The sequence below is a fragment of the Mustela lutreola genome, chromosome 7, assembly GCF_030435805.1.
Source record: "Mustela lutreola isolate mMusLut2 chromosome 7, mMusLut2.pri, whole genome shotgun sequence".
Lineage (NCBI taxonomy): Eukaryota > Metazoa > Chordata > Mammalia > Carnivora > Mustelidae > Mustela > Mustela lutreola.
Genome location: NC_081296.1, coordinates 15,847,811 through 15,919,899, shown reverse-complemented (window position 1 = coordinate 15,919,899; position 72,089 = coordinate 15,847,811). Strand labels below are relative to the sequence as shown.

Genomic DNA, 72,089 nt, shown 5'->3' with positions numbered 1-72,089 from the left:
ATTCCCTTTCGTTCTCCCACAACTTGGGGTCTCTTCTGATTTGGTTAAAGCACATTTTCCTGGGGTCGTTACCACCCTTTTAGCATTTAATTGCTCCTTTGTATATTCTTATCTGCTCAAAATGACAAGGTGGAAAAACTCACCACAAGAAAAAGAACAAGAGGCAGTACCAAATCTAGGGACCTAATCAAAACAGACATTGGTAATATGACAGAACTAGAGTTCAGAATGACAACTCTCAGGGTTCTAGCTGGGCTCGAAAAAGGCATGGAAGATATTAGAGAAACCCTCTCCGGAGAGATAAAAGCCCTTTCTGGAGAAATAAAATAACTAAAATCTAACAAAGTTAAAATCAAAAGAGCTATTAATGAGGTGCAATAAAAAATGGAAGTTCTTACTGCTAGGATAAATGAGGTAAAAGAATTAGTGATATAGAAGACCACATGATGGAGAATAAAGAAGCTGAGCAAAAGAGAGACAAATACTGGACAACGAGGAGAGAATTTAAGAGATAAGTGAAACTATAAGACGACACAACATTAGAATAATTGGGATCCCAGAAGCAGAAGAAAGAGAGAGGGGAGCAGAAGGTATATTGGAGAGAATTTTTGTAGAGAATTTCCCTAATATGGCAAAGGGAACATACATCAAAATCCAGGAGATGCAAAGAATGACCCTCAAAATCAATCAAAATAGGTCCACACCCCGCAGCCTGATAGTAAAATTTACAACTGTTAACGACAAAGGGGAAATCCTGAAATCAGCCTGGGAGAAGAAGTCTGTATTGTACAACAGTAAAAACATTTGACTGGCAGCAGACTTATCCACAGAGACCTGGCAGGCCAGAAAGAACTGGCATGATATATTCAGAGTGTTAAGTGAGAAAAACATGCAGCCAAGAATACTATATCCAGCTAGGTTATTGAAAATAGAAGGAGAGATTGAAAAGCTACCAGGACAAACAAAAGCTGAAAGAATTTGCAAATACCAAACCAACTCTCCAGGAAATATTGAAAGGGGTCCTCTAAGCAAAGAGAGAGCCTAAAAGTAGTAGATCAGAAAGGAACAGAAACAATATACAGTAACAGTCACATTATAGGCAATACAATGCCACTAAATTCATATCTCTCAATAGTTATCCTGAATGTAAATGGCCTAAATGCACCAATCAAAAGACACAGGGTATCAGAATGGATAAAAAGCAAAGCCCGTCAATATGCTGCCCATGAAACTCATCATAGACCCGAAGACACCCCCAGATTGAAAGAGAGGGGGTGGAAAACAATTTACCATGCTTATGGACATCAGAAGAAAGCTGGGGTGGCAATTTTTATATCAAATCAATTAGATTTTAAGCCAAAGACTATAATAAGATATGAGGAAGGACACTATATCATACTCAAAGGGTCTATCCAACAAGAAGACCTAACAATTTTATCTATGTCCTTAACATGGGAGCAGCCAACTATATAAACCAATTAATAACAAAATCAAAGAAACACATCGACAATAATAAAATAAAAGTAGGGGAATTTAACACTCCCCTCATTGAAATGGACATATCATCCAAGCAACAGATCAACAAAGAAAAAGGCCTTAAATGACACACTGGACAAGATGGACATCAAAGGTATATTTAACACATTCCAACCCAAAATAACAGAATACACATTCTTCTCTAGTGCACATGGAACATTCTCCAGAATAGACCACATCCTGGGTCATAAATCAGATCTCAACCATTACCAAAAGATTTGGATCATCCCCTGCATATTCTCAGACCACAATGCTCTGAAACTAGAACTCAATCACAAGAGGAAATTTGGAAAGAACACAAATACATGGAGACTGAACAGCATCCTTCTAAAAAATGAATTGGTCAACCAGGAAATTAAAGAAGAATTGAAAAAATTCATGGAAACAAATGATAATGAAAACAAAAATGTTCAAGATCTGTGGATACAGCAAAGGCAGTCCTGAGAGGAAAATATAAAGCTGTACAGGCCTTTCTCAAGAAACAAGAAAGATCTCAAATACACAACATAACCCTACACTTAAGGAGTTGGAAAAAGAACAGCAAAGAAAGCCTAAACCCAGCAAGAGAAGAGGAATAATAAAGATCAGAGCAGAAATCAATGACATAGAAACAAACAAACAAAAAATCCACACCAAAAAAAAAAAAAAAAACACACACACATTGAAAAAATCCAGGAAACTAGGAGGTGGTTCTTTAAAAGAATTAATAAGATTGGTAAACCGCTTTCCAGACTTATCAAAAAGAAAAGAGAAAGGATCCAAATAAATAAAATCATGAATGAAAGAGGAGAGATTACCACCAACACCAAAGAAATACAAACAATTATAAGAACATACTATGAGCAACTCTACGCTAACCAATTCAACAATCTGGAAGAAATGGATACATTCCTAGAGACATATAAACTACCACAACTGAACCAGGAAGAAATAAAAAACCTGAACAGACCCATAACCAGTATGGAGATAGAAACAGTCATCAAAAATCTCCAAACAAACAAAAGCCCCGGGCCAGATGTCTTCCCAGGGGAATTCTACCAAACATTTAAAGAAGAATTAATTCCTATTCTCCTGAAATTGTTCCCAAAAAATAGAAATGGAAGGAAAACTTCCAAACTCTTTTTTTCTGAGGCGAGCATCACCTTCATCCCAAAACCAGACAAGGATCCCATCAAAAAAGAGAACTTCAGACCAATATCCTTGATGAATACAGATGCGAAAATTCTCACCAAAATACTAGCCAATAGGATTTAACAGTACTTTAAAAGGATTATTCACCACGACCAAGTGGGATTTATTCCAGGGCTACAAGGTTGGTTCAACATCTGCAAATCAATCAATGTGATACAACACATTAATAAAAGAAAGAACATGAACCACATGATACTCTCCATAGATGCTGAAAAAGCATCTGACAAAGTGCAGTATCCCTTCCTGATTAAAACTCTTCAAAGTGTAGGGATAGAGGGCACATATTATCAATATTATCAAAACCATCTATGAAAAACTCACTGCAAATACCATTCTCAATGGAGAAAAATGGAATACTTTTCCGCTGAGGTCAGGAACACGGCAGGGGTGTCCGTTATCACGACACTGCTATTCAACATCGTACTAGAAGTTCTAGCCTCAGCAATCAGACAACAAAAAGAAATTAAAGGCATCGAAATATTGCCAAATTGGCAAAAGAGAAGTCAAACTATCACTGTTTGCAGATGATATAATACTGTATGTGGAAAACTTAAAGGACTCCACTCCAAATCTGTTCTAACTTGTATAGGAAATCTGTAAAGTGTCAGAATATAAAATCAATGCACAGAAATTGATTGCATTCTTTTATACCAACAAGACAGAAGAAATAGAAATTAAGGTGTGAATCCCATTTACAATTGCTCCCAAACCCCTCAGATACCTAGGTATAAACCTAACCAAAGTGACAAAGAAGCTATACTCAGAAAACTCTAAGGCACTCATGAAAGAAATTGAGGAAGACACAAAGAAATGGAAAAATGTCCCATGCTCCTGTACTGGAAGAACAAATATTGTGAAAATGTCTATGCTACCTAAAGCAATCTACACATTTAATGCAATCCCTATCAAAATCCCATCCGTTTTTTTTCAAAGAAATGGGAAAATAATCCTAACATTTATATGGAACCAGAAAATACCTCAAATAGCCAGAGGAATATTGAAAAAGAAAGCCAAAGATTTTGGCATCACAATTCCAGACTTCAAGCTCTATTACAAAGTTGTCATCATCAAGATAGTAGGGAACAGTCACAAAAACAGACATAGATCAATGGAAAAGAATAGAGAGCCCCCAAAACACCCTCAACTCTATGGTCAACTAATCTTCAACAAAACAGGAAGGAATATCCAATGGAAAAAAGACAGCCTCTTCAACAAAAGGTGTTGGGAAAATTGAACAGCCACATGCAGAAAAATGAAATTGGACCATTTTCTTACACCATACATGAAAATAGACTGGAAATGGATGAAGAGGCATAATGTGAGAAAGGAATCCATCAAAATCCTTGAGGAGAGAACAGGTAGCAAGCTCTTTGACATCAGCAGCAGCAACTTCTTCCTAGGAACATCGCCAAAGGCAAGGGAAGCAAGGGCAAAAATGAACTATTGGGATTTCATCAGATCAAAAAGTTTTTGCACAGCAAAGGAAACAGTTAACAACCCAAAAGATAACTGTCAGAATGGGAGAATATATTTGCAAATGACATACCAGATAAAGGGCCAGTATCCAAAATCTATAAAGAGCTTATCAAACTCAACACCCTAAGAACAAATAATCCAATGAAGAAATGGGCAGAGGACATGAACAGACATTTCTGCAAAGAATACATCCAAATGGCCAACAGACACATGAAAAAATGCTCCACATCACTCAGCATCAGGGAAATACAAATCAAAACCAGAATGAGATACCACCTCACACCTTTCAAAATGGCTAAAATGAACGAGTCAGTCAATGACAGATGCTGGTGAAGATGTGGAGAAAGGGGAACCCTCCTACACTGTACGTGGGAATGCAAGCTGGTGCAACCACTCTGGAAAACAGTGTGGAGGTGCCTCAAAAAGCTGAAAATAGAACTACCCTATGACCCAGTGATTGTAGTACTGGGTATATACCCTAAAGATACAAACGTGGCATTCTGAAGGGGCACAAGCACCCACATGTTTATAGCAGCAATGTCCACAATAGTTAAACTATGGAAATAACCTAAATGTCCTTCAACAGATGAATCAATAAATATGATGTGGTATATATGTACAATGGAATACTATGCAGCCATCAAAAGAAATGAAATCCTGCTATTTGTGATGACGTGGATGGAACTAGAGGGTACTATGCTTGGCGAAATAAATCAATCTGAGAAAGAAAACTATCACATGATCTTCCTGATATGATGAAATGGAGATGCAACATAGGTGGTTTGGGGTGTACGAAAAGAAAAATAAAAGAAGATGGGATTGGGAGGGACAGAAACCATAAAAGACTGAATCTCACAAAACAGACTGAGGGTTGTTGGGGGGAGGTGTGCTGGGAGAGGATGGTGGGGTATGGACATTGGGGAGGGCATGTGCTATGGTGAGTGCTGTGAAATGTGTAAACCTGGTGATTCACAGACCTGTACCCCTAGGGATAAAAACACATTATATGTTTATTAAAAAATTTAAAAAATCCATTAAAAAAACACATATTACAAGCCCAGAGCTAATCTCATATTCAATCAAAAAAGTTTAAAAGTTTTCCCCTTAAAGATCAGAAACAAGACAAGTGTGTCCACTTTCACTACTCTCATTTGACATACTATTGGATGTTCTAGCCAGAAAAACCAGGAGCACAAAGAAATAAAAGACTCCAAAAAAAAAAGGAAGAAGTGAAATTTTCTTTTTTTGTAAAAAAATTCTAAAACTTCACAAAAAAAATTTGAATAAACAAATTTAGTAAAGCTTCCAAATACAAGATCAATATATAAAAGACAAGAATTTTGTTTTGTTTTGTTTTGTTTTTAATATGGAATGCTTCCCAGTTTTTCATGTCATCCTTGTTCAGTGATCACGCTAATCTTCTCTGCATCATTCCAATTTTAGTATATGTGCTGCCAAAGTAAGCACAAGACAGGAGCATTTTAATACTCTAATGATGAACTATCTGAAAAAATAAAGAAAACAATCTAATTCAAGGTAGCATCAAAAATAATAAAATACTTAGGAAAAGATTTAACTAAGAAGCTGAAAGATCTGTACCCCATAAACTATGACATTGATAAAGAAATTGAAGGAGATACAAATGGAAAGATAGCCCATATTTATGAAAGGTAAGAACTAACATTGTTAAAATGTCCATTCTACCGAAAACCATCTGTAAATTCAATTCCCATCAAAAATCCAATGTTAGGGGCGCCTGGGTGGCTCAGTGGGTTAAGCCGCTTCCTTTGGCTCAGGTCATGATCCCAGGGTTCTGGGATCGAGCCCTGCATCAGGCTCTCTGCTCAGCAGGGAGCCTGCTTCCTCTTCTCTCTCTGCCTGCCCTCTGCCTGCTTGTCATCTCTCTCTGTCAAATAAATAAATAAAAAATCTTAAAAAAAACCCAATATTATTTTTTTACAGAAGTAAGTAAAGAATCCTAAAATTTATATGAGACCATAAAAGACAACAGATAATCAAAGCAGTTCTGAGAAATAATGAAGAAGAGAAATTACACTTCTTGATTTGAAATTAAACTACAAAGCCCTCATGCTCAAAACAATAAAGTATACTGGCATAAAAACAGACCAATAAACAAGTAGAGCAGAATTGAGAATCCAGAAATAAATCCTTTCATTCAGTCACCTAATATTTGACAGGGGCCAACATATGTAATGGGTAAAGATAGTCTGTTCAATAAATGATATTTAAAACTGAATAGTCCCATAAAACAGTATGAAACTGGAACCTTATATCACTCATAAATCTTAACTTGAAATAGATTAAAGACTTAAATGTGATGCATGAAACTAAATTTCCAAAAGGAAAATATAGGAAAATTTCTCCTTGACATTGCTCTTGCCAATAGTTTTTGGGATATCAGACCAAAAACACAAGCAAAAAAAGCAAAAATAAATAAATGGTATTACATCAAACTAAAGTTTCTGCATTGCCAAAAAAAAAAAAAGAGAGAGAGAGAGAGAGAGAGAGAGAATGAAAACACAATCCACAGAATGGAAGAAAATACTTACAAATCTTATATCTGAAAACAGGTTAATAACCCACAGATACAAATAGAAAAAATATATAATTTAAAAAATAGCAAAAGGATCTCAATAGACTTTTTTTTTCAAAAAAGTTATATAAATGACCAACAGGAGCATTAAAAAGTGCTCAACGTAAAAACTCAGGGCAAAGTCATTATGTTGTTGTTGTTATTTACCTCTGAAAAACACAGCAAGCTATTACTACCTATTAGAATATATACTACCAAAAAATTAAAACTAACAAATTTTGGTAAATATTGGGGAAAATGGGGAACTTACCATATGATTCAGTAATCCCACTTCTAGGTATATATCTAAAGGAAATAAAGTCACTATTCGAAGACATATCTGCACTCTTATGTTCATTATAAAATTATTAACTCTAAGAAAGAGATGGAAATAACTTCAGTATCCATTAATTGATGAATGAATAAAATAAGTATGGTAAATATATACTATGGAATACTAATTAACCATGAAAAATTAAGAAATACTGCCATTTACAACAGCATGGATGGATCTTGAAGGTATTATACTAAGTGAAATATTTCAAAGATTTTATATATATTTTCTATTTATGTATTATGATATCCCTTACATACAGAATCTGAAGAAAAGGAAAACTAATGGAAACTTAGAGTTGAGTTGACAAGGGGTGAACCTGGGGTGGAGTAAGGTGGTCAAAGGGTACAAACTTGCAACTATAATATGAAAATTCTGGGGATCTAATGTACAGCATGAAGATCATAGTTAATAATATATACATACTTTTTTTATTGTGCTTCCCTTTATTAAACTTTGCATATATCACATTCTTACAAGCTGAAAGTTTATAGCAATCTTGTATAAAATAGGCCTGCTGCCACCATTTTTCTAACAACATTTGTTCATTTTGTGTCTCTCTGTCACATGTTGGTAATTCTTTCAATATTTCAAATTTTTTCATTATTATTGTATTTGTTATGGTGATCTGTGATCAGTAATTATGACCCACTGAAAACTCAGAACTAGTTTACTTAAGGTATATACATTGTTTTTCTTTAAAGACATAATGCTTTTGAACAGTACAGTATAGTGTTTATTTTTTATATGCACTGGGAAACATAATTTTTTATATGCACTGGGAAACCAAAAAAAAAAAAAAAACAATTTGACTTAGTTTATTGAGATAATCACTTTATTGAGGTGGTCTGGAACAAAACCCACAAGACCTCTGAAGTTTATCTCTACTGTACCATACACATAAAAGTTGCTAAGAGAGTAGATCTTAAAATTCCTTACGATACATGCATAAAAAAGGTGGCAAGTATATGAGATAGTAGATGTATTAACATTTTTATGTAGATTATATTGCAATACAGATGTATACCAATTTATCAAATTGTGCAAAATTTACACAATGTTAAAAGTTTGCAGAGTTATAAGAAATCATTTCTTAAATTTACAAATTATAATATGTCGATTATTTTTCAATAAAGCTGGAAAAAACTTTTTGTAGAATTAATCTATTTTTCAAAAAAGGAAGTAAGGAAGTAGAAACTGCAACTAACTCTGAAATAATAGAATGTAAAATCCATTTTAGTTATATACACTGTGACAAAAACTATTACTTAGTTTACAATGAAGGAATACTTATGAAGCATGAAGGATGGTCTATAAAGAAGGCTGAAAGAGCTCAGTTTTAAGGTTTAAATTTAAAATCTTCTTTTGAAATACTGAACTGACCACCCAGTTTTCCAAACATAAATGTCTTAACTGCATGAATTTATTTCCTACAACTCTATCATCTAGTTTCATAAGAAAGCAGCATGCAAATTTTGAATAAGACAGACTTGCTTAAGTTTCTTTACGTTCAACAGTAAAGGATACTTCCCTAAAAATAAATAGAAGAAAAATCAGCATATTTATCATGATAATTATTATTCATAATGAGATTCATATTGAATTAGGGAATATATATCCTCAGACAGGGTAAAGTAAGATGAAATTTATTTTGGTAAATGTGTCTATGAATAGTCAATACAATGCCTCAATATAAATGAATATTATCATTTTGAACAATTTAATTACTATTATTGGAATTATTATAAGTATAGAAATAGCTATCATTTTAGCATGGAATATGAGACTCTCATGCTCCATGCTTCATTACATCCACACAACAACTCTGCATAATAAGTATTATCATCACCATTTCATGGGTGAAAAAACTGAGGCTAACACATTTAGATAACTGGTTTGTGATTACATGGCTAGTAAAGATGCATCACACTAATTTAGGCTTTATGATTTCAGAATTGTACTCTTTCCACTGCACATTCTATTACTCTGTAAATACTTGGCTTGTTTTCATTTAGTTCTTCAATTTTATTCATGTGGTGATGGCTTAAAGCTTCATTTAAAGGAAGCTTAAAAAATTCATTTTACCAAAAGCTCCCAAGAATTAAAAATGTCATGGATCTAATGTAGACATGGATATCATTAGTTAATGGGTAACTATATATTTTCCACTCTAGTGAGATAACAGAGTATTTTTCTAAGTTTTAGTCTCTGAGTGTTAAAAAGGACTTTGTTAAAATAGAAATATTTAGACAAAGGTGATCAAAAGTCTAGATCAGGTCACCTTAAGATAAATATTAGGAAACTGAGGAAACAAATGGAGATTTGAACACTGAGCTATGATATAATGAATGGTTTAAAGTATTTAGTAGAGTATAGAAAAGCCCTTTAAAGCCTGGTCTTAGCCTAGCATTGCAGCTTCTGGTATATCTATCTATCTATCTATCTATCTATCAATCATCTATCTATCTATCTATCTATCTAGATATAAATTGGAAAACTTTTTTAACTTAAAGATTTTGAGAAATAGAACATAATCAGCACCATAGAAGAACTCTTTATGATAACAACCTAACCCCTCCTCCCAGTTTGTTAATATTCTCTCTTATTTAATGTAACATTGGGCAAATATACCATTACTGATCTGCCGTTATGAGTGAAATAACTATAATCATCTGTTTGCATATCCTGGTGAAAATATTCATTTAGTTCCATGTTGTATTTCTAGGAATGGACCAAATTTTTTTTTATTTTTAAGTTTTCTAAATATTGTCCAACTTACCTCAAATGTTTTTATTATGGCCACTGTCATTTTTTCACATTCTTGCAAGACATTTTTACTGTTACCCAATATGGTATGTGTGTAATAGTATGGCATTCTAGGTTTTAATTTAATTTTAATTTAATTTAATTCCAGATTCATAATAAAGATAAACAGTTTTTATGTATGAGTGGCCATTTGGATTACCCTTTCTGTAAAGTACATGCTCAAATCTTTTGATATCTTAACATTGTGTCAAACTGACTTCTTTAATAGTAGATTTTCTGAATGAACTTTTAGCTGTGTAGGTCTTCTCTATTTTATTTTGAACCTGTTTTCATTTCAAAATCTTTATATATATTTTCATAATCTGCTTTTATTTTGCTTTGTCTATTATCTATATATTTATATATTTATTTATTTATTAGCAAGCAAGAGAGAGCGAGTGAGCAAGAGCACAGGGAGGGATAGAAAAAGAAGAGAAAAGAATCTTAAGCAGGCTCCAGGCTCAGCACAGAGCTCTATTTCACAACCCTGACATCATGACCTGAGCCAAAATGAAAGAAATAAAATAAAATTAAGGTGTTAAAAGAAAGGAAAAAGAATTGGAGGTTTAATTAAGTGAGCCACCCAGGCACCAATGTGGTATCTTAAATTAGCTGTCATATCTTTAAAGTTCTAGAGTATCCATTTAGTTCATTTATAAAATCTTTCTTAATATCATTTTTAGTTTCAGTTTTTTGTTCAATTTGCTTCCCCTCTCATTTCTTTGAGCAGAGTAATCAAGCCATTTTACAATCTTTATTGATAATTTTAATATCATACTTAATCCCATTTTGTCTATCAAATCTTGTTAATGGTTTTTCTTTGTGTGCTTTGTTACATTTTGCTATGTTCAAGACATTATATTTGAAACTCTTATTGAGTAGGGATAATTAAGAGCTATAATAATGGTATGGTCCTCCTTGGCAGGATTTTCTCTTATATCTGCGACTCTACAAGACAAACATACTCCAAATTCAGTGATTGTCTTTCTCAATTTACACAGAAGGCAAAGTAGGCTCTAGTCTTATTTCTGCTTCTCCTTGTGCTTTGGGGATCTCAACTTAAATTTGGGTTGTACCAAAGTCCTCAAACTTGATTGCTGCTGGATTTTGAATTTTGTTTCTCTAGTATCAAGAGTCTATTAAAAACACAGCTCAGTGTGTTTTAGCAGTTTCAAATGCTCTCATAGCTAAAATGGCTTCAGGGCATATATCTCTAGGCTCTCATTGTATTTCGTATTTTGGCCCAGTAATCCCTCACTTATTTTTATAATCATTCTGATATTTTTAACTTTAAAAGCTATTTTGTCTGGATTTTTAGTTGTCTTAAGTAGGAGTTTTTAGACTACCATTACTAGAAGCAACAACAAATATACATGAAAATATCTGCAGTAGTTTATCACATCTTTATGGCTTTGAACTTCCATAAGCTGAGGCATCCTTCTCTAATCACTTAGGCAAACTCCAATTTACCCTTTAAAACAACACAAGAATTGCTTCATTTAAGAACATGTTCAGGGGCGCCTGGGTGGCTCAGTGGGTTAAGCCGCTGCCTTCGGCTCAGGTCATGATCTCGGGGTCCTGGGATCGAGTACCGCATCGGGCTCTCTGCTCGGCAGGGAGCCTGCTTCCTCCTCTCTCTCTCTCTGCCTACTTGTGACCTCTCTCTGTCAAATAAATAAATAAAATCTTTAAAAAAAAAAAAAAAAAAAGAACATGTTCAGGGATTACTCTTCCCCACTGTTCTTACCAACATTCCCACACACTCTTTGCTAACCACACCTTGTTTATGATCTTTCATTAGGTATATCAGCGTCACCAGGATTTTGCTCTAGTGTACTTTTGTCCTTTAAAGCTTTAATTAAATATTAATTCCATAGAAAGTCTGTCCCTTTTCTGTCAAACCTGGGTTAGTTATTTCTTCTCATCCTTTGTCAGAAGTTACTTTACTAGAGAAACTTACAGCTGTATTGTGACTTTGGAGCCTTTACAGTTTTTGACTGGAAAAATCACCCACCCCTGAGATCTTTACACAATTCATAGCTGATATTATTCAGAAATCTGTTCAAAACAGACTTTTTAAGGGAGTCCTTTTCGGAGCACTCAGTTCAAAAACCTCTTCTCAATCACTGCTCTTTTTAAAATGTGCTTATTTAGTTCAAATATGCATCACTATTGAAGAAAAACCAGTACAATTGTTTTTTTAAGTTGGCTTACCTATTATCTATCTCTCCCATTAAAATGATTCCTCTGGGCTGGGGTTTTGTTGTGCTCATCTTAGGCCAGGCACTCAATAAATTGTCTCTGAATGATTGAATTGTTTGACTCCCTTGCTAGATTCTCAACTTCATGAGGCCAAGGATTGTTCTATTCAGTCTTTCATTATCCTCAATGTCTGTTATATTGCAGTCACTTACGTGACTAATGGGGAAAATCACAGAAAGAAAGAGTTAAAACTACAGAAAATCCCTGTAGGTTCAATAACAAAATGCTTTCTAAAATTATTTAGCCCAGGGATTGAATACTGGCTGCACTTTTGATTAATTTTTAAATGATATTGAATTTAATTTAAATGGAAATACTTGAATGGTAGAATAACAAAAAAATTATAAAAGCAACTTGCTCCTTAAAGTAAGAATTATATAGGGCTTGCTTTAGGTAGCATAGACATTTTCACAATATTTATTCTTCCGATCCAGGAGCATGGAACATTTTTCCATTTCTTTGTGTCTTCCTCAATTTCATGAGTACTTTATAGTTTTCTGAGTATAGATTCTGTGCCTCTTTGGTTAGGTTTATTCCTAGGTATCTTATGATTTGGGGTGCAACTGTAAATGGGATGGACTCCTTAATTTCTCTTTCTTCTGTCTTGTTGTTGGTGTAGAGAAATGCAACTGATTTCTGTGCATTGATTTTATATCCTGACACTTTACTGAATTCCAGTACAAGTTCTAGCAGTTTTGGAGTGGAGTCTTTTGGGTTTTCCACATAGAGTATCATATCATCTGTGAAGAATGATAATTTGACTTATTCTTCGCTGATTTAGATGCCTTTAATTTCCTTTTGTTGTCTGATGGCTGAGACTAGGGCTTCTTGTCCTATGTTGAATAGCAGTGGTGATGATGGACATCCCTGGTGTGTTCCTGACCTCAGCGGAAAAGCTTTCAGTTTTGCTCCATTGAGAATGATATTTGCGGTGGGTTTTTCATAGATGGCTTTGATGATATTGAGGTATGTGCCCTCTATCCCTACAGTTTGAAGAGTTTTGATCAGGAAGGGATGCTGTACTTTGTCAAATGCTTTTTCAGCATCTATTGAGAGTATCATATGGTTCTTGTTCTTTCTTTTATTGATGTGTTGTATCACATTGACTGATTTGCGGATGTTGAACCAACCTTGCAGCCCTGGAATAAATCCCACTTGGTCATGGTGAATAATTCTTTTAATGTACTGTTGAATCCTATTGGCTAGTATTTTGGTGAGAATTTTTGCATCTGTGTTCATCAAGGATATTGGTCTATAGCTCTCTTTTGTGATGGGATCCTTGTCTTTTGGGGGGATCAAGGTGATGCTTGCCTCATAAAATGTGTTTGGAAGTTTTCCTTCCATTTCTATTTTTTGGGAACAGTTTCAGGAGAATAGGAATTAGTTATTCTTCAAATGTTTGGTAGAATTCCCCCGGGAAGCCATCTGGACCTGGGCTTTTGTTCGTTTGGAGATTTTTTTTTTTTTAAGATTTTATTTATTTGACGGAGAGAGAGGAATCACAAGTAGGCAGAGAGGCAGGCAGAGAGAGAGAGAGGGGAGGAAGCAGGCTTCCCACAGAGCAGAGAGAGCCCGACGCGGGGCTCGATCCCAGGACCCTGGGATCATGACCTGAGCCGAAGGCAAAGGCTTTAACCCACTGAGCCACCCAGGCGCCCCTGTTTGGAGATTTTTATGACGGTTTCAATCTCCTTACTGGTTATCGGTCTGTTCAGGATTTTTAGTTCTTCCTGGTTCATTTGTGGTAGTTTATATGTTTCTAGGAATGCATCCATTTCTTCCACATTGTCAAATTTGTTGGCATAGAGTTGCTCATAGTATGTTCTTATAATAGTTTGTATTTCTTTGGAGTTAGTTGTGATCTCTCCTCTTTCATTCATGATTTCATTTAGTTGAGTCCTTTCTCTTTTCTTTTTGATAAGTCTTGCCAGGGGCTTATCAATTTATTAATTCTTTCAAAGAACCAGCTCCTAGTTTCTTTGATTTGCTCTATTGTTTTTTTGGTTTCTGTTTCATTGTTTTCTGCTCTGATCTTTATGATTTTTCTTCTCCTGCTGGGCTTGGGGTTTCTTTGAAGTGTGAAAACCTGGCGATTCATAGACCTGTATCCCTGGGGATAAAAATATATGTTTATAAAAGATAAAAAATTTTAAAAAAAGGTTTATATAGGGCATCTCTTCTAGAAGCAAAATTTTTAAATGTCAAACATCTGAAAGCATAGAAGGAGAAGTAAGAGTGTGAATTGTACTTCAATGCTCTTTTCTTTATATTCAGCAAACAGCTTCATTCACACCTTTCCAATTTTTTCAACTCCTTTGACAAAGCCTTCAGAGAAGTTACTGCTGATGACAACCATCACAGCCTAACAGGAGAAATTTTATAAAGAAACATAATAGCATGTTTTTCCCAAATTGTTAAGGATATGGTGAAACTGTCAGATTCAAAGGAGGAATGTGCAATTCCATGCTCTATATAATAATAACTTATTTTAATAGTGGATTTGAAATTTTTCAGATATATCCATTTACTGAAACCACTAACAAATAAACAAAAACAAACAAATTAACAGGGGTTCGAGACAGGAATTATCTAATCTAAAAATAGCACATGTTCACAGAATACACAACACATATCCCAAGTACTACTATATGTTTCAAGTAATAGTCAAAACAATAATAAAAATGATTCAGACCCTACCAGTCAAATCATAAATGGGAACTTAACTGTAAATCCTTATCTTTAGATCAAAGCGGGTAATTGGGTGCTGAAGATACATTATAGAACTAATATGTTATAGAACTCCTCTGAAATGAGTCATTTATTCCATCACTTTTCCTGCACAGCTGCTGCTGCTTAACCAACTGAGCCAACCAGGCATCCGTTTTGATGAAAAGTTAATCTGTATAAACAATATATTTGCTCTAATGCGTGGTTCATGGAAAACATCTTATTTAATTATAAGCAACAATAGTATTAGAAATTAAGTAAATGTGTCTATAATATTTAAAGTTTTAACACATAATTCCAGTGCTTTGCCTTATTTTCTCAAATCCCTTTATCATTTTCACTGACAGAGTCAAATGTACTTTTTCTACTAGTAGCCAGCTCTTTGTCTTTTGTCAGATAGATGCCCTTGTGAATTATTTATAATAGAGTTATTAGCAATAATAATAATAATAATAAATAGCAATGAAAATGTTAAAAAAAAGTATTCTTAACTAATTAGGGTTATTAGACATCAATTAGAGGAACCACCTCTGGCAAGCAAGTTAATCTGCAAAACACTCCCAGAATTAACAGGTCAATCAGATACAGGGTTGTCCGCAGACTGAAAGGTGAAGCAAAAGGACTAGATTTGGAAAATAGGTAAGGATAGTGAAAAAAATGATCAAATTTTTGGGCAAAATAAATTCTTAGGTGTTCTTTCAATGGAGTCCTGGGCATTATGTAGCAGAAACTCTGGAGATTATCAAAATCCTTTGGAGTTACACCATTTATTAGCTTGCTATTGACAAAGTTATTTACAAACTGTAGAGCAAGAGGTTATAATGTAGAAAACTGCTGGTAATGCACAAGATTCTTGTTAACAATAATACAAGTTAATGATTTTTCATTAGAAAACTTAAATTATATAACCCAAATTATGGGCCCAGAGCACTTCTGCTGCTCAACTCTGCTTATATCCCAAATTACCATGTGAACTAGTTTTAATATCTGCTTCTCTCATTAATTTTTGAATAAAAATTCTTGACACAAGTATTTTATAATTGTGTGCTAATCATGCATTTAATTTCTTGGAGAACAAAACACACTTTAGCATAACTATGTTCGTTCACAGAACCAACCTTGATAACACACTTCTATATGTTAGAAATGATATAATAAATGTAGAATATTGGGCACTTGTTTGGTATTCTTTGCCATGTTTTGCACTATCTAAAAAGAGATCAGTGAACTTGGACTGGAGTTAGTTGACATGGAAGAAAATAAAATATTACAGAGAAGAATACTCTGTGGTCCACAACCTAAACAGGCTGGGATTCCCATCATTAGGATTCCTGTAGCTTTACAAAAGTCAATTAAATTTTTGTATCTCTGATTAAAGTTGATTCCCCAGTACTTTTTCAAACATTTCTTGTAAAGTATTGTTTCCCAGAAAAAAGGGATTTTGCACATGTACCTGCCTTTGTCTCTGGTCATGATCTCAGTCAGGATCCTGGGATGGAGCCCCATATCGGGCTTCCTGCTCATTAGGGAGTATACTTCTCAGTCTCTCTCTGCAGCTACCTCCCCCTGCCCCACTCATGCTCTCTCTCTGTCAATTACATAAATACAATTTTTAATTTTTTAATTAAAAATAAGATAAATAAAATAAAATAAGAAGTCTGGTCTTATTGCCCCAAATAGCTCCTTTTTTTTTTTTTTTGAGTTGTATTTAAAGCAGCATGAGAGAACATGAGGCTCTCAAACTTAAAAAAAAAAAGGAAAAAATTGAGTTTTGTTAGGATTTAAGATCTTGTCTGCTAGACAAAAACGTTGGCTTTGTTAACATGTGAAAATTAACAAAAGAAAATAAGATAGAAATCTAATAATTTTTGTAGGAATTAGAATTACCTCCGACACAATTACATACAGACCCATTAAGTAAATTCATTCCAATGTCCCAAACCAAACTTTTCTAATAGTAATGTATCTGTGTAAACAGGGTCAACCCAAGGAATGTATAAATATTATTTTTTTTTACTGTCTCTTCCACAGTCACATCTGGGTATATTGGTAGCAAGCCAATTATCTATCTTATAAGACATGATATCATAAGGAAGGGTATTCTGTCCATTTGGAATGACTGAAAATCATTGTAATTTTATCTTGGTGCAGTAACTTGAGATGGCACAGTGTGGGTTATGAATATATGTTTTTTTACTGGGAAGAAGAGATTATAGAGATATTGGTTATCCAAGAGAGACTGACAGGTGTTGATAGTTGCCAGGTCAATATCCATCTACTTTTTCCTTTAATATCAGAAAGCACTGAGGGATTGACAACAAGGAAACTTAAAACAACATCAAATATTTTATTGTCTCTTTTCTAGTTACATTGTAACCATATGACAAAGTATCAGTCTTACAAGATATCATTCTCTTTTACCTCTATCTTTCTGCCAGAAATGTGGGCTTATTGGTGAGAACTCCAACAGCAATTTTTGCAACCATGAATAAAAAGCCATGAAAACCTCTAAAGATAGTTCACTTGACTTTCTTAAGACTCTGAACCAACACCAGAAAACACTCTCTGTAGTCTTCTTAAATGAAAAAATATGGTTAAACCACTTTCGACAGTCTACTACATACAGCAAAATGTAAATCTTAATTGAAATATGTCCTCTCAGTTGTGCTTAAGCAACTGAGTCCTGAGCTTTTCAGGTTTTCAGTCTGAAAGAGTACACCTCTGGTGCTCTGAAAGGGAAGAGAAAGGACACCCTGTTCTCCATATAAATTAAAGAAGAGAAATCTGTGCATTTAAGTGGGCCATATAAAATTTATCAAGCAATTATCTCCTAACTCCTTCCTATCCAAATTACCTGATATGCTCTCCCTACTCCTTTATTCCATGTTACTGCCTTTTACAGGATTCTGTATCACATCACAACATTTCTTCTGTTATTTCCTTCTTGCAAGCTAGTTTTGTTTTCTCCATCTAAAAAAATCAACAATCGGGGCGCCTGGGTGGCTCAGTGGATTAAGCTGCTGCCTTCGGCTCAGGTCATGATCTCAGGGTCCTGGGATCGAGCCCCCCGTCGGGCTCTCTGCTCAGCAGGGAGCCTGCTTCCCCCTCTGTCTCTGCCTGCCTCTCTGCCTACTTGTGATCTCTCTCTCTGTCAAATAAAATAAATAAAATCTTTAAAAAAAATAAAAAAATAAAAAAAATCAACAATCATAGTGTATTTCAATTCCCATTTTCCTCAAATGCATTGATTCTTCTTATCTATTACTCTTGTCTCATACTCTGTGTCTTTGTCTTTATGCGGTTTGTACTTTGCTTTTCCCCATCCTTTACTGCCATTATATAATCAAATCTAATAAATTCTTAGAGAAAGTTAAAAATTCCTGCATAGCCACACGGGAACACAAAGTCACTGATTTTTAGCCAACCTATAAAATAGTCAGACATCCATTCAATATCTTTTTTTTAAAGATTTTTTTAATTTATTTGACAGAGAGAGATGACAAGCAGGCAGAGAGGCAGGCAGAGAGAGAGGAGGAAGCAGGCTCCCTGCTGAGAAGAGAGCCCAATTTGGGGCTTGATCCCAAGACCCTGGGATCATGAACTGAGGGGAAGACAGCGGCTTAACCCACTGAGCCACCCAGGCGTCCCTCCATTCAATTTCTTAACTGAGTCTCAAATGCATCCTGAGTTCTAACCTAAACCTAAGTTCTACTTCTTACACGTTGTTATATGACCAAATTCTTTCAGTTCAGTATTTTGTAACATTTAAATATTAATCAAGTGATGCTTTGTCTGTGAATTTCTATGAAAATAATTTGAATACAGTAGATTTATTGTTATATTTATGGATTTATAATCAAAGTTTCATCAGTTGAAGTTTTTGGAAATTTCAGATATAGTGATTAACCTAAAATGATACTGCCTCAAATACCTCTGATATCAAGGCCCAACACCTGATTATAGCCACACCTGTGGTGGATAGTTCCGTGGGAAATCACAGTTACTTAACATTCATTGCATCTCATGTTCTATCTCTCATTTTAGAATGTCTCCAACATAACCCAAAAGTGTAGGAGAGTTAATGTCCTCTGAGGACAGCTCTCAGTGAAGTGGAAATAAGAACCATAGATAACATTGCCAGTTTTCAGGTCTTAAGAGGACGACTTAAAGAAGTTTCTCAGGAACTTTCAGTAAAAGCAAGCCTTCATTTTCTATCCACAACAATTATATCAACAATATACATTTTTGACAAAGTTGCTTCTTCACTGTCTCACTTTCCCATTCTTTTCTACCTTGGATAATCTCCCAGATAAACTAACAGTACTCAAATCCTTTGTCCTACTCTTTGCTCTCAGGATAAATGGAGCCAAAAGACTTAGATTAATATCAAGTTCTGAATGGGATCTTAGAGCTATTTCTGTCCAGATTTTCATAAACTTAGGGACCTTTGAATTATCAGGCTATAAATAAGTTCCAAATGGAGGGGGCAAAAGCAAAAAGTATAAATTTTTATGTTTGATTTTTAATCATGATTAATTGACTTTTTTGATTATCAAAAATATTAACATTATAAAAGTGTGGATCTTTATAAAACAATGTCATAATATAAGAAATAAGTTGCATAGTCCTTTTGAGAATATTAAACCAAGTGTTCAGGTGCCATATAATTTCTTGTTTAATCCAGAACTTTGGTGTGCATTATCTTGAGGAATAGGATTTTGAAGTCAAGACAGACTAACAGAAAACTGATCCAAATGTGTGTGTTTATATTCCTGCTTTTGTTGTAAAAATCAAGGTGTGATTGCTGGTTTAAAATGGTAAAACTAATAATGTTCATGGACTCTATTATAAATTTTCTAATTGTATGGGAAGAATCCAAGAAACATATAATTAGTTGATTTGCAAATCCTCAAAGAGCTACAGGATCAGGTAGTGGTATGTTCTGATTCAACAGCATCATAATGCAGCATTTTATATGTGTGGCTAATGGATATTTTCATGAATGTTTGCTAGCTAGTCAGCCAATACAGAGAAATATTAGGTAGGGTAATTACTCACAGTTGTGTTTAATAAAATGAGAGAAAATTATGAAATGACACTAATAATAATAATCCTATGGCAGGCTAAATAATTCAATGATAATTACAAGTATTAATCTAGCTTTCTTCCCTGATTATGACTCTTCTCTCCTTTATCATAATGGGAGTAGCAGATTGTCTGCAATGAATTGTGAAAACCCAGCAGTGACTTTGGCAGTGAAGGCCTCCCATCAATTTTGATAGGTTAAAATGATTCTGGTTGGTCTTGAGTAAATGTGTCAATTTTTCTTTCTGTGTGTGTCATAAAAGAAATAAGCAATAGTAAATTCTAGCTGTTATTCCATGGAGCCAATAAAATCATACTGCCAAAAAGAGGCTGTTGACACCGTAAGTGTAGTTAACTGTCTTGAAATACTAGGCCTGGAAATAAAATTCCAATATTTCACATAACCTCTTTTTTTTCTAAAGAAAAAAACAAAACAAAACAAAACAACTATACTGCTTACATTTAAGGCCCTGCTGTTGTGTAACTATTTTTGAACATGTCTACTGTAAATGTGTATATATATATAATTTTTTCTGTGCAATAAATTCATTTAGAGATAAATTTGGATTGCAAATTATTTGGGGGGAGGCATGGTATTTGTGGCTAGTTTTACAAGTTAAAAGGACTAAAAGAAATAAGAAAAACATTTTTTATTACAGCATATTTACATCTGTCCAAAGTACTTATTTACTATAACACTGACTAATGTATAATACTGTACACAAAGAAAGAAGTTAAATGAGTTATAATTCAGTCAAAGTATAGCTGGCCATTTTAAATCTTACCACTGAATCTTTCTGGTATGAAATGTGATATCCGGCAATCTGGTCCAGTTCATTACATCAGGTCATTTGTATGTTCTTACTACCCTTTTGATAGCATAGCACATTTTATAACCCAGACATTTTACAATGGAACTATGATGCATATATTTTCAAAAGTATAGACATACATGAAGCTATGAGGTCAAAAAAGATGAATGTCCGTAGTACCATATAGACTCAACAAATAAAAGTATCCAAGGCTCTGAGTGAGATTTATGAATATTGTATAAGATTAGGCCAACATGTGGTTTTGATATAAATAATCTGTTCTTAAATTAGAATTACAATCGTTGAGTACAGTGTTGAAAATGGCAGATAGATTTTAGCTCTCTTTCCTCACTAAGGAAAATGGAAAAATGTTTAGTTTGGTCAGATTTTCACTTAACTTCTGAAAAGAGAGAACCCTTCTGAAATAAGAATCCTTAAAGGTATAACCCCTTTGGCACAAGTTTTCAAGAAACTTGTTTGATGTTGTAGACAATCATATGTCACATGTACTGTTCTAGATGTTTCATGCCAATAATATGTAAGCCATACCAAGGCTACATATTCATATAGAGATGTTCCTCAGCTTACAAGGGGGCTATGTACAGAGAAACACATAAAAATTGAAAATGCATTTAATACCCCTAAACTATCAAATATCATAGCTTACCTTAAGCTTATTTAAACATACTCAGAACACTTACATTTGCCTGCATTTGGGCAAAATCATCTTAAGCAAAGCCTATTTTATAACAAAGTATCAAATATCACATGCAATTTATTAAATATTACACTAAAAAAAAGAAGAATGGTTATATAGAGAATGGTTGTAAGTATATCAGGTGTTCACCCCTGTCATCTTCTAGCTGACTGGGAGCTGTGGCTCACTGCCCCTGCCCAGCATCACAAGATGGCACCATACCACATGTCACTGGCCCATAGAAAGACCCAAATTCAAAATTCAAAGTACAGTTTCTACTGAATCACTTTCACTTTCACATCATTGCAAAATATATCATAAGTCGAATCATTGTAAATCAGGAGCCATCTTATTTGAAAGTTAAATCACAGTCACCCAAATACACACACAAAAAAGCCTTCATGTAGGGCCATCTATGGATCTCTAAACAACATAGCATGACATATCAACAGCAAAAAATGGATGTGAAGGGGACAATTGCTTCGCAGCAGTACTCTGAGCAGTAACATACATGGCCTTACTCATCTAGCAGAACTCCAGAGCTAGCTGTCGGCAAGGAATTTTACAAATGTTTGCTGAACAGATTAAGCACTATTATTTTTAAATTAGTGTGCATGTCTGTTTTCTAAAGATATGTAAATTTATTCTATTGACTTATTACAAAACCCAATAATTTCCTCTTATTTAAGTGGCAGGAAAATAGAATTCTTTTTAATTTAAATCAAATGGCTTTTTAGGGAAAATATACTGAAAATTCTGAAACTTGTATTGCTTATGAATCTTTTATTGGAATCCTTATCAAGTTGTATTTTTCAAGTTTTTCCTAAATAATCTTCAATGAATTGAATATATTTTTTGGATTTTATTCAAGGCTATTAACACACAATTTCACTTTGTTAAATATAGTGCTAAACGTTCAACCAAAACGTTGTGTCTTTTTTTTTTTCCACTACCACATCCTCCATCTACTGACTGGATTCTCTCCCCTACTAGCATATATATACCATTGTCTATCTTTAGGATAAGTAAGGGTTATCTTTTGTCTTTATTCTATTCCTTGTATGCTTCTGAACTTGTTGAATTTTAATATAGTCACACCATAAGCATCACATATTTTGTTCCCCTTTAAATAGTAAACAGTGCACAACCAGAACATACCTTCAAAGCTATCAATATACTTTCTCAGATATATTATTTTTGTAAATTAAAATAATTAAATTATAGAACAAGAGTTTCAGGTGGTAGCTGTTGTAAGTTTTACCCAAACTGACTTTGTCAAACTCGTTTTTGTCATCATATATGTCAAGTCGTTTTCTCAGTTTTATTTTTAGAATGTCCTTGTATAATGAATATTTACACTGAGATCTAGTATAAAAATCTTGCAATTTATTTTAGAAACATTAAGATATTGAAAATCAATCTATTTCTTTAATTCATTGAAGACATTTTTGGCTTGTTTCCAGTACTTTCTTACTGGTTAAAAAATGAATTTGAAGTAGTCTGAATTTCATTATCATATGGCACTTTCCCTTTGATGTATACAAAGACGATATTCTATATTAGCTATCTGAGAAGAATTTATTTTTTAAATTTTATTTATTTGTAAGAGAGAGAGTGAGAGAGAACACAAGCAGGGGGAGCAGCAGGGTGAGGGAGAAGCAAACTCTCGGCTAAGCAGGGAATCTGTTGCAGAACTCAGTCCCATGACCCTAAGATCATGACCTGAGCTAAAGGCTCAGGCGTTTAACTGACTGAGCCACCCAGGTGTCCCAATCTGAGAAGAGTTCTGTATGTTATTCCTATTAATATGCAGTTTAAAGTCTAGGTAATTAACTTAATATTTTAGAGGCTATTACATAGATAACACTATGTTCCAGGCAGAGAGTAAGATAGAAATATTAAATCAACCATATTCTATGCATTCTAAATGAAAATAATTAATCAATCATAATAAATCCTTCTATTTAAGGAATATCAACTTATAAGCTTTCGTTCATATAAACAATGCCAAATACCAGAATAAAGGGTCATCTAGTACAAATAAAGGATAGAATTAAAGAATTCTGGTAAGCCATTTAATTTTGAAAAATGGTGTTATATTGTTGCTGAGTTGTGGTTTTCAGTTACATAATATCAGATAAGGGCAGAAGTAACATGAGTGTTACGTGAGATGAGAAATGGTATATAATTAAGTTTTCTTAAAAGTACAGATAAATACAAATTTGTAAACATAGCATTATGGAGGAATAAAAATAAACGATAGCTACACACTCTAAAGTGAATAAATCTTGGAAAGTTAATAGAGAAGTAAAACAAGGACAGTGCAAAAAGTATGGTACATTTTTATGAAGTTCAAACAAATTCTGTTAAACCATAGATGGACTTAAAGATACTATTATGTATCAAATATTGTAAAAATTAATCAAGGAAATAGCAAACATAAAATAACCAAAGCATACAAACTTGGGTAGTTACAATAGGTGTGATCATGTTCTACTTCATAAAGAGATGACTTAATAGATAAATGAAAGTAACTAGACTTTTTAGAAGTTAATAAAACTTCGCCTGTTATTTGTTAGTAATATAAAATACATGGTTTTCTAACAAAAACGTTTATCTTAAAAATATTTAAAAATAAATTTCAGGCTACTCATAAGGTTATATTTACTTTTCCACTGAAGGAAAAGCTGGGTGTTGTAGTTGTAGTTGTTTGTTTGTTTTAGTCTCCTCCTAGTTTTTATTATTATAATGTAGAATGAGGAATGTTAGATTGAAAAGTGAATTATTATTTTTTTTAAAGATTTTATTTATTTATTTGAGAGAGAGACAGTGAGAGAGAGCATGAGCGAGGAGAAGGTCAGATGGAGAAGCAGACTCCCTGTGGAGCTGGGAGCCCTATGCGGGACTTGATCCCGGAACTCCGGGATCATGACCTGAGCCGAAGGCAGTCGTCCAACCAACTGAGCCACCCAGGCGTCCCGAAAAGTGAATTATTTTATACACAAAAATCATTACCTGATTCACCTCCTGGTACAGCAGATGGAACTCCTGAAAACATGCCCTTTTGCCTTACGGAAGAGTAACAGTTATGCTGACTTCTGAAACATACTTGGTGGTGGCCATAAATAGTGACACCATAGTAAACATTTTGGATATTTGCAGTTAATTTTTATAGTCATAGGGCTCCAAAAGGCACTGCTGGTATCTTAGCAGATATTTCAATAAAGCTAAAAGTTGCCTGACTGATTAAAATATCAACAAGGCACAAAACATGGCAGAACTATTGTCCTCAGATATTTCTTTTTCCATATGCTCCTGATTCCAGACATGACAAGTTATTTTTTTATTTTTTTATAAAAGATTTTATTTATTTATTTGACAGAGATCACAAGTAGGCAGAATTAGGCAAAGAGAGAGGAGGAAGCAGGCTCCCTGCTGAGCTGAGAGCCCAATGTGGGACTCAAGCCCTGCTTGGGGCTCTCTGCTCAGCAGGAAGCCTGCTTCTCTCTCTCCCACTTGCACTGCTTGTACTCCCTCTCCAGTTGGGCTCCCTCTCTCACTATCTCTGTCTTTCTTTTCTTTTTTCTTTTTTTTTTTTTTTTATCTCTGTCTTTCTGTCCAATGCGTCTATCAAACAAGCAATTCCTTCCATTCAAGAAGTAAAAATCAAATGTTGATGGATAGGGTCCTAATGAACGACAAGAATCAGGAGGGTTGTTTGATGATTACTTGGAAGTTTTTCTTCCTTCCTTGGACAGACAGAGTGGAGAAGGAGGGAGAGAGACAGGACGGGAGAGAGGGCCAAACAGGCTCCCTGCTCAGGAAAGAGCCAGATGCAGGGCAGGGTCCTCAGGCTAGTGCATCGCCAAGTGCAGCCTGAAGCCCTGCAGGAGCTCCAACAATGCCAAGGGGATCTCCCTGCAGGTCTTGCCTGCCCCTCCCCCGCCGGGGATGCCTGGGCGCCGCCCTCGCCTTCTCCCTGGACTTTTCTTTGGCCCCGCCGGCTCAAGCAAGCGCGCTCAGAGGGCCCTGGAGTCGCTCCTGGAGGCTTGTGCCAAGGCTCCCTGGGCTCAGCTGTTCCCTGCGGCGGGGGCTGCAGCGGGGGCGGCGGGGGCGGCGGGAGTTGCTGCAGCGTTGGCTGCGACGGCGTCGCCAGGGGGTGGCGGTGGCGGTGGTGGTGGCGGCTGAGGGAGCCCGGCCCTGGCAGGGTGGGCAGCATCTCAGGCACCTCCCGCTCGCCCCAGGCCAGTCGCTTTTCTCCCCACCCCTCCCCCTCTCAACCATTGTTTATTTCTGTGAAGGCTTTTCCTAGTTGGTTTCAGGGCAAGAGCACTCTTAATGGGGAAGGGGGGAAGGGCAGGACCGGAAGAGAGAACTAGTGGACTCTGCCCTGAGCCCAGAGCTAGCCTCAGGGCTCAATCTCAAGAGCCTGAGATCACCCCCTGAGCCAGAACCCAGAGTTGGGCACTTCACTGAGGGTGCCGCCCAGGTGCTCCTCAGCTGTTGTTGACCCATTTCTGGAGACGGGCGCCTGCCTGGCTCGGTTAGTTCAGCGACTGCCTTGGGCTCAGGTCATGACCCCGGACTGGCAGGATCTTGGCCCGCCTCGGGCTCCCAGCTCCAGGCGGAGTCGGCTTCTCCCACTGACCTTCTCCTCTCTCATGCTCTCTCTCACTCATTCTCTCTCCATGAAAGAAAGACAAGCTTTCCAAAAAGTGTCTGGAGCCTTGTTGGATGGGCTTGAATGTGGTGGATCTCAGTGAGTTTTCTCATGGCATGCAGACACCTTGAGGAGAGCCATGTCTTTCTAAAAGGATCCCTTGTTGTTCTGAGATGGTTTCTTTCTCTGTTCACGGATTGGGTGTCTTTCCATTGTCTCTTCTCAAGACCTCGGAAAAGCAGCCTTAGAGGATTCCTTTGGGTATGGTCTAGCCCTTTCCATCCTTTATCTTTCCACAAAATCTATATTAGCCTCTGCATCCTCCTATGTAGAGTTTATTTTTCACTGACCTCTCCAGGTCTTTTCTTTCAATAGAATTTCAGTCATTCATTCTGAAGGTCATTGCTGAAAAGTTAAAGGTGAAGTCTACTAACTCACTAGGCGTATTTTCTTTTTCCCGTCTACTCCTTCCTCCCTTTCTATCTATAGACATAGATATATATAGGAATACATATACACACACACGTGTGTGTGTGTGTGTGTGTGTTTATGCATATAAACTATCCCAGACCTAAACCCCAGCACCTGGGTGCATGACCTTATTTGGAAATAGGGTCCCTGGAGATGTCACTAGCTAGGATGAGGTCATATTTGAGTAGACTGGGTCCTTAATTCAGGAGGACTTGTGTGCTTCTAAGAAGGGAGAGTGCGGATACACAGATATGCACTGAGGGAGAAGGCCCGGTGAAGAAGTCCAAAGCCAGAGCAACACTTCAAGCTGGAAAAGGGGCCTGGAACAGATCCATCCACAATACCTACAAAACGAGCATGTCCTACCAACATTGTAGCCTCTAGAAATGTGACACTGTCCACTTCTTTGGTTTCAGCCTCCAGGCTTCTGGTATCTTGTAATAGCAACCCTAGAAAACTTATATCTATCTATCTATCTATCTATATATTCATTCTTTTACCTAATAAAACATTTTTTTCAGAATCTCAGTATTCCTTCTTTTCAATAAAAGGTTATTCACATTCTTTTGGTGCCTCCTGAACAATTTGACCACGTCTACCTCTTCAATTTGCATGAGTTATTCATACCTAATGTCGTGTGCCATTTCTTTAAAAACAGTTGGCATCTTTTTGTAGTTTCCAGTATTTTTGGTTTGAGTATCTGTTTATAGGCTGCTAAAGGTAACTTTCATCCTACTCTTTCCTTCTGAGTTTGTTTCTTTCTGGGAAAGTATATTTTGTACTCTTTAAAAAGAAGGACCTAGAAAAGCAAAATGGTTCTTCTTTGTATGTCTACATTCCCTTTCCCCATTTTTTGTTACCTCTCTTTAAAGTCTCCCCCCGTTCTGAGGCACTGCAGGTTCTAAGCAGCCTCAGGCAGGCATATCTCTTTCTGAACGTCAGACTGACGCTGAGTACACAAACGGAATAAGGCATTTTTTGAGTCTGATTATAGAATCGTTCCTCTATGGCTGTGCAATAAATTACCCCCAAACTTAGCAGCCCAAACAATATATTTAAGTACTTATGATCTCACACAGTTTCTGAAGGTCAGGCACCTGAAAGCAGTCGAGCTGTGTGTTTCTGCCTTGAGGTATCTCATGAGATTGCCATTAAACAGCCGGGTGCAGCTGTTTGAAGGACATGTGATGATGGACAGACCTCAATTCTGTGCAGGTGGCAGGTGTGGAGGGCTTCAGTTCCTTGACTCCCGGGTATCTACAGGGAGACCTGCGTGTCCACAAGAGCTAATGATGAATGAGAAAGAGAGAGAAAGGGAGGGAGGGAGAGGGAAGGAGAGGGGGAATAGAGGAATAAAGGAGAGAGAGAGAGAGAAGAGAAAGAGAGGAAAAGAGAGAGAGAACAAAACAGAAGCCTCAGTGTCTTTCATAACCTAATTCTGTAACTGATTTACCCCCAATTCTGCTATATCCTGTTAGTCACACCAGATGTGGGAGGGTACAACACACGTGCAGATACCAGGATGTGGAAATCTTCTTGGTCCTCCCCGAGGCTGGCTAGCACACTGACTTGTGCTTTTCCCCCCACACAATCTAACATCTTTGAAATTGGGATACATCTTACAATCAAAGGTATAGCATGGTTTGAAAGGCAAAATTCCCATTTAACAGCATTTAAATTTTCGTAAGCCTTATCATCATGATTTGAGGATATGCTATCCTGGGATATTCGGGCTTTCAGGAGGCTTCCTGGCTCCTGGCAGCTTGCCTTGACCCCAGTCTCTCATGGCCCCACCTTGACAGTGCACTTGCCACCTGCCAGATGTTCTTGGCCCCTGTCCTGTGCCCTTGCTCACCACACCACCCCTTCCGATGTGCCCTCTTCACAACTAAATGATCACACCAGGTACTGAAGCCTCCAGAAGATTTCCAGGACCAGCCAGAAGCATCACAGTCTTCTCTTGATATAGGATTGTCTATAGTCCTAGCTACTGCTTCCATCCATTCATCAGTACTTATGCTTCTGGCCTTGTAGACTTGCTGCACTTTCTGTGTAATAAATGTTGCTGTATGCATTTAGCCTGTTTTTTAAAAGCAGAATTTCTGGACTCTTCATAAAACAACTACAACAGACTTCTGCTCCTCAGGTGAAACTGTAAAACTAATCCGGCACACATCAGTAATGGACAGCTATCCAAGAATGCACAAGCTCACTGTTATAAACTGAAGCTGCAAAGATCACTGTTTCCAACGTTCATCAAACTGATGAAAATTTTGTTCCCTACAACTACTACATTCTAAGATTTGCTTAGACAAGGCTTTGAAGTGCACCATCGCATAGGATGGGGAAGGGGTGCCTGCTCTTTTTTACTCGCAAAAATAGGGGTTCTGTCCAGTCACTGTGTTAAGAATAAAAGGTCAGTACTTCATGACACTCTTGTAAGTGGCTTAATTTGTTGCCCTTTTTTTTCAGGTTTAATTCCAACAGGTGAATTGATGTTCTCTATAGAAAGCAGGTTGAAAAGGGGGAGTGGATAAAATGTATGAACTTCCATTGAAACCCAGTAGACAAGATTGTTAAATTTGAGGATTTTCTTTCAGTTATTTGCCTGCTCTGAAGGAAAGCTGTGTTGGACCATTGCCAGGAAACAGTGGGAAAGACCCAGGCTCATTCTTCTTGGGGACAGGCTGGAAAGCATTTCTATCATTGCATGTATGTATGGGAAAACAAATCATCACTCTTGCCTCACACTATATCCAAAAATTAACTGGAAATAGATTGTAGACTTAAATGTAAAGGCTAAAACCATAAAACTTTCAAAAGACAATGCAGGGGTAAGCATGGCTGGATCGGGCCAGGTACACTATTCCCTGGGCACCATTTTTCAATTCAGGGCACAGGAAAATTCAAGACTATTTTGGTCTTGAATCTAAGCCATGCTGACTCATCTATCACTCAATACCTATCACATTTGATTGAACTTGGTTCTTATCTGTTGTCAGTCTAGATTAGAACCCAGAAGGATGATTCATTGACACCTTCCCTCATCTCTAAGAGCACAGAGTCTAATATTCTTCAGTTTTCCCAGACTTGGGAAGAAGTGCCTTGCGGGGACATTGCAAAAAGGTGGATGAGAGGTTGTCTACAAAACACCCAGGTCTCTAGGAGGAAGACACCTCAGATTCACAAGGGTCCACTAGCATATCCCTTTTTCCCAAGAATATGTTCTGACCTGTTGCGAAGGACCTGTCTTTGATCTGTCTCAGGATGTCTGTGTTTAAACACACAGAATTAATGATTGGGTTGGTGGTTGACATGAGGGGATGCTCACTGAACAAAGGCACCCCACCTATCCTCTGCTCTCTTACTTCTTCCATCTTCTCCAGGTCCCCTATAGCATGTGACAAGCAGAATTCACTCACATAAAGCTATCAAAGAATTCTCTCATTAACTTAGACCCCAGGTGTCAAAAGAAACAGCTTAAGTCCCTGAAACATGAAATGAAGATGTGTCCCCACCTTAACGATGTAACACCCCTTCCCTCACATGCTGCACACCATTAGGGACCTAGTTGCTGAGCATATATCCAAGGAATAGAACATAAGTGAGGAAAGATAATTATGTTTAACAAATGAATTAAAACAATTATACAACCACCCACTGAGTACAGAGCTTTGAGCTCTGCTTCAAATAGGATATGAAAAGAATCAGCTGAGAAATCATATTGCAATCAAAACTGGTCAGCACTTTCAGAGAACTTTTTTCTGCAGGATCAGAATGCAGACATTATTGGTTAGAGAAATCTAAAAGGTGCTCTCTTATCAGATATCTTGTGAACCTACAGTAAATGATTCCCAGTAACATTAAAACCCAATAATAACTGTTTCAAGACATTAAAACCCCACTTCTGATGGTCAGTGGTATTGTTTGTCATGTTTGTTGTAATTTGCAACAGCCAGCATCCTTTGGACACTCTTCCTACCTCTGAGGAATTTTCCCATGTTGACTTTCTACCCCAAGAGAAGCCAGAAATTACTTTGCAAATGATACAAGGTCTGCCCATTAGATGCAGCCACATGAGTCTCTGATGGGAGAAGAAGAAGCAAGCACCAAGTAGGTAGGATCTGTTTCTAAGGATGGATGCAAAAGACTGGAGTTCTCTGAGCAGCCATGCCCATGGTTCCATCCAGGGACAACTGTTGGGGTATCACTGCACTATCTCCCCTGGGCAGTCCTGCGGTGGTACAGCCCCAGAACCTGGCATTGACCCTCCGGGCATTCTTCAAGGTCCTTGATAATGTTCAATAAAGTTCTTTTCTGTTCAAACTAATTACATCATTGACTGATACACATTTTGCTTTTCAGAAGTAAAGAATAGGGGAAGAACTCATAAGTGCTTTGAAAACTGTAAAAGACGGTACCAATCTACGGTAGCAACTACAGTGCTTGGCTTTTAAAGGCAAGAAGCAGCAACCTAAGCTTGCAAATAAATAGACCACTCACAAGCTTATTGAATGTTTAGAATTCTACAAAGTAAAACATGGGTCATGGGATTAATGTTGTAGATGTCCCTTCATAGCCAGATGGATGATGAGTTGGGTTTTCACAAGTTTCCAAAGCTACTCTTAGTGTAGGAACTAACTGAGGCTATTTCTGTCCCCATGCTCTGACACTGGACACTTGTCCTTTGGGGGGCAGATAGCAGGAAACCCCAAGTTGGTGGGACGATGCAGGTTTTCAGTCTGGGCCTGGCTTAGGTCAGCCAAGAGCCAGCATGGCCCACCAGGGACATCACCCACACTCCTTCCTTTGTTAAGCTGAATAATCTTCTATTGTAATTTATTTATTTATTGCATTGCAATTTTATTTATGTATTTATTTATTGCATTTCATTTTGATATAATAATATAACATTATGATAATATTTCATATATTATATGTAGTATATCATATCATTCGCTCTCTCTTGTCTCTTCCCATAAGGGCACTGATCTGATTGTTAGGGCCCCACCACCATGACCTAATAATCTCCTAAAGGCCTTATCTGTAAATGTCATTACACTTGGATTAGGGTTCCACCATATGACTTTTTTTTAAGATTTTATTTATTTATTTGACAGACAGAGATCACAAGTAGGCAGAGAGGCAGGCAGAGAGAGGGAGGGAAGCAGGCTCCCTGATGAGCAAAAAGCCCAATGCAGGGCTCGATCCCAGGACCCTGGGATCATGACCTGAGCCAAAGGCAGAGGCTTAGCCCACTGAGCCACCCAGGCGTCCCTCCAACATAAGACTTTTGAGAGGGGACACAAACATTCGGACTATAGAAGAGCTATATTTTTTTAAATTATTTTTTAAGAAACAGGAAAAATTAACCAAAAACCATTAATGTAAAAAAAATGATAAAAGTACATTCTATTACTGTAGATTTATTTTGTACCTGCTAATATTCACTTAATATAATCAATCACCTGGGATGATTAAAAAATGTGGACTCAACAGCCCTGGCTGACAATTTGAGTCGGCATCTAAACTGCATCTGTGTTTTATTTTGTGTGTACGTGTATTTTGTGTCTTGAGAAAAATCTGTTTACAGAGATAAGTAACTGTAGATAAAGGCTGACTCGTGACAATTTGCCTTAAAATCTCAGAGCACCCCTTAATTTAACCCAAAGTCTTGAAGAAAAGATGAAAAAAGTCTTTGCTTCAACGTTGAATCACTAAGAAGGTCAAATACGTGTTCAGATTCCTAAACAGAAACATGCACATTTTATTATGGCAGCAGAAATTTACACAGTGATGGGTTAGTCCCTCACTTGCTATTGTATAACACTATCAGGTCCCGGAGGAAATCCCAGGGAGGAACATGAATCGAACTACACCCATTGGGGCAAAATAGTGCACATTCAGCATCTTCGCCTGACGTTTTAAGGGTTACCAGAAGGAGACACTTTGGGCTAAAAACCAATCTGTGCTTTGCTCCCCAAGCAGTCTCCACAGCACACAGCTGCAACCATGCAAAGGAAGGTGCTTCTTTTCCTAATCCACACCCAGGTACCATACAAAGATAATAAGGCACCATACATTCAGCAGTGGGAGGGGTCCTTGTGTAATCAGGCATATTGTTTTGATTTTCGATGCACGGATATTTACAAGCCTGAATTTCTTAAAAGAGCAGTCAGAGTTTAAATTTTCCTGGTTAATTGTGTATTTGGAAGGTCGAAGATAGGCACAATAATGCAGAGAAAAAAACGTATTCAATAATCAGTATGAGGATGAATGAACAATGGCTCTATAAGTGAATGTGATGGTGGAAATTCAAGATATGTAGCACACCTCGAATTTTGTTGTCATCATTTTAATAAAAAATATGAATAAAAGTATTTTTAAGACACGTGAGTAAAGACTAGAAGTGCAGTCTTACAGGCTACCCACATCAAATGAGGTCACACATCCATTACATCGAAATTAAAATGGCTTCAAGTTCTCACCCTCTTCCCTCAAAGGAATCTGAAGGTTGAACATTGCTATGCTGTCACTTGGGATGCCATTGTTGGCGCTGTCACCTTGCAAGGACAGAAATATGCACTGGTTATTATGGGATCAGAAGGAAGAGTCCCAGAAACCTGATTTAGGGGAAGAGGGTGAAAAAAATATCAGGGAGGAATAATTGAACTCTGCATTAGAAACTATTGATACACTTTACGTTAACTAATTGAATTTAAATAAAAGAAGTTTAAAAAGAAAAAAAAATCAGGGAAGATGAGTAACCGTCCTTTATTTTCCATATTTTGATACTTTGACCATCATGAGTGCTTGCTGAAGCTGGAAGGACTGCCCCTCCAGGATTGGTCAGCTCCTAGAGAGAGTTACCCCTCAGCTGGGAGTGAGGTTTTAAAATGCAAAGCAATGAATCTAGAGTCTGAATTCCTGACCACCTTCTCTGTGGAACTGTTACTCAGGGTCCGAATCACCCCAGGGCCAAGTACCAGACAACCAGGGACAGCCGTTATACCCCAGCTCGCTGAAAGTGTCCAAATCAGCCAGTCCCAACCTACCATCCCTACTTCCGTCATTCCTTCTTACAGAAACCACAATAAAGGATCTTATCCTCAGTGCCATCCTGACGGAACCCGGTGCTCCCCTTTGTCCTCCCTCACCCCTCCCTGTGGCTGCGCCAGCCCCCTCCTTCTGGGATCTGTGAGTAACCAATTGTCTTTTCAATGGCAGTGATCTCCTGGTCTGTTGGCCTTACTATCCCTAAATGACAATAAAACCCCTAAGTCCAAACAAAGACTTCCTGGAGGAGGTGATGTATGAGGTGTACGATGTGTGAAGAATGTCTGGAAGTATTATCTTTGTATAACAAGCCAGAAAATAGGGTTTTAGGCACAGAGAGCAGCAGGTGTGGCCAGATGCAGGTAAGAGAAAGCCAAAGCCATCCACGAATTCACAGGGGTTCACTGTGGTTCAAGCACAGAACCTGCGGAAGGAGCAGGGCAAAGTGGAATCGAAGAGATCATGTAAATGGTGGAAACTGTGGGCTATGTGTTGTGCCTGACCGCTGTACTTTCTCATCTTCCTCTTTCTGGGTACACAACGCCGTTCACTCTGGATAATTTCCCCTGTGCTTCACAGTATGAAGGTTCCTCAAAGAGGAAAATAGAGTTACCCTAGGACCCAGCAATCCCACTACTGGGTATTTACCTAAAGATACAAATGTAGTGATCCAAAGGGGCATGTGAACCTGAATGTTTACAGCAGCAATGTCCACAATAGCCAAACTATGGAAAGAACCTAGATGTTCATCAACAGAGGAATGGATAAAGAAGATGTAATAAACACACACATACACACACACACACACACACAGGAATACTATGCAGCGATCAAAAATGAAATCTTGCCATTTGCAATGACTTGGATGGAACTAGAGGGTATTATGCTAAGTGAAGTAAGTCAATCAGAGAAAGGCAATTATCATATGATCTCTCTGATATGAGGAATTTGAAAGGCAGGGTAGGGGGTCATGGGGGGTAGGGAGGGAAAAAATGAAACAAGATGGGATAGGGAGAGAGACAAACCATAACAGACTTAATCTCACAAAACAAACTGAGGTTTGCAGGGATGGAGGGGGTATGGAGAGGGTGGCTGGGTTATGAACATTGGGGAGGGTATGTGATATGGTGAGTTCTGTGAAATGTGTAACACAGATGAATCACAGACCTGCACCCTTGGGGCAAATAATACATTATATGTTAATTTAAAAAAATTTCACCTGTGCTTTATGCAGTCTGGGGGAGGATGGGCACACATATAAACCCATATAGTGATTGGTCCACCTGACACCAATAGGACCAATCAGAGTCTCCCTGGGATTGATATGTAAATGACAGGAAGTCAAGGTTCTCTCTTTAGGCGAGTGACTGGCCTTGCTGGATGGGATTCAGGAGCTGGCAATGGCCATCTTCCTGGACACTTGAAGAGTCTGACCAGAGAAGAAAGTAGCCATATGGAGACGAGTAAACATGAGACATGGACAAAGAGAAAACTGTTTTGCCGGTTTCCAGGCGCTAGTTCTTGATTCTGAAATTTTAGTTCTGCAGCTCTTCTTTTGATTTTTTAAAAAGATTTTTTCTTTATTTATCTGACAGAGATCACAAGTAGGCAGAGACGCAGGCAGAGAGAGAGGAGGAAGCAGGCTCCCTGCAGAGCAGAAAGCCCAATGTGGGGCTTGATCCCAGGACCCTGGGATCATGACCTGAGCCGAAGGCAGAGACTTAACCCACTGAGCCACCCAGGTGCCCCGTCTTCTTTTGGATTTTTATGAACTTCTGTGGTATCCACCCCTACAGGAACCTGGACATTCCTTTGTTTTTTGTTTGTTTGCTTGCTTTTCCCTTTTGGTTCCTCCAGTTTTCTTTGGATGCGGCCACTTGCAAGCAAAGGGTCTTGTAAAAATACCACACCAAGGAAATTCACACTTCCTTAGGACCTATTGAGTAAGTTCCTGTAGGGGAAGGACACAATGAGATGCACATTTTAGAGTGATCATCTTAGAATAAGTTTAGAGGATGAATTGGTGTGAGGAGGGGAGGGAAAGGGGCATATTCCTGAAGATGAGATGACAGGTTGGAAGGCCGTTATGGTCATTCTGGCAAAGTATCGTGAGTGCCTGAAACAGAAGAGAAAAGGGGGCCGAGGAAAGATTAAACTTACACAAGGTGAGAAGACTAATGAGACTTTATGAAATCTGAGTTTGTGAAATCGGATATTGCTAGGCTTTTAGCACACTTACTTTGGGATCTAATCTAAAAATTATTTAAATATCTCTGAACATGCTGGGTTTTGAGGCACAGGTGGGACATCAGTGAAATAGCATGAGTAGGTAGTCAGTTACACGGGCCTGGTGGGTAGGAAAGAAACAGATGGTCGTGTATCAGTGGCAGAGATGTTGGCTAGGGAATGGGAGCTGAAACCAAGGGCACAGTTGATATCACTACAAGAGAGGGTAGCTTGGAAGAGAAAGGTTAACTGAACCCATGGGGAAACCCTGATGGGAAAGTCACATGCATTTCTCAGGCATGCCAATGTTGACACAGATTACTGTAACTCCTGGGGGCCAGAAGCCATGTCTTTGAGATTCATTCATTCTCTGCCTCTGGCATAGCGTGGACCACATTGAAGGTAATTCTAAAATTCATTCCGATTTCATTTCATTGCACTTTTCATTTACCAGAATCTTGTCATGGTTTGCTAGTGTATCATTTTCTCGAAAAGATTAAATAAGGACCATTTTACAAATATGAGATGAATGCCTGAAGGGATTTTGTTTAATTCATTCATTAGCTCGGGAACCACTAAGATGTTACCACCACTTCAAGCAAGAATCTCAAGGCAGACACATATACAATCAGTAATACTTAAACGAATTTGATTTGATAGATGCAAATAGATATGCAAATAGAATGCAAATGGATGCAAAAATGCCTTCTACCAAAGGAAAGGGGGTCAACTGTACTTCCAGTGGACAAGATTCATTTACATATAGCTAGACAAGATCATCTGCATCCACATCAATTATGTACAATCTATAGAGTTGCAAAATAGCTCAAAGACAAGAAAGGCACAGAATATCCCATAGAATTGGTCAGCCCAGAAGGGTACATGAGACAACACCTGTTTTCCCTTGGAAGACACTATAATCTTTTAGGTTCATTTCAATGTCTTTTATGATTTTGCCTATGCTTAAAAAAAAAAAAAGTTACCCTTATCATTCTTATTAGTTTGAAAAAAAAACTAATAAAATACTAGTCTGTTATAAAATACACATGGAAGAATGTTCTGGCACTATCATACCCAATTTGGAGTACTAACTGATTAGGAAGATGAGGCAGAATTTGGGAGCCCCTAGGATGAGTCTGTTTCCGGTTGGAATGGGAAACATTTAAGAATCAAATTAAATGATCTCAAATCCACTCTGGAATGAAACAGGTTATAAGGAAAATACAGAAGATGTTGAAATGGACCTGTTGGCTCATTGTGAGCTTTCCTGGGCGAATGGAGACCTCTACCATGATGCTTGTCCTCCATGTCCCACCCGTCCCATACCTGCTATCCTGGCACCAAAGGGCCACCAGATTTTAGGCTCAGTCTGCAGTTCCAAATGGAAACCCTCTGTTCCCACAGTAGTGGACAGAATGACTTTGGTTGCTGGAAGCGTCAGCTGCTTTAGTCCAACAGTTCAAGAGAGGATCAGAAGAGCATAAGGACGATATTGGGAAAAAATGCTTGGACGAATTTCCAGAACACAATATTTCTCTTTGCAATTTTTAAAAAAGATTTATTTATTTATTTGACAGAGAGAGATTACAAGTAGGCAGAGAGGCAGGCAGAGAGAGAGAGGAGGAATCAGGCTCCCTGCTGAGCAGAGAGCCCAATGCGGGACTCAATCCCAGGACCCTGAGATCATGACCTGAGCCGAAGGCAGCGGCTTAACCCACTGAGCCACCCTGGTGCCCTTCTCTTTGCAATTTTTGAGTGTTCTGTAGCCAACCTGCCAAAAAAATGTGAAAAGTATAAATAGAGAGGAGTGGGAAGGAGAAATGAGGACCTGTTACAGTGCCAGCAAAAATAGGGAACTGAGAATTTTCCAGAGATTCAGAGTCAAAGGGGGTTAATATTTACTTAGAAAAGAAGTCATGGGCACAAGCTCTAGGATGAAATGAAGGCAAGAGAGGCAAGTTAGGGAATCAAGAGAGAGAGAGAGACTTGAAGATAAAAAAAAAGTCAACTTAAAGGCTCATTCTTCATTAAGGAAAGTACAGATCAGTGAAAAAGCTGGCCCAGGGACCCCTGCAGAGTCAAGTGTTACATGCCTAGTGCCTGGATCGTGAGGCCATGGTAGGGATCTTGGGAAGGGTTCAGGGTAGGGAGACACACAGCAGGTTCTGGCCAGAGGCTAGTCACCAAACTTTGTGTGGCTGAAGGGGTGTGTACCAGCTGAATGTCAGCTCCCAGTTGAAACTGAGGGAAATGTCCTTTGGGAAGGTTTCTGCTGACTCTCTGCCTTTCCTTCGTCCTCCCCAGGGTGTTCCATTAGCATTTGGGATCTGGGGTCTTGCCTGTTGCTCCTGGCTTTGGTGGGCCATGCCACTGCCACAGCCAGGGCTCCAAGTGGCAGTGCACTGTATGGGGTCTTGACTATTCCCTCCTGACTCGGAAGGAGAACAGGCAGCAGGGATTTTCATTCTTTGTTGGCACCTACTCTCTTCAGCAACCCCAAGATCAGTACCCCAGGCTTCACAAGCTCAGGTTCATTTCTTTACCAAAGGCCGGCAATAATTTCAGAAAGGAATGACAATGAATGTAAAAAACAGTTCAACTACTCGCTCACCTGGACTTCTAGGGCAGGTGGGGTTCCCAGACAACTTTGTTCCGTCGGTCTGGCACCATCCCCCCCCCCCCCTCGGTGCCTTGGTGATGAGTGTGGGCCTTGCTGTTTGTGCTGCCTGAATTTGCCCTTGTCGCTTATTAGCACTGTGGCCCTGGGCTAAAAGTCATGCCTCTCAGAGCCAATCGGAATAGCTTATTAGACCTATTGATTCTGGCATAGTTGGCCTGTGTGGAAATCTCTCTTCTTCATCCCTCCTCCTTCTAAGTCTTCCCCTCCTCCACCTCTTCCTCCTCCTTCTTTGATGTGTAAACCAAGGTATTTGGGGAGCAGGGAATGATGTGATGTTTGGGATTTACTTTAAGATATATTCCAGACCTTCCCCCTCCCCAAAAAACAAAAATACAGGCACTTTGGGGGCAGTAGAAGGAGGAGGGCCTATGAAACAGTTGGGGAAGCAGAGTGATCCCCTCGGAAGGGCTGGGATCCTTCTGCTCTACACACTTTGGTGTATGCTTAAGAATTTTCATAATAAGAGTAAACAAACAAAGACTAAATAATGAGGCTTTCATTCCCTATATCCAAATGACCACAACAGGGCATAGAATGCACTTTCATAGTTGCTCCCCTGGCAATTTATTCTGATTCTCCAAATAAGATTCCAGCTCTCATCCTACCTATCATAGTCTCTGGATATTGACTGGGAACGTTTTCCTCAAGAAGGCCTTGCCAGGCCCACTGCTTTCAGATTCTGTACTCACGTTTTAAAGATTTTTTTAAATTTATTTATCAGAGAGAGAGAGGGGGGGAGAGAGCGAGCACAGGCAGACAGAATGGCAGGCAGAGGCAGAGGGAGAAACAGGCTCCCTGCTGAGCAAGGAGTCAGATGTGGGACTGGATCTGAGGACGTTGGTATCATGACCTGAACCAAAGGCAGCTGCTTAACCAAGTGAGCCACCCAGACGTCCCTGTACTCACGTTTAAAAAAAAAAAAGTGACCAGTTTCCAGTTTGGAGTGACTGGAATGCAACTCAGTGTAAGCCATTGTCTTGCTGTGCCCCATCCCTTTCTAAGGACTGCTCCTGCTATCTCTGGGAGATCACAGCATTGGGAGGGGCAGCCCAGGCCTGGGCTATTACAGCAAAGCTGCAGCCTGAAGGGCGCGCCTGAGGTCTGTGGTTTGAGCTGTCAGAGTCTCACGGAGAAAAAAAAGAGAAATGAACCATCATTTGACCATGACATTCCCACTAAAGGGGAGGACAGTGGGAGAAAGAGCAAGGGAAGAGGAAAGAAAAATCTCAAAATAAATGTGGGGTGGATGGCAGGAGGAGGAGGGGGTCTCGGAAATTGGGGGCAGGTGTAGCGATCGAACCAATGCTAGCCACAAACACACGATTCCGCCCATTCTAGAGCTGACTGGACATAAACATGCTCGCACATCTACTTGTCGGCTGGGTTTTGTCGGCCGGCCAGTTGGGAGATGATTCTTTAAGAACTCTGAGAATCCAAACTTGTGGCCGCCCTGCAGCTGAGCCAAAGTGGAGCTGGGAACTGCCCAGACGACCCGAGGCTGCCAGCTGACCACCTTCCCCCCTAAAGATCGCTGCAGCCAAGCTCGGCGGGGGAGAAGCCACGCTCGCAGGTGGGTGCCAGGGCTAAGGGCGGAAGCCGGGTTCCCACAGAGGCCTCCGCGCCCAAGCAGCTGCAGCGGCGGCGCACGGGAACCAGAGGCCTGACACCGGGACGCGCCCCCCACTCTGGACAACCGGCCACAGAAGTAAAGGGCCAGCATCCCGCCACGGCTATGCTTCCCGCGGGACAATCTCGGGAGAAGGTCCTGGAAGAGGCTCGCAGGCCGATTTTCCGAGGGAAAGGGCGAGGTGGGGAGGGAGCGCCCCTGACCCTCCCCGCCCTCCCCTTTCCCGCTCACCCAGTATCACCAGCGGAGGGGCTGCCCCACAGAAACGCACGCGAGGTTGTAGTGTCGCCCTCCACCGCACGGGGGGAAGCATCACCTGCTGGCTCCACGGCAGCGGTCCGCGCGCCTCTCTTGGCCGAGGCAGGCGGAGGCGGGCCTGCGGAGTCCTCTTTCATTGGCGCGGCGCAGGCGCTGCCATGTTGGAGGAAGCGGTGCCTTCTGTGCGGTGGAAACGCCGTGGCTTCACCGGTAGCGTCCGGGAGCGCAGTCTCCTACCTTTCCTCCTCGCTGGAGTGTCGAGTGTCGGTGCTGAGAGGCGGCTGCCAGCGGGATGGAGAGAAGTAGGATGAACCTGCCCAAGGGGCCGGACACGCTCTGCTTCAACAAGGACGAGTTCATGAAGGTGCATGCCTGGGCTCTGCTCCCCGGAGCCGGGCTGTGGGTGGCCTGCCCTCCTCGGCCCTCCGGGGCCTCTCCTCGGGCTTCTCCTGCGGGCTTCCTGGGTCCCCGCCCCAGACGGTTCCTCGGCGGGGACCTCACTGCACTTTGCAGTGAGTCTCTTGGCCTCGGGTGGGCTAGATGCAGCCTGGAGAAAGCACTCCTGTGAAATCGTGCACATTGAATGAAAAGGCCTGAAAGTTCAGGGCAAGTGGTTTTGAGCTAAATGTAAAAGCCCCGGCCCGTAGGACCCGCCACTCCCCCGGCCTGACAGAAGCCTCCCAGTGCCTTGTGCCTAGAAGCTGAGCGACTGTGCGTTGAACACATCTCTGAACGCACGTAATTACCAGGAATCGGGTCAAAAGGGCACTTAACCTAACGTTTATGCCTGACTTTCGTCTGCTCCCAGAATGAGAAATCTGAAAGACTGTACTGTCCTTACTGGTTCTGGTCCAGTACTACAAAGCATACCAAGCTCCTTTTCTAAAGTTGGCCTACTTCTCTTGGTGAGGTCAGCCTGAAGCTGGCAGCAGATAACTGTAGGACATAAACTTACAGAATAGAAATTTAAACTGAAAAGACTTTACTGACAGACATAGCCTTGAAAATGTCCCAAGGTTTGAATCAGAGCCAGGAGGAGCTTTATCTGTTTTCTGTATCCCCCTGGGTCTGTACTTAAACTATCAAAACGTATATGTTTAATTTCTAAGGATTGGGATTTAGTAGCTGGTTTCAGTGTTAAAAAGTTTTGGCTCTGTAGGTACCTAAAATTCTGAAAAGAGTTTGAATTTCTTACTTTTTTATGGCTTCAAGTCTAATGTTTTTTTCTTTTTTGGGTTAACCAGCTAGTTCCTCTTTGATACTTGCATTCAGATCACATCTCCCAAACTCTGGCTTTAAAAGTGCTTATGTCTGGATCCTCTGCGGTGTGGCCATATCATTTTTAATATGTAGGGATGTCTAGACGAAGGTATATTGTACTCTTGTTCTTGTATGGTGATATTAAGCCACTGTAATAAAAGGTGTAAATTGAATGGAGTGTCTGAAGGAGAGCACAGAGTGATTTCTCTGATCCAGAAAGCTTTTGTTAACGAAGGACACGTGATGAGGAGAGAGGTCATTGGAAGAAGAAAAGGCACACACACAGACTTAGAGAATCTCAAAGCACGGAAGTCTCTTTAGCTTGTCTTTGGACTTCGTCAGGCTTTCTTTGGGCCTAACACTAGCATTTTCTCACACTTCCTCGCCCCGCCATCTTTCTCACTCTGCGCTGACAGAATGCCTTTGGTCAAAGCAGCTTAGGAAAATAGAAATCTCAGAATAGCAGTTTTAAAGTAGGACTTATAGGTAGGAAGAGAGCAAACTGGGAAAGTGGCTAGAATGCCAGCAATTTCATATTCTTTCAAGGCTCTGAAATTTCTGAATATAATGTACAATTTGTAGTGTTAATGAACGTGACCCCTTCATACATAGAAGGAAAATACATGGAACAACTGTTCTGTGTAAAGTGGTATTGATCTTCTATGTGGGAGCTGGAGATAAAGGTTATTTGCAATTTGTGTTTCCGTCAGAGAGATGTTTTGTTAAGTTACAGTTCCGAGGCAGAAATGAGTGGAGAGCTTGCTGTCGGGGTTGTATTTCTACATAGGTGTCTTGTTTGGCACAGTTTGGAATGAGACTGGGATGGTAGAAAGGGAGATGGGGTGGGGCTGTGGGTTGCACCTTGGACACTGCATACATTGAGGGGTCCACGTTGATGCAGTTTTCATGGTAGAGCTGCAGTCAGGTTTACAGCAGGAAGTTGCATGGTCATATCTGTTGAGTTCGAGCTGACTGGTGGCAGGAGACTACTTAAAAAGTCATGTTTATGAGATCTAATGAGAAATAGAAGGGGGAAGGTATGCAAAAGAGGTAGGTGATCAAAGTGCAGGAATGGCAGATGGGGAAGGGTCACCTGGGGCAGAGGCACTGGCAACATCATACTTTGTCAGCTTAGAAATACGAAAATCCTTTGGGTTGACAGCCAACTAATAGATGAGCAGGACATAAGGTATTGGTAGTAGGGGGCATAACAGATAAATTAGACCATTTACCTGGGTGTGCTATTGACATCACATGTAGCCTTCCTCTTCCATCTCAACATATGACTTCATCTCCAGTCATACAGAAAAATTACCAGCCATCCCACGGTACCTCCTCCATCCTGCTGATCATGATCCCATTCTTGTATTTGTCCCCTTCTCCTCCTCACCTGGTACGGGGAGGGGCTCTCCTTCCTCCTCGGGTTCAGTCTCCACTCTGGCTCAGAGTCCATGCCCTCCCGCCATTCCAGGAGCCTGTGAGGATCCTTTCCCCTGCACTCCTTCCCATCACGTGCTCCTGTTTGATCCTCTCCCACTTGACTGCCCCACCTCTAGGTATTGCCCTGTCACTGTTGCACATCACAGCCAGCGCTCAGGGGTTGACTTGACTTTCCCACCTTCCACCCTTCAGGCCCTGTTGTTCCACTAAAGAGTTCTTACCAAAACTGTTTCTAAGTCAGCGCACCTGACCTTTGTCTGTCTCCTTACTCGACATCGCAGTAGACCAAATGCTCTGCTTCCTGTCTTTCTTCTACCTCTCTGATGTGTCTCCTGTGCAAAGTCATGCTACTGGTAGCCACTGAATGCTGATTATGGGCTCAGCCCCGTGTTCCTTTCTTTCCCTAGATGACGTTTTGTGCAGCTTCATGTCCACCTATCAGCCGGTAAGGCAGATTCCTGTCTCTGGCCCACACGCCTCGTGAGCACCAGTTCTGTGTATCGGGCTTGCTGACCTTTCTTCTCGGATGTGTCTGTGGCCCCTCAGACTCATCAGGTTCAAGACGGAATTCATGAGCACCTCCTCCACTGAAAACTACCTTTCTTATTCTGTTGCCTCTCTCAGTAAACACTTCATCCGTTTAGCCTGGAGTCGGGAAACCAGAAGTCAACTCCTACTCTGTCACCTTTCCAAAATCTAGTCTGTCACACCAAGTCCTGTGGATTTCGCTTCCTAAACCTCTTGAGTCCATTTACTTCTTCCATCTCTTCTCGTACCTTTGCAGTGCACCCTTGCCATCACACCGTAGAAGCTTCTCACCCAGTCTCCATGCGCCTTCCTTGTATTTCTGGCCCCTGGTCTACACTGCAGGCAAGCCACTCTTGTCAGAATGCGGACGTGATCTTGTATGTACCAGGTGACTGGTCAGTCCACCAGCTCTTGAAAAACCATTTTCCCATGCACTCGAACGTATTTCAAAGAGAATCAGTCCCCCATGGGGTAGTTTTCCTTGGTAGACAGTTTGTTTCTGCGCTGAGCCATCTGCCTCCTTCAAACTTATCTGTGTCAGTTCCTCTCTGGAACCTGTGGCTTCGTTGGCACCCCGGGTAGGCACATGATGACCTTTTCCATGAGAAGTGAAGGCAGGAGCCCTCTGGACGGTGAATGTATGTACCCTCATGTTCCATAGGTAAAAGAACCGTGTGTGAGGGTGGGGGGGTAAGTCCTTGAGGCTCCTCCCTGTTCTAATTGGGTGAACTGGGAATTTTGAGACAGGAAGCAGGTCCTGTGTGTCCTTGTTTGCAGGGAGCATGCATTCTGATGGACAAAACGGAAAAGGGGAAGAATGAGCAGCTTCTCAGATCTGTTTGTACTGTGCTGGCTGATTAGCTGTGACCTGCAGATGTGGGTCCCATCCTCAGCTCTGCTCTCTGCCTGCTTATGTCTGACTTGGGGTAAATCACTGGCCTCCGGCCTTCTGTTTGCTTGTTAGTATAATGAGGTGGTGCTTATCTATGTGATCTTTGCCAGCTCCTCTGAAAAGACTCCAGTCCATCCTGGCTTGCAGATAAGGAAACTGAGGCCTGAGGTGTGATGACTTCCTTTAAAGCCACACAACTAGTTGGGCCCAATCACAGGCCAGATCTCCTGACCCCCACGCATCAGTCCTTGGAAATCCTACTGTAATATGTTCCTTTCCAGAGGCCACAGGTGGGAACTGAGGGAAGTGGGACAATCAGAACATTAAGAATAGCGCAGGAGATGGCACAATGTCCGCATGCCTTGGCACCTGCATTTCACCAATAGGGCCACCTCTTACCTTAGAAGAAGTTCCCACAGGGCTGGTGATCTGGATGCCTGTCCTGGAGCTTAGCTACGGTAAACAGGACGAGAGGGAAGTGATGGCTGTTTGAGGTGGATTTTGTTGACGGCGGCTGGAGATAGCAGCTGACAGAGGAGGAAGAGGGAAGAGTGACAGACAGCAGATAGCCGCAGGCCCGCAGGTCAGCCACTGTTGCTCAGGGTCGCCCATCCCCAGGAGCCGTCTTTGTATCACAGGAGCTGAGTGCTTGCTTACCCTGTGGGTTCTTAGTTCGATGTCACATCTTGGTGACAAGATTCCATTCTCTTCCGCATCAGTTTGAGACAGACATCGTAATGAAATTCTAATTAGCCAAATATGGAATGTAAGCCTGGAACTCATTTTATAGAGAAATTTTCTTATGTGAACTACTTTCCCTGATGATAGAGGAGTTGTGACGATGTAACATCAGATAAAGTTTATCTGATTGGCACTTGAAAGAAGGGTTGCCGGCAAAAAAGAACTGTTTTTTTGTTGTTGTTGTCCTCCCTTTTGATCTTTCCTTTCCATTCCTTTTTTTTTTTTTTTTTTTTTTTTGGTCTTGTGAGCGGTCATCTGATTTGTAAAAAGATGCAACAAAGAGTAAAATGGGGGCGCCTGGGTGGCTCAGTGGTTAAGCCGCTGCCTTCGGCTCAGGTCATGATCTCGGGGTCCTGGGATCGAGTCCCGCATCGGGCTCTCTGCTCAGCAGGGAGCCTGCTTCCTCCTCTCTCTCTCTCTGCCTGCCTCTCTGCCTACTTGTGATTTCTCTCTGTCGAATAAATAAATAAAATCTTTAAAAAAAAAAAAAAAAAAAAAGAGTAAAATGGTACAAGATAATCAGTTTCAAAACATAAAAAAATGAGTATCTTTAGCCATAGCTCAGAACAGAGGAACTGGGTAAGGAGAATTGCTTGTATGGACTGGCAACAGGAAAAGTTGGTAAAGGAGAGCTGAGGAACTCTATTAAGACATAGGAGTGAGGGGCTCTGTCATCATCTGGCATTCGCTCAGTGTCGTCTATATGGTTAGAGATGTCCATGATGGGAACTCCAGCAATCTTCTGGGTCTGGGTCAGCTGATGCCACAGTGTAACACTCTGAATGACTTCCGTACTGAGCAGTCATCTGCATAGTTTGTCTTGTGTGTACGTGGTAATCGTTTGAATCTTGGCTCTTTTGCAATCCTTAGAGCCTCTTGATACTTTCACCCCGGTTTCTCAGTTTCAGCCATTACACAGTCAGTTGTACAACTAGTACACTTGGCACACAGCCCGTCCATCATTGACCGGTCAAGTTTGGCTTAAATAGAAAAGTTGATAAAGTCGGTACGAACCAGGATGTGGTAAGTCGGCCCAGCTGTGTGTTTATATTGGAAAAAGCAGGAGGGATGTTGGGGGACTTCTCTTTCCTTGAGTGCATGGGATCCTTCTTTTCTTTCTTTTTAGGTTTTAATCTGTCCTTCTCTCAGAGAAGGATCTCAGAGCTAAGCATTCGCTTCCTGGTCACATACTTTCTTGCTTTCTCTTGCTTCCCCATTGTTCACACCATGCCCATTTCTCCTTGCTTTTGATTTTCTAATTCACTCTTTGTAGTACTATAAAACTTATTTAAATAAAATGTTGGCCTACTAAGTTCTTTGTTCAAAATTTGAGAGCAAGAAGTATTATGTAAATATATCTTTTTGTTATTTAACTAGTCTTACAACATTTAGCATCAAATTTCTTGAAACATTTAAACAAATTAATCACAAAGTGGGGCTTGGGCTCTTTCTTTTTTTTTTTTTTTTAAGTAATCTCTATACCCAACATGGGACTTGAACTCACAACCCTGAGATCAAGACCTGCATGCTCCAGTGACTGAACGAGCCAGGTGCCCTTTGGGATTTTTGTTTTTAAATTCCTCAGGTGAGGGGGTGCCTTAGTGGCTCAGAGGGTTAAGCTTCTGCCTTCAGCTCAGGTCATGGTCTCAGGGTCCTGGGATCGAGCCCTGCATGGGGACACTCTGCTCAGCATGGAGCATGATTCCCTCCCTCTCTGCCTACTTGTGATCTCTCTCTCTGTGTCAAATAAATAAATAAAATCTTAAAAAAAAAAGTTCCTAAAGTGATTCTAATGTGTGACCAGTGTTGAGAACTCTAGCACTGGATAATTCCTTTAAATAGCTCAAGAAATTAATTTTGAAAAGTGAACTAAAAGCCTACATAGATTATGATTGGTGATAAATTGAGGGGAAAAAAGAGATAAAGAGAAGTCAGCTGGAACAGAGTGTAATTAGGTACTCAAATATTTGTTAGATGGATAAATACATTTACGGAATGTACGTTTTTTTTTTTTTGTCTCTTCATAAATATGTCAAATGGGTATATAAATTCAACAAAGGAGTTTGATATAAAATTGATTAAAATGTTAGAACAGAAGTTTTTTAGAATTTCAATGTTACTATTTCATGATGCTTTTAAGATGATCTCTCTGTAGATGGTAGGAAGATCTTGTTAGCATATGTTTTTAATTTGTCAAGCTTGAATAATTTAGTCACCGAACAAAGATTTAGAATGAGTTTTGGGAGACACAAGTCCTAGATTATGTCCCCACCTAGCTGGGTCAGAGATTTGAGAGCAGGGGCTGGAGGGAAGAGCTTCAAGGACATTTTTGTATACATGCTGATACCTTGGGCGGGAACACTCTTCCCACACTTCCTGTGCCTAGCTCCTTTGTGTCATTTGGATCTCAACTCATTGTTCTATATTTCCTGGTTCATCCAAGTTAAAAGACATCCCATTAGTCACTCAGACCTTTACTGTGTCCTGTTTTCTTTTTAGCTGTGATCACTCTTCATTAATCACTATTTGATCACTGTTCATTAATATAATGTTTGTTTACATATTTATTTTCTCATTTCTGCATTAGAATATCTGCTCCTTAAAAGCAGAGACCTTGTCTTTTCTTTTCATGACTGTGTCCCCAGGTCTTAGAGCAGAGCTGGAGTTGCATGATAAATATTTGAGGAATATTTATGGGATATACAGGGACATTTATTCATCTCTGTTGTCCATTGTTTTCAAGAATGGTTGGAAACACACACATACGTGAGCTCACACAAACTTTCTAGGTCTTTCAACCCCTATGCAGTTTGCAGATTAGTGCTTAACTATTTTGGTTTTTTGTCTCGATGAAATGGGACATGTTTCAGGGCAGAGCTCATAAATTTCATATGCCCTCTTAGTACTTCTCATCATTACAGAGTGATGGTTCTGGGGGATTCTGCTTCTCGTGGAGATAGTATATAGTGATTTTATAAGTCCATGTATCTGGGAAGGAGTGTTTTACTTCTTGGCAGCTTAGAGAACTTCAATCTTTCCAAATTCCATGTAATTTTCATAGCATTAAAGCTACTAATTTCAGATTATTGGTAAGTTTTTAATGATTAATTCCCAGGTTACTTTGAATTAGTCTTTGCTTGCCATCCCTGATTGCAGCTAGTTAGTAAAGTAGCTAAACTGTTAAACTCTACTTGGGTTTAATTTTGAGCGATGTCACTGCTTCTCTCATGGTTAATGGTTCTTAATTACCTGCAGCTTGTCTGGTTTGCTCATTTATTTTCCTGTGTTCCAACACCTCTTGTGATCTCCCAACTTCTGGCCTTTTGGGGGATTTGTACTTTAACTGGTACAAAGAGAAGATATTTTTCTTCTAACTTCACTATCTCCTATTATTAATGTATTACATTGTTGTGGTACATGTGTTACAACTGATGAACCAGCATCGATACAGTATTAATTAAAATGCATGGTTTACATTAGGGTTCACTCCTCTTTCTATAGTTCTGTGGTTTTTGACAAATGTATAATGTTATTTACCTACTGTTGGTATCTTACAGCCTAGTTTCATTGCCTTGAAAACCCCTGTACCTCATCTATTTGTTTCTTCTCCTCTCTCTGCACCCTCCTCGCTCACCCCTCAGCCCGGGATCTTTTTACTGTCTAGAGTTTTACCTTTTCAGAGGCACCTGGCTGTCTTAGTTGCTAGGGCATCTGACTCTTGATCTCGGGGTTGTGAGTTCTAGCCACCACATTGGGTATAGAGATGACCTAAAAAATAAATAAAAATAAAAATGTTGGTTAATTTTTACCTTTTCCAGAATGCCGTAGAGTTGGAATCATATACTATTTAGCCTTTGAGACTGGTCTTTCACTTAGCAGTATGCATTTAAGGTTCTTCGAAGTCTTGTGGCTTAATAATTCATCTTTTAATTGTCGAATAATCTATTGTGTGGGTGTGGCACAGTGTACCTGTTCACCTACTGAAGGAGATTTGGATTGCTTCCAAGTTTTGACACTTCAGAGAATAAAGCTGCTGTAAACATCCATGTGCAGGTTTTTGTGTGGACACTAGTTTTAAGCTCTTTTGGGTAAATACAAAGGAGCACAATTACTGATCTTATAGCGGGAATGTGTTTAGTTCTGTGAGAAACTGCCAAGCTGTATCATACAGTGCCTCCCATTTTGCATTCTGACCAAACAGTGAATGAGAGTTCAGTTGTCCCACATCCTTGCTAGCATTTGGTATTACTAGTGCTTTGGATTTTTTATATTCTACGTGATATGTAAGAGTACCTTGTTTAAATTTGCAATTTCTTAATGACATACAAAGTTGAGCATCTTTTCAGATCCTTTTCTTTTTCTTTTTTAAAGATTCTATTTATTTATTAACAGCACAAGCACACGGAGAGGTAGTAGCAGGAGACGGAAAAAAGCAGGCTCCTCGCTGAGCCGGGGGCCCAGTGTGGGGTTCAGTCCCAGGACCTGAGCTAAAGGCAGATGCTTAACTGACTAGGTTTCCCAGCCACCGCTCTTTTCATATTTTTAAATTAGGTTTGATTTCTTGTTGCTACTAAGACATCTTTATATTATATTTCTTATTTTAAGTCCTTTACCATGGATGTGTTTTGCAGATATTTTCTCTACTCTGTGACTGGTCTTTTCATTCTCTCTCTCTCTCTTTTTTTAAGATTTTATTTATTTATTTATCAGAGAGAGAGCGAGCGAGAGCGAGCACAGGCAGACAGAGTGGAGGGCAGAGTCAGAGGGAGAAGCAGGCTCCCTGCGGAGCAAGGATCCCGATGTGGGACTCGATCCCAGGACGCTAGGATCATGACCTGAGCTGAAGGCAGCTGCTTAACCAACTGAGCCACCCAGGCATCCCGTCTTTTCATTCTCTTAACAGTGTCTTTTACAGAGAACTTTAATTTTAACAAAGTCCCTCTCATCAATTTTTTTCTTTCATAGATCATGCTTTTGGTTTTATATCTGAAAAGTCATTGCCAAATCCAAGGATCCCTACATTTTTTCTTATGTCATCTTTAAGAATTTTTGCATTTTATGTTTAGGTTTTGTGAAAGGTGTGAAAAGTTTGTTTTATTCTTTTCATTTGTTTGTTTTTTCTTATCAATGTCCCATTGTTCGGTTCCATTTGTTGAAGACTGTCCTTGCCATTGAGTTGCCTTTGCCTGTGTGTGTGGATGTTTTTCTGGGCTCTCCATTCTGTTCCAAGCACCTGTCTCTTTTGCCAGGCACCTTCTGTCTTAGTCACTATAGCTTTAATAGTAAGTCTTGAGATTGGGTGGTGGCAATCCTCAATTTCCTTTTTTTCTCCACTCTTTAATATTTTGTTGACTACTCTGGGACTCTTGGTTTTCCAGTTTTCCATCCAAATTTTAGAGTCAACAGGTTGGTATCCACAGAATAACTTCTTGGCATTTTGATTGGGATTGCATTGAGTCTGTCGATCATTTTGGGAAGGACTGACCTCTTAACAGTATTGAGTGTTCTTACCCAAGATTATGGACTTTCTTTCCACTTCACATCTTACCTTGCTTGTTATCTTTCATCAGAATTTTATACTTTTTCTCACATAGATCTTGTGCATATTTTGTTAGATTTGCACCTAAGTATTAATTTTTTTGGTATGCTAATGTAAATGGTCTTGTGTTTTTAATTTCAAATTCCACTTGTACATTGCTGGTATATACAAAAGCAATTGACTTTTTAAATTTTTTAATTAAAATTCAATCTCGTTAACATATAGTGTACTTTTAGTTTCATGGTTAGAATTTCATGATTGATTGGTTGCATACAACACCCAGAGCTCATCCCAACAAGTGCCCTCCTTAATACCCCTCACCCAGTTACCCCAACTTTCCCCTCTCCAGTAACCCTCAGTTTGTTTCCTGTAGTTAAGTCTCTTGTGATTTGCCTCCCTGTCTGTTTCTATTTTTCCTTCCCTTCTCCTATATTCATCTGTTGTTTCTTAAGTTCCACATGTGACTGAAACTATATGGTATTTTTCTTCCTCTGGTTCCATCCATTTCCTTGCAAATGGCAAGATTTTGTTCTTTTTGATGGCTGAGTAATGTGTGTGTGTGTGTGTGTGTGTGTGCATGTGTGTGTACCACATCTTCTTTATCCATTCATTTGTTGATGGACATCTGGGCTCTTTCAATAGTTTGACTATAAACATTGGGGTGCTTTTGCCCCTTCAAATCACTTTGTGTACTTTGGATAAACATCTAATAGGGCAATTGCTAAGTCGTTGGGTTGTTACATTTTTAACTTTTTGAGGAGCCTCCATACTGTTTTCCAGAGTTGCATTCCCACCAACAGTGTAGGAGGATTCCCCTTTCTCCACATCCTCGCCAACATCTGTTGTTTCCTGACTTGTTAATTTTAGCCATTTTGACTGATGTAAGGTGGTGTCTCATTGTGGTTTTGATTTGTATTTCCCTGATGCTGAGTGATGTGGAGCCCATTTGGATGTCTTCTTTGGTCTGTTCATGTCTTCTGTCCATTTCCTGACTGGATTTTTTTGTTTTTTGGATGTTGAGTTTGATAAATTCCTTATAAATTTTGAATACTGGCCCTTTGATACATCATTGGAAAGCAATTGACTTCTGTATTTTAGCTGTGTATCATGCAGTCTTGCTGTAATCACTTGAGTAGTTTCAGGAGGGTGTGAGTGTGGGTGTGGGGTGTGAAGTCTGTATTTTCTGTAGACAGTCATGTCATCTGTGAACAAAGTTTTATTCTTTCCCAGGTTGTATACCTTTTGTTTCCTTTTCTTACCTTATTTCATTAGTTTGGCCTTCCAGTATAGTATTGAATAGTAGTAGTAGGAGGGACATCCTTGCCTTGATTTTCTGTCTTCTATTTTCTCAGTATTAATATCATGTTAGCTGTGGATTTTTGGAGACATTCTTTATCAAGTTGAGGAAGTCCTCCTATTCCTAGTTTCCTGAGGGTTAATAATGAAGAGGTGTGGGTTTTGTTAAATGTTTTTTTTTCCTCCCTTCATTGATATGATCATGTGATTTTTTTTCTGTTGATATGATGGATCACATTGATTTTCTAATGTTGCATACCTGGAATAAATCCTACATGATCCTGGTGTACAATTTTTTAATATAGTGTTTGCTTTTATTTGCTAATTTTTGTTGAAGATTTTGTGTATGTGTTCATGAGAGATACTAGTTTGTAGTTTCTTTTCTTATAGTATTGGTTTTGGTGTCAGGGTAATAATGATCTCCTAGAATGATTTAGGAAGTATTCCTTCTAGTTCTACTTTCTGGAAGAGATTTTAGAGAATTGTGTAGTATTCCATAAATGTTTGGTTGAATTTACAGTGATTGGGATTGTTAGCAGTAGCCCTCCCTTCTTTCATCTGATATTAGTAATTTATGTCTTCTATCTTTTTTTCTTTGTTTGCCTGGCTAAGGGTGTATCTGTTTTATTGATGTTTTCAAAGAAACAGACTTGGAGTTTATTGATTTAAAAAAAAAATTCCTGGTTTTAATTACATTGATTTCTGCTCTAATTTTTATTTTTTTCTACTTCCTTTAGGGTTTTTTTTTAATGATTTTATTTGACACAGAGAGAGTCCGTGAGAGAGGGAATACAGGCAGGAGGAATGGGAGAGGGAGAAGCAGCCTCCCTGAGCAGGAAGCTCTGATGCAGGGCTCTGTCCCATGATCCTAGGACCATGTCTTGAGCCAAAGGCAGATGATTAACCAACTGAACCACCCAGGAGCCCCTCCTTACTTTAGATTTGATTTTGTTGTTGTTGCCTAAAATGGAAGCTTAGCTTATTGACTTGAATCTTTTTTTTCTAATATTTGCATTCAGTACTATATTTTCCCTTTAAGCAGCATTCCACACATTTTGCTACATTGTATTTTGTTGAGACTGGTCTCCTGTCATTTAGAAGTGTGTCATTTAATCTCCATGTATTTTGGACTTCTTCAGCTATCTTCTGTTACTGATTTTTAATTCCATTGCGGTCTGAGAACATACTTGGTATAATTTTTATTTTAAAAAATTTGTTGTGTTTTGTGGCCCAGAATTATTCTGTCTTGATGAGTGTTCCATATGAGCTTAAGAAGAATGTGTGTTGCACTATTACTGGGCAAAATTCTCTGTGTACGTCTGTTGTACAGTAATTGATGGTGGTGTTGAGTGTGCCATGTCTGGACTGAATGTCCACATCTGTCAGATCCTTGTTGCCCTACTGCTGGATCGGCCCATTACTGATGGAGAAGTGTTGAAGTCACCAGCTGTGATAATGGAATTGTTTATTTCTCCCTGCAGTTCTGTTAGGTTATATCTCACCTGTGTTGATCAGGCACACATATGTTAAGGATAATTGTGTCTTCTTGGTCAGTCGATTTATTTATCATTATGTAATGCTGCTCTTTATGCCTGATAATTTTCCTTCTCTGAAATCTGCTTTGTCTGAAATTCATGTAGCTACTCCATTGCTCCTGTGATTAGTGTTACTTTGGATTTTTTTAATGTATCCTAGCATTTAACTTGTTGATATTTAAGTTGTTTCATTTTTCATCAAAATATAATTCACAAAGCATAATAGTTGCCATTTTAAAGTGTACTCTTCTCTGGTTTTTAGTATATTTACTATGTATATGGTACATACGTCACTTCTGTCTAATTCCAGAATGCTTCCATCACCCGAAAAATAAACCTCTTAGTTCCAATTCTCCCCTCCCCTTATTTCCTGGCAATCATGAATCTACTTTCTGTGTTTATGGATTTGCCTTTTCTGGAACATCTCATATCAGTGGAATTGTATAACACGTGACCTTTTGTGTCTGGCTTCCTTTAACCTGAGAGTAGAATGTTTTCAGACTTCACTCGTGTTGTAGCATGTAACAGTTTAATCCTTTTTATGGTTGTGTAAGAGGCTCTTCCACATTTTATGTATCCATTCATCAGTTGATGGACGTTGGGTATATACTCTTTTGGCTGTTATGAGCAGCGCTGCTGTGCACATTCATGTACAGGTTGTGGCAGGAACATCTGTTGTCAGTTCTGTTGGTGTCATACCCCTAGACGTAGAACTGCTGGTTAATTGTACGTGTGTAACTTCTTGAGGAGCTACCGAGCTGTTTGCTGCCTTAGCCACACTATTTTACATTCTCACCGACAATACAGGAGGGTTCCAGCTTCTCCGAATTCTTGCCAGCACTTTTCTTCTTCTTTTTTTTTTTCTTTTTCTTTTTCTTATTTTACCATAGTTGTCCTAGTGGGTGTGACGTGGCATCTGAATGTGCTTTTGATTCGCATTTCCCCAATGACTAAGGATGTCGAACATCCCGACATGTGCTCTTGACCGTCTGTGTATCATCTTTGGAGAAATGTCTATTCAAAAGTCTTTGGCTTGTTTTTAAATTAGGTTATTTGTCTTTTTGTTGTTGAGTTCTAAGAGTATATTTGCATATTCTGGTTATTCGGTCCTTGTCAGACAAATGATTTGCAGATACTCTCTCCCATTCTGTGGGTTGTCTTTTCACGTTCTCCATAGTGTCCTTTGACACATGAAAGTTGTTATTTTGATCAAGTTAAGCTTATCTAATATTTCTTATTGCTTTGTGTATCATGTCTAAGAAAGCTTTGCCCGAGAGGGGGTGGAAAAGAATTTACCATGCTAATGGACATCAGAAGAAAGCAGGAATGGCAATCCTTATATCAGATCAATTAGATTTTAAGCCAAAGACTATAATAAGAGATGAGGAAGGACACTATATCATACTCAAAGGGTCTGTCCAACAAGAAGATTTAACAATTTTAAATATCTATGCCCCCAATGTGGGAGCAGCCAACTATATAAACCAATTAATAACAAAATCAAAGAAACACATCAACAATAATACAATAATAGTAGGGGACTTTAACACTCCCCTCACTGAAATGGACAGGTCATCCAAGCAAAAGATCAGCAAGGAAATAAAGGCCTTAAATGACACACTGGACCAGATGGACATCACAGATATATTCAGAATATTTCATCCCAAAGCAACAGAATACACATTCTTCTCTAGTGCACATGGAACATTCTCCAGAATAGATCACATCCTCGGTCCTAAATCAGGACTCAACAGGTATCAAAAGATTGGGATCATTCCCTGCATATTTTCAGACCACAATGCTCTAAAGCTAGAACTCAACCACAAAAGGAAGTTTGGAAAGAACCCAAATACATGGAGACTAAACAGTATCCTTCTAAAGAATGAATGGGTCAACCGGGAAATTAAAGAAGAATTGAAAAAAATCATGGAAACAAATGATAATGAAAATACAATGGTTCAAAATCTGTGGGACACAACAAAGGCAGTCCTGAGAGGAAAATATATAGCGGTACAAGCCTTTCTCAAGAAACAAGAAAGGTCTCAGGTACACAACCTAACCCTACACCTAAAGGAGCTGGAGAAAGAACAAGAAAGAAACCCTAAGCCCAGCAGGAGAAGAGAAATCATAAAGATCAGAGCAGAAATCAATGAAATAGAAACCAAAAAAACAATAGAACAAATCAACGAAACTAGGAGCTGGTTCTTTGAAAGAATTAATAAAATTGATAAACCCCTGGCCCGACTTATCAAAAAGAAAAGAGAAAGGACCCAAATAAATAAAATCATGAATGAAAGAGGAGAGATCACAACTAACACCAAAGAAATACAAACTATTATAAGAACATACTATGAGCAACTCTACGGCAATAAATTTGACAATCTGGAAGAAATGGATGCATTCCTAGAAACATATAAACTACCACAACTGAACCATGAAGAAATAGAAAGCCTGAACAGACCCATAACCAGTAAGGAGATTGAAACAGTCATTAAAAATCTCCAAACAAACAAAAGCCCAGGGCCAGACGGCTTCCCGGGGGAATTCTACCAAACATTTAAAGAAGAACTAATTCCTATTCTCCTAAAACTGTTCCAAAAAATAGAAATGGAAGGAAAACTTCCAAACTCATTTTATGAGGCCAGCATCACCTTGATCCCAAAACCAGACAAGGATCCCACCAAAAAAGAGAGCTATAGACCAATATCCTTGATGAACACAGATGCGAAAATACTCAACAAAATACTAGCCAATAGGATTCAACAGTACATTAAAAAGATTATTCACCACGACCAAGTGGGATTTATTCCAGGGCTGCAAGGTTGGTTCAACATCCGCAAATCAGTCAATGTGATACAACACATCAATAAAAGTAAGAACAAGAACCATATGATACTCTCAATAGATGCTGAAAAAGCATTTGACAAAGTACAACATCCCTTCCTGATCAAAGTCCTACAGATTTTCACCTGTTTTCTCTGAGTGTTACAGTTTTTACTCTTACATTTAAATCTTTGATCCATTTTGAGTTATATTTTTGTGTATGTGTGACGTTGCTGTTCCAAGTTCATTCTTTTGCATGTAGATATTCACTTGTCCCGGTAGTAGGCACTCAAAAAGACTGTTTTTCCCCCCATTAAATGGTCTTGGCATCCTTGTGAAAAATCAGTTGACCGTAGATGTATGGGTTGTAAATACTTTCTTTTTGAATACTTGGGAAATCTACACTATAAAGTAAAACCATTCCTAAAGTAGTAAAACCATTCTTGGTTAAGTGAAATGGGTCTCTATTATGGCACTGTGAGTTTGGGTATGCTTTTCACAGCAAACGCTGCCTAACCCAGTATTCACAGATGTTCCAAGTTATTTAGTCATGTGTTATGCAACTTTTGTTTATCTGAGAACAAATGCATAAATGTTAAGTTGAGTACTAATATTACCTAATAGCATTTGTTCACTGAGGCTAAGTTATATGATTCATTTATTTATTTAAGATTTTATTTGAGAGTGAGAGAGTGCGGGAGCAGGAGGAAGGGACAGAGGGAGAAGCAGGCTCCTTGCTCAGCAGAGCGCCTGATGTGGATCTCAAACCCAAGAGACTGGGATCATGACCTGAGCCAAAGGCAGATGCTTAACCAACTGAGCCACATAGGCACCCCAGTTATACAATTTAGAATGCCATCATGAAGTTAAAGAAGTTCAACAATGTGTAACTGAGGCAGGGAAAGTGATTGACCTAAAGGTATACAGTTGGTGAGTAGGATGGCCAGGATTATGAACCGAGACCCCCTCCCGTGATGTACTACATAACTATGATGTAAGATCTGAGATGGTCTCAGGAGAGAAAGGTCCAGGCTAATTTGGTCACCAGTGTAAGAAGCAGGTGGCTTTCTGTAGATGACTGTGAAATTACGGTTTGGTATGAAGTCCTTGTGTCCGACACTAGCAGGGTCAGTCTTTGGTTGATTAACTAAGAAAGTCAGTTTAAACAAGTACTCTTAGGGAATGGTACATACAGTTTTTAGCATTTTATTTGGAAAAAATATATGTACATTTATTCTCCATTGAAACAGTGCCAGGTCTTTTCTCTGGAAACTGGCCTGCAGATTAGATTTCTGAGTTATCACAGCACTTGGGTCGCTCAATAGGTTAGGCATCTACCTTCGGTTCAGGTCATGACCTCGGGGTCCTGGGATGGAGTCCCACATTGGGCTCCCTGTTCAGAAGGGAATCTCCTTCTCCCATTGCCCCTTTCCCTGCTCATACTGTCTGTCTGTGTCTCAAATAAATAAAAAGAATCTTTTTAAAAAAAGCTTTCTATGTTGTCTTTTTTTGCATTCAGTTTCAGTTTCTTTAACTGAATTGAGTGAGAATCCTGTGATCACTCCCTCCCTGCCTGGTACGTGGTCATCTCACCCATACCTAACTTAGCAAAAATTTTTTTATTGATTTCTTTGTATCAAATCTTTCCAAAGTAGCTGTGTTAGTTTTCAAAAGAACAGTGATTTTTTTTTGCAGTCATATTTTGTTGGTTTACATAGTGTTTAATGAAGCTATATAATTACGAAGTAAGTGTAGGTGTCCTTAACTAGTTTGGGAATCATCACATTTGATTCTTGCTGACTAAACAGGTCATGGAGTAGCAGAGTCACAGGGAAAGTAGATAGTAATTTATTGCCTCTAAGCATATAAGCCTACCGGGGTATCACAGTATTATAAAGGGGAAACACAGGATAGCTAATCCTGTGAGACCAATACTTGGAAATAGGTTATGAAAGATTTGGAACATCTGTTCAATGGGACACTCAGCATGCACATAAAATATTAATAGAAATGTATGTGTTTTACGTAAAGACATTCAAGTTATATTTTTAGATGGGAAATTTTTTTTAATAGAATGGGTTTTTATTTTTTATTTTTTTATTATTTTATTAAGATTTTATTTATTTATTTGACAGAGAGAGAGAGAGAGGTCACAAGGAGGCAGAGAGACAGGCAGAGAGAGGGGGGAAAGTAGGCTCCTGGCTGAGCAGAGAGCCTGATGTGAGGCTTAACCTCAGGACCCTGAGATATGACCTGAGCCGAAGGCAGAGTCTTAACCCACTGAGCCACCCAGGTGCCCCTAGATGGGAAATAGATTAGAAGAGCATGAATATTTGTGTGTGTGTGTGTGTGTGTGTGTGTACACATATGTGTGTGTACACACATACATAGAGAAGGTCTGGGGTTTCCATTCAAGATGGTGGCATAGGAGGATCTTGAACTCATCTCTTCTATGAAATAACACACTGAATCTATAGCTCCATATGGAAAAATTTCCTGTGGAAAAAACCCTACAACTAGCTGAGTGACTCCTACACATTAGGTGAGTAAGGAAAAAAACCTATTTTGAAGTACTCACCAGCACTCACCATAGTACATACCTTCCCCAATGTCCACAACCCCACCACCCTCTCCCTACACCCCTCCCCCCAGCAACCCTCAGTTTGTTTTGTGAGATTAAGAGTCTCTTATGGTTTGTCTCCCTCCCTCCCAATCCAATCTTTTTTTTTAAAGATTTTATTTATTTATTGGACAGACAGAGATCACAAGTAGGCAGAGAGGCAGGCAGAGAGACAGGCAGGCTCCCTGCTGAGCAGAGAGGCCGATGTGGGGCTCGATCTTAGGACCCTGGGATCATGACCTGAGCCGAAGGCAGAGGCTTTAACCCACTGAGCCACCCAGGTGCCCCCCTCCGAATCCAATCTTGTTTCATTATTTTTCCTTTCCTACCCCCACACCCCCCACTTTGCCTCTCAAATTTCTCGTATCAGGGAGATTGTATGATAATTGTAATTCTCTGATTATTTCACTCAGCATACTCTCTAGTTCCATCCACATCATTGCACATGGCAAGATTTCATTTGTTTTGATGGCTGCATAGTATATTATGTATAGATATATATAGATATATATTTTAAGATTTTATTTATTTATTTGACAGAAATCACAAGTAGGAAGAGAGGCAGGCAGAGAGAGAGGAGGAAACAGGCTCCCTGCTGAGGAGAGAGCCTGATGTGGGGCTCAATCCCAGGACCCTGGAATCTTGACCTGAGCCGAAGGCAGAGGCCTTAACTCACTGAGCCACCCAGGTGCCCTATATTATTATATATTTAAAGTTGCTAAAGCTTAAGAGTTCTTAGCACAAGAAAAAAATGTGTGTGTTTGGTGATGGATGTTAACTAGTTTTAGGGCGATCATTTCACAACAGATAAAAATATGGAATTTTTATGTTGTACGCCTGAAACTAACATGTGTCCATTATATGTCAGTTTCTTTAAAAAGTAATTGATATTTTATTTTTTAAAAAATTATTTATTTATTTGACAGACAGAGATCTCAAGTAGGCAGAGAGGCAGGCAGAGAGAGAGACAGGGAAGCAGGCTCCCTGCTGAGCAGAAAGCCCAATGCGGGGCTTGAACCCATAACCCTGGGATCATGACCTGAGCTAAAGACAGAGGCCTTAACCCACTGAACCAGCCAGGCACCCCAAAAGTAATTTATATTTTAAAGAGAAAGACTAGGGCACCTGGGTGGCTCAGTCAGTTAAGCGTCTGCCTTCGGTTGAGGTCTTGATTTCAGGGCCTTGGAATGAACCCTGGGATCAGGCTCCCAGCTCAGCAGAGAGCTGGCTTCTCCCTCCGCCCCTCCTCCCACTTGTTCTCTCCGTCTCTCTCTCTCAAATAAATAAAATCTTAAAAAAAAAAAAAGTAAAGAGAAAGACCAAAACAAAGTCTGGAAGGATGTGAATCGCCGTGTTAAATAGTGAAGAAAAATAAACATTAACATTGCTTAACTGCAGAGCATTAGAGAGTGGGTGATTTTTTTTTCTCTCTTATATAAGTATTTCTTGGTTGGTTGAAAGTTTGACAGTGAACATTTGTTACTTTTAAAATTAAGAAGAAAAAGCTGTTTCTATTTTGAGAAGAGCCTCTTTGAAATGTATAATTAAAAGAAATAAAATGCCTGTAGAGTTAGGCAACAGGAGAGAATGGTCTTGGTGTAGGGCCCCCTTTCCCATAATCTTAGGAAGTGAGCATACCCCCTGATGTCCCTGTGTGTGTTCCCCTGCAGTAATACGGCCTCTTATTCTTTCTCTGATCTTATTTTTCTATGTAAAATGTGGTATCAGTGCAATCATTTTTTCTTTCTGGTTTGATTTTCAGGAAGATTTCGACATCGATCACTTTGTGTCTGACTGTAGGAAGTGTGTCCAGCTGGAGGAACTAAGAGGAGATCTGGAACTCTACTATAAACTTCTTAAAATAGCCATGGTCAAGCTCATCAACAAGGATTATGCAGATTTTGTCAACCTTTCCACAAACTTGGTAAACCTGAAATTCACAAGTTCTAAACACACACACACACACACACACACACACACACACACACACACACACTTTCTCTCTCCTTCATATTTATTAAAAGGGCAGAGTTTTTAGAAATCTTTCAGTTGATTACCCCACCAACCCCACCAGAAACTTGAAGAAATTACCAATTTCATTAATAAAAGAACTAAACTTTTTGGAATACATCTTTTGTTTGTTTTAGTTTTTATTCATTTAAGGGTGCTCTAGTTTGATTATGTTTCAAATTCATTAGTCAACAGTGAAAAGTAAAGGATAATAATACCCAAGGGGTGGTTTTATTAGTTGCGAAGTGATTACCCTGAAGTGTTCCTTGATTTAGACTAATTTGTAGGAGCAAATGTCCACCACTCTTACAATGTTTAATTTACTCCCAGGTATATCTTTTAGCCAGAGCTAGGTTGAGGGAACATTGGCCAATATTGATATTTAAAAAGTTTGGTTTTATAAAAATATAAGAATGATTTGCAGTGAGCTTATCAATTGTTTGTAAAAGCCGTTTAGAAATGTTGAATTTTGTTACTTGGCAGAAAAGTCTCCTTGTTGATGCTTCATTTTGTTTTAAATCTGTTTGTCTAGAGAAGCACAGAAAGTTGCAGCTCCGTGGGAATTTGAAGAAGCATTAAAATTAATGATGCACTTTTGCTTTTGGGAAATATACCACTAAGATAAATATCCCAATAGGATTAAAAACCTAGAAAATTTTACTTCTGTTTAATTTCTATTTTTCTCAAGGCTTATAATAATGTTTAAGAGAGACGTAGCCCATCAGACTTTCACATCAGCTGGCTGAGTATCATCAATTACAGACAGAGAACTGTTCACCTTCTGTGAAAATTTTTCACATTCATTTAAAATGTCATCTAAAGGCAAATTGTTCTTAAGGAAACTTTCGTTTCTCATGACTTCCCTTATTTTTATAGTTTCATGTATTTCAACAGATTTTTTTCATATTCTATGAACAACATTAATGGCCAAATAACACTTCTGTTGTTTAGCTAGTTATGTAGCAAAATACGGTTGTGCCAAAAAAATAACTTAAATCTGGTACTGCTTTGATCGTTAAATAGATACATCACTATTACTCCTTATCGTGATGTGTTTGTGCCAACCTGGTTTTGCCTTTAGGTTGGCATGGACAAAGCCCTCAATCAACTTTCTGTGCCTTTGGGACAGTTACGAGAAGTTCTGGTAAGTCCCCAATTAATGAAAACAGTCTGCTGTGACGCCCGTTGTCCTCGTCGGCTTTTCTCTAAGAATTCTTTTCATCTGTTAGTTGGGTGGTACTGGTGGTTATATTTTAGCGGTTCATGATTATAATATTCACCTTCAGAAGAGTTGTAAATGATTTTGTTTTTGCATATGCTAAAAACCTCAAAAAACATGTTTGATTTGAAGAAGACATATTCTCAGAGTAGACAACCTTAAGATGTCAGGGGAGAGGAAGCATATTTCCAAATTCAACTTATTAATGCCACTTTGGTCATATGTAAGTGGTTTCTAATTTACGAATGACTTGTATTTTAACAGTTTGTAATCTTGTAAATACCCCCCCCCCCACGTAATCTACGTGTGATTAGGTTCCTGGGCTGATCTACAAAAACTGTGTAATCCCTAATGGAACTGAAGGATAATATAAATAAAATGTAATACTTAATAAATGTTACATTTGCATGTTCTCTCAGAAAAATCTCTGTTGTGGGAATGGGACTCCCCACCTCTAAGCCATTGGGAATAGGAACTCCACCTGGGTGAACAGTGGAGGGGGAATTGTGGCATCACTTCTAACAGAAAACTGTGCTGCCCTGTCTCCCCCCACCCCGTCTGTGTCTGGTGCCCTGACTTCTGGCCTCTGTCCGTTCTGATGCCCTGTCGTAAACTTGTCATAAACGGCACCATCCTTCCTTGTGTGTCTCCTCTAGCTTGAATGGCCTCGTGCATCCCTCCCCTTAGACAGTGCCTGCATCCTAGAGAGAATATAAGGAGAACATAATTTAAGGGAAGACACAGTACATGGTTAGAACCAAGAAAAATGCAGAGTAACGGAAATATCAGTGCTGAGAAGCCTAGGGGAGGGGCAGGCAGGAAAGAGTTCGTGAAATAGGTAAAAATCTTGAGTTGTGCCTTGAGATAGCCAATACTTTCCATGGTTTATATCTCATTTGAATTTTACAAAATCTTGTTAAAGGTACTTTTCCTTGGAATGGAAGGGATTTTCGTGGTCCACTGTTGGATTCCACACCAGCCACTGTTGGGCTCTCCCACTGCCTCCTTGGTGTGCCTCTTCCTCCGGGGGCCTTATAGTGGTGTTGTTTCCCAAGCCTAACCTTCCTTTGGCCTCCCACTCTTCTCTCGAACCCCCTCCCTGGAGGCAGATTTGCTCTACTCACACAGGCTCCCGTCCCGCCTCACCCCCTGCCATCACGGAATCCCCTCCCTTTTCCATGGCCTGTCTTTATGGCCACTTTGGTCCTGCTCAGCCACAGGCCTGACCTGCCTTTCTGGTCCCAACTCTGAAGCTGTTCTGTGAGATTCTCAGACCACTGAGGGATCCGACTATATCTGTCTTCATTGTATTCCTGTGGGCTGCCACAATACTGATGTCCAGGAGGGGTTTCATAATTTTGATGGAGTGAATTAATTCACCTTCCTGTGGAATTTTTGTGATATGCCTACTTCATTCTAGTTGTTTCTGTTAACCTTTGTTTTGGCCCTAATTCCTAATTATCTCTTTATTCATTAGCTTCTGGGCATGTTTCTCCACCTCTGCGCTCTGCCTTTTTCTGGTCTTCTGTTCTTCATTCTTGATTCCTGGTATTTCCATACCCACATTTCATCATCATGCATCAGTGCTTTGACATTCTCTCGTTCTCCAAAATAGGCAGAATCTAAAGACCTCATCTCAGTGAAGTTGGCCCTCCATTCCTATTTCTGCTTCTCTCCAGAAGGAAGCCTGAAGTGCACATGGCTGTGTGCCTGTCTGACCCTGCCCCTGAGTGTGTCTGCACTAACATCTTCTCCCCACCCCCTACCTACCTCGGCAGCTGTGTACACATGACTTTCAGAGTCCGATTCGAGCCCCATCGCATTTCCAGACTCTCCTGTACTTTGCTTCATATTATCTGTTCTCCATTCTAAGCCCCCTCATCCCCCTAACTTTCACTGTATATGTGTCATTCTTCTTCTGGCCATGCGACCCTGCCTTCGTGTCATTATGCCCCCAGATCATGAGTCCCCTCAACAGTAACTGTGTCTGGTATATCATTTTTTTTTTGGACAATATCTGCATAGTACTGGTGCACAGGTATTAAGTTCTGTGGAATTGAATGAGATGTAGGAACTTGATAATGTGACAAAACAATGTCTGTAATATGTTTTTTTTATTATTCTTTTAAAGAGTCTCAGGTCATCTGTCAGTGAAGGAATTTGGGCAGTAGATGAACGAATGTGTAAACAACAGGACATAAGGAAGAAAAAGGTACCCTCCAGTAGATTTCTTATGCTGCCTACCAGTTGAAGCCCTCTCCTCTTGTCTCTGTGAGCTTGTCAGCACTATTCAGGTTTTTTTCAAAGCTCTCACGCATGTGCATTTTATGCATTATGTCACGTTATCTACCTGAAATAATAAGACAGAATTTTAGAGGTACCCACACGATCTCAAGATCACCCACTTTTTCCAGAACAAGAAACAGTGATAACTGTTGTCGGTGCAGCACTTGACAGTTAACGACTGTATAAATTGTCAGTGGCCCTGTAAAGAAAATAGGCCTATATTAGAGACTAGGGGAGAAGTGGGCTTTCCAAAGCAAACTCAGGATTCTGCCATAGGTTTGTTGTTATTTTCTGATCCTGTGTTCTTTATGTTCTGGTGTTCACTTTAATTTTTTTGATTCCCAGTAGTTAGCATGTGGTGTTGGCTTAGTTTCAGGTGTGTGAGACAGGCAACGGCTCTGTACATCTGAGGGCTCACCCCGGGTGTGTGCCCCTTAGTGCTATCTCCAGTTTCAAGTGTCCCTGATGTCTTTCATGATCATAACGATGTAGGGGCACAACGGGCATTGGGAGTCTGGGCTTCTGACTCTCGCCTGCTGCTCTGTACAATGTTTTCTATGTGTATTATTAGCATATTTGTTAAAGTCTCAGTGGGGAGAGAGCCTGTTTGAGGGACCTTCTGTTGAATTCGCCTCTGGATCTCCTCACAGCTTTTATCCAAAGAATGCTTGTCATGCGCTTCCAGACAAAACAGTAAGCTTTATGAGAGCAGGGTGTATTTCTTGCTTTATTTTCTCGTGTTCCCCTCCTCCCCCACACCCCGTCGGAATGAATGTAGAGCTCCCAGGGGTGTTCAGTAACTATTTATTGAATGGATGACTTTGTATTTTTTTGTTCTTTAAGGATGAGAGTTTTCATAATGTTCCTCAACCTCTTTGATAATATTTGTAGTGTAAAAGGTCTTTAATGATTTGGTGCTTGGCCATATAAGTATATGCACATGTAAACTGAGAGGGTCAGTATGATCAGAAGCCAAGGTTAAAACATGAATAAAGGGCCATAAGAAAACAAATGGAGGGGCGCCTGGTGGCTCAGTTGGTTAAACGTCCGACTCTTGATTTTGGCTCAGGTCATGATCTCAGGGTCATGAGATTGAGCCCCGCATTGAGCTCTGTGCTTAGCAGGATGTCTGCTCGAGATTCTCTCTCTCCCTCTGCCCCTCCCCTGCACACGCACATGCAGTCTCTCTCTCTCTCAAATAAACAAATCTTTTTAAAAAAATAGGAAAGAAATGTCCATAGAAAGATTCAGGATGGGGAAAAGAAGAAATAGGAGTATAGAATATGAGAAAGCAAAGTCTAGGTTTTTTTTTCTTTATAAACTTGCAATAGAATATGGAAGTATGCTTATTCTAGAACTAAGATTTGAATTCTTGAGAATTCTGTGTTTCATAGAAATATTCAAAATATAGCATGCCCTATATATTTGAAGTTAATTTTGGTCTTATATTTTCCTGCATTTAGCATGGGAAATAAAGATGATTAAGAGTAAAGATGGTGACGTTTTTTGTTTGCTTAATTTTTATTTTTATAGATGTGTGTGTTGAGGCTTATACAAGTTATTTGATCAGTTGAAAAGATTGAAAAAATCTTAAATTCACAAAGTTCTAAAGAAACCTCTGCACTAGAAGCAAGCAGGTAAGCATTTTTTTTTAACTAAGTAGCACATAAATTATTACTTCACATCCAGTCTAATTAGGCGGGGACGGCTTAGTTAGAATTCATTTCTGAACAAGAAGAAAATCCAGGTTTGTGGCTAGAATGTAGCTCCAGGAGAGTGGAGAGCATGAAATGGTGAAATCTATAACACGTTCCTATAAACCCTTTGGTTATAGACCACAGTTCCAACACGTCATTATGCTTGCAGTGAAAAGTATATTTGGAATCACCTTCCCTGAGGAGTAGCAAAGTCCTGTTGATCTTTAAGGCATACCTACCATTCATCTTGGTTTTTCTCCATCTCATTTTCTTTTCCTAGACATGCCCAGAGTATTACCATTGATGTATTTTGCACCAGCATTATATTATTATGAAAGAGTATAGGACACATCCAGTTGACATTTACAAACAGGAAAGAAAAAGCTTATGAAATAGGAAAAAGATGATGGCTCTCTTTGTTATACTGTGATTGTCTTGTTCCCTTCCTGGTGTGAATTTTCAATCAGCCAGGGTAGATGAGTGACTCAGAAAATGAGTAGTTAGGTCCTGTCAGCACCGTGAGATGCACAGTGGTGCAGTGGGAGTAGCCCGGGCTGGTCCTGCACATACCAGCTGGGCTGCCTGCGTCAAGGTCACCTGGTGCCCTGCATGCTCTGTTGTGTGAGGCTAACAGTCCCTCCCCCTGCAGGCGGAGTTAGGTTTCTAAATTTTAGGAATTAAGGTTTTAGATTTGGAAGGAACTTGAGAGACCATATGCTCCACATGTCTCATGATGGAGATTAAGAACGGACACATCCCAAAGGAAGCGATTCTCTGGTCCTAGGTCTCTGCCCCCTTTCACATCAAGGCATTCAACAAAGTTGTCAGCCTCCACTGTGCTTGTGTGTCTAGCCCGTAGCACTCATGCTTCTGCCCCCGTTCGTCCACACTTAGCAGACAGTCTGTATGCGGCCCTTCTGCAGCCCGTGTGTCTCCAGCGGCTCTGCTTCACTGCGGCCCTTGGCAGTGCCTGTAGCCACTCCAGCCATGTCCACGTTCGGCCCCTGGGGAGCTGGCCCTCCAGTGTTTTTCCCATCTTTGCTGTTGCTGCTGTGCTCCTCAGATAGAAACACCTCAGTGAGCTCCGTGTCTACAATCCTGTCCCTTTGCAACACTGTCCTCGATAAACAGACATTGTGTGCTTTCTTGCTCAGAATTACCTTGGAGGACTTTTTTCTCCAGAAGAGCAGCTCTGAGCTCTGGAGTCAGGAAAGCCAGAGCAGCGTCAGCGCACGGTAAATCCATCATGCTCTGCCAGGCCCAGAAATGCCGAGATAAGGATAAATAGGAAATGCACGTGTGATCAGTCAGTAGAGGTTGGGATTAGGCTTCGGTGTTGGTCATGTGGAGCGCTTGCCTTCCCTCCACACCAGTTCTGATGCTCTGGGACGGGGCACATCGTGGCAGGTCTCCAGACATTTTAGGTTTCCTTACAGTGTGTTTCCTCACTACCTGACTGCCCATCCTCAGATGTGGGATGCCTCATAGAGCCCAGCGGGGGCTTTGGGGCCTTTGTTGTGTTTTGTTTTGTTTTTTTTCTTTCACTGTTCAGCTTCCTTTTGAATGGGGTTGATGCTTTCTAATGTGGGGGGCAAGAGGGAAGTGTATCCAGTCCACTTGATGGCAGATGCACTGTGAGTGATTTCTCACCAGCTCCCGGAGCACCGAGCTTGCTCTTTCTGCCGTTGGGTAAATGTAAACTTGGAGTCCGCTTCTCTGAGCGATTTCCCAGGTTGCTGCTAGGTGGTCAGTTTTAGCTGATTGAGGAGACAGCAGTAGTTGGTACTGGGGAGGTACTTGGGAGGGAGAATGAGGCAGGCAGAGAAGAAGAGGGTGATTCGGGTATGAATGGTAGGATAGGGCAAGAGAGAGGAGGGGGTTAGAGAATGGGAGAAGAAGGGAGAAGAAGGGTACGAATGGGAGAGCCCGAGGAACGTGGTGGAAACATGCACTTGTACCCACACTGACCTAAAATAGCTCCATCCCCTTGCCTGGGCCCTTTGGCCCGGGCCAGGCTGTGTCGGTGGCTTCTACGACCTTCCCGCTCCTCACCCCTCGCACCTGGGGCCTGCTGCACAGACAGTTTGTCCTGAAAATTGATGGCGTGCAGGTGCAGGTGCCTGAGAGCTGTAAAGCATGGGGGGCGGTGGGGGTGGCAGGTTTTAACTTTGGGAATTACACTTCTCTAATTGTCTCTACTAGCCCTCTCTGGACTAGAGAGATTTTGGAGAGAATTGCCACAGAATTTAACCAGTTACAGTTTCATACTGTTCAGAGCAAAAGCATGCTCTTTTGGACAAAGTAAGACCAGTAAGTGTTGGTTTCGATTTTCAATTTGCTGTTTGCGAATTTCCTGCACGATTTTGGTTTGACCTAGCATTGCCCCCTGATAATTGCTACTCTACAGGATTTTGAAGCTAGCTTTGAATTTTTTTTTTCAGTGTCTCCTGCTTGGGACCCTGCTTCCATTATGTCACACTAGATAGATTTTGTGTAAAGACACAAGCATAGTCTCCAAACTATGCAAGTAAAATTAATTCTGAATTTCATGTAACTTGACACATCATATGATGTAGTCAGAGTTCATTTATCCAAAGCCCTTGACTGGGTTTAAATGCACGTTTGTCAGATTTACTCTGTAGCTTAAGAGGCAAATAACTTTTTGTCGTTCAGTAATTGTCTAAACTTCACTTTGATGAAGCCAACTTACTTTCAAAGAAATCATAGGTAGGGGATGCCTCAGTGGCTCAGTCAGTTAAGCCACTGCCTCTGGCTTAGGTCATGATCCCAGGGTCCTGGGATCGAGTCCCACCTTGGGCTCCTTGCTTGGCAGGAAGCCTGCTTCTCTTTCTGCCTGTGCCTCCTTGTGTGCTTGTGCTCTCTCTCGACAAATAAATAAATAAATAAAAACCTTTTAAAAAAGAAAGAAAGAAAGAAAGAAAGAAAGCAATCATGGGGAGAAGAGATTCATTGTTATTCTCTAGGAAATGTTGGGATTTTAATCTTACATATATTCTGGTAGAATTAGAGGCTCGCTTTATATATATAACACATATGTATATAAATTATACACATATATTTGAGCTTTTAGATACTGTTGTGCCTGGACCTTCTTTCCTGGTCTCTCTGTTCTTGCAGCGTATAGCCCACATTACAGCCATGCTGCAGCAGTCCCTGGCAGGCCTGCTGCTAAAAGGGCTTCAGACTTCCAATGTGGACATCATATGGCACTGCCTTTGGACTTACGCTACAATTGACAAGACACGGGATGCAGAGGCGTTAGTCGGTCAAGTACTGGTGAAACCGTACATGGATGAGGTTTGTGCCCCCATGCACCTCATTCTGCAGACACAGAGCATCTATTCTGGCTTCGTTTCTTGACTGGGTGCGAGAGAGCTCAGGGCTCTTCCTTGAAGATGCTCGTAGTTCCTGCTCTTCTGGTTGTTAGAAAAGGTTGCTCCCGCTTGGTGCCCCTCAACATGGCAGGAATCAGGCATGCGCTCTGGTCTCTTCCAGTGATGCCATAGCTCAGGGATCGTCCTAATTTAGTAGGGGTGAGGGACTTGCCTAGGAAGAAGGTACGGATCAGAACATTTTCAGGTCAATTTCCATTTCCCTAAGTTATACGTTAATGAAGTTGCCAAAAAGCGTGACCCCACCAAGGCGCCCGTGCCCACTGGAGGAGCTGGAAGACAGGTCTGTGCGCAGGGAAAGTCCGTGAGGGGAGGCATCTTCGCAGAATTGATGTGACCTAAGTCTTGAAGACCATGGGGGAGTTTGCCAGGCTAGGAAGGTGGGAGGGAGGGAATATTCAAAGATAAAGGGCTTTTAAGGGCGATTTAGCGGGGTAGTACCTTAAGTCCGGAACTTGGTTACCCAGTGTTCTTGACCTATGAGGATACAGTTAAATACAGGGAGTCAGTGTATCCTGCCTCTGAGCAGCCGGAGTATGGGCTGCACCGTGTGAGGCTGCCAGCAATCAGCAGCTTCCCATTTAGAGAGCATTGGTTTCATCTAGTTCAGGCTGACAGAAGTCATGAAGCCAGTCTCAGCGTTTGAGGGCTTTCTTCCAGTCACCTGCCAGTGCGAGTGTTCTTTCTGTCCGGTAAGTATAAAGCTACCCACCATGACTTCAGGATGAAAGGCTTCCAGTTTTAAAACGGGACAGTATCCCAGTGATAGAAGTGAAATTGAAGGATTAATTTCAGTAATCTTCTCAGCTTCATTAGGACTACTAAAAGTAAATGATCTGTCAGTTCTTTGTATGTATCCTATTATATAGTTCATAGCTCTCTCTGTGGGGGTAAAAAAGATCATATTATTCTTTGTCACTAAATGAAAATATTTTAGTTATTTAATTTATGCCCTTTTCATTGAACTGAATCTAATATGCTAAATTAGGGAAGTACTTTACGTTTCCGTGTCATTAAATGAACTGTGGCCACGTTTGTAATTTAAGTTTGTATGCTTGTCATTCACCTCCTGCAACTCAGCCTCTCCAAAAAAAAAAAAAAAATACTAAAGCAAAATAAGATGTGTTTTCTTCCATCACTTTCCATCTCAGCCCTTTCCCTGTTCTGGAGATGGTATAGGATAAGGCCAGGGTGAAGATGGTACAGAGCTGTTGTCTGCAGATACAGTATTTTGCTTTTAAGCTCAGAAGGGAAGCAGATGAGTGTGTGTGATGTTTTAGCTTCAGGCCGTCTCTGTCCCTCAGCCTCTGTGTCCCCCAGGGTTGGAGCAGTATTCCCAAATCCCGGGACCTAGATTTTTGTGCTGTTGTTACTTACCTCCTGTTTAGAAAGCATACTGAGTGGGGAGGAGGAAGGACGAAGTGCATTTTTAAGGTTTACTCGATTCTTTTCTCTGTAGTGTATAGTTCATACTTCTCTTTTAGGTGCTTTAAAAACAAACAAAACACAAACAAACAAACAAACAAATAAATAAATAAAAATAAAACGCTCTTCCTTCTGCTCGGTGATTGTAGTGCAGATTGTTGAGTCTCATCCGGATGGCCTGAAGATCATGTATGCTAATAAGCTCCTGGAGTTCGTTCCTCACCACTGCCGCCTTCTTCGAGAGGTCACAGGAGGAGCCATCTCAAGGTGACGTAAACTGCTGTGTATGCACCTGAGCTCAGTTTAGTGACCACCTGTCACCTCCTCATGTGCCACTGATCCCTGGCTGTCCTGTCTGACCCAGGAACGTGTGCTCTTCCCTATTTGTTACCAGTGCTGTGAGGCAGGTGTTGCTTGCCTGGGTTTACAGGGAAGGGAATGAAGAGTGGGGACGAATCTCAACGGTGACATTTGTGTGACTCCAGAGCCTCTGCTTTTCTCTTGTCTATACTTTCTCCTTAACCAGGTTCAAAATCAAAATTGGTTTCCTTCCATTATTGTGATGTCATCATCAGTCTAGAAATACCAATTCATTTTAATTCAACATGTTTTATACTGATGGCAATTAAAGTCATGTTCGGTTTTCCCTCCCTCTCTTATTTCATTTCCATGGCTTTCCAGTTCTGTTTCATGAATATCCCATTACCTTCCACCATCTCCGTCATCCCAGTCCAGACCTTTGTCGCCTTTTTTTGTTCAAGGGTAGCGGGCTCTCCCCACCTGGTCTCCCAGCTCCACCTGTCCCTCTTCATTGCAGCCCTCAGCTGTCCCACCTGCCCAGAGCTCTGCAGCCTTCCTGAGTCGCTCGT

The 72,089-nt window shown here is 39.9% G+C and overlaps 1 protein-coding gene and 1 non-coding gene across 3 annotated transcripts; one reads left to right on the top strand and one right to left on the bottom strand.

Annotated features, from left to right (window-relative positions):
• Positions 1-5,563: 5,563 nt before the first annotated feature.
• On the bottom strand, positions 5,564-5,670 carry LOC131837401 (U6 spliceosomal RNA). Its single transcript, XR_009356014.1, has one exon. It is a non-coding gene; the product is annotated as a U6 spliceosomal RNA (small nuclear RNA).
• Positions 5,671-40,627: 34,957 nt separating this feature from the next.
• Positions 40,628-69,745, top strand: LOC131835651 (conserved oligomeric Golgi complex subunit 2-like). 2 transcript variants are annotated; one of them, XR_009355294.1, is made up of 7 exons: positions 40,628-40,860; positions 60,933-61,094; positions 62,262-62,324; positions 64,531-64,611; positions 66,219-66,322; positions 68,585-68,692; positions 69,521-69,745. XR_009355294.1 is itself a non-coding variant. In XM_059180077.1 (5 exons), exons 1-5 carry the CDS (start codon positions 40,789-40,791, stop codon positions 66,249-66,251), a joined length of 411 nt encoding a protein of 136 aa, XP_059036060.1. In that variant the 5' UTR covers positions 40,628-40,788; the 3' UTR covers positions 66,252-66,547. The 2 variants fall into 2 exon arrangements, 1 of the variants encoding a protein (XP_059036060.1); XM_059180077.1 differs by lacking the exons at positions 68,585-68,692; positions 69,521-69,745 and having other exon boundaries at positions 66,219-66,547.
• Positions 69,746-72,089: the final 2,344 nt, after the last annotated feature.

Excerpts from the sequence above, each read along its gene's own strand:
- LOC131835651 (XM_059180077.1), top strand. The coding sequence starts at position 40,789 with ATGGAGAGAAGTAGGATGAACCTGCCCAAGGGGCCGGACACGCTCTGC. Across the intron at positions 61,095-62,261 it reads TCAACCTTTCCACAAACTTG|GTTGGCATGGACAAAGCCCT; the intron begins GTAAACCTGAAA and ends TTTTGCCTTTAG. Across the intron at positions 62,325-64,530 it reads GACAGTTACGAGAAGTTCTG|AGTCTCAGGTCATCTGTCAG; the intron begins GTAAGTCCCCAA and ends ATTCTTTTAAAG.